This window comes from Phoenix dactylifera, chromosome 1, assembly GCF_051530095.1.
Source record: "Phoenix dactylifera cultivar Ajwa chromosome 1, Ajwa_hap1_PhDact_Kaust_v1.1, whole genome shotgun sequence".
NCBI lineage: Eukaryota > Viridiplantae > Streptophyta > Magnoliopsida > Arecales > Arecaceae > Phoenix > Phoenix dactylifera.
This window is the reverse complement of record NC_143190.1, coordinates 6299170-6370307: the sequence shown is the minus strand read 5'-3', so window position 1 is coordinate 6370307 and position 71138 is coordinate 6299170. Positions and strand designations below refer to the sequence as shown.

The following is a 71138-nucleotide window of genomic DNA, read 5'->3' as shown; positions in this document are numbered from 1 at the left end:
ATTAACCTATGCAGTTAGCATTAGAGGAAATACAAGCTCAATGTATCAAGCTTCTAACTTACTAAGCAAAGAAAAAAGGAGGCACCTTATTCCTACATCATCCATTCCGAATCCACATGGAACAACTTTCTCCTGCACATAACCAGCACCACATCTCTCATTAAGTACACCTTCTCCCTTCTTACCTGAATCTCGCATCAGTCTCATGTAAAACTCCAACCCTCTCATCATTTTTGTTCAGTTCTATAGCCTCTCTCCAGCAACACCATTGGCTCCATCTACAACAAGTTTTGCATCCACCCGATCCTTTATTTTTTCTTTGGGGACCAAGCCCATCAGCACCTGCCGTCCAAAATTTTGAATCTTAAACACACTAAAGCATCATTTTTTTCCTTTTAAGACTGATAAAAGTTCTATTCTATTCTAAGGGCATTTATATCACTTCTACTCTAAGGATGCCACTACCTACTTTGCAGGTTCAATAAGAGCTTCACCGCTAGGCCACATGTCTCTCCCAAAAATACCTCAGCAGACTGCGCCCCTCCTAATGTCCACGTCTCTTCCCAATAATACCTCAACAGACTGCGCCCCTCCTAATGTTATATTCTCCTTAATTGAAAACTGAATCACCAACTGAAAATTAAAGGGGAAAAAAAAAAGAAAAAAGGGCCGAAGATAGCATGAGCTTATAACTCAACTAGCAGGGGCTATGAGATGGCTAAAATGTCTGCGTTATCATGAATTCGGGTGAGGTACACTACTACTATACAAAAATAAATTAACAAACTCTCATCAGTCTTCCCAGGTTAATCAATGAAGACATGGACAGGTCTGTTAATTAGTCATTTGCTTTAGCTGAGCAGGTTCAGGAATCAGGACTTAACACTGACCCCCCAGGGTTCTTGATTGATCTGTGTCATCTCAGGTATTTAAACAAAATCTTATAATCTTGTCCCATAAAGAAGGGTGATGATATAAAACACTTGCATTAGATGATAGACAGAGTAGTAAGTGAATGGCTTTTAATTTGTGTATCACAGAAAATGCTTAAGAAGAATAATAGAATTTCAGAACCTCACTAAAATAGAGAATACATATTTCACCATCTCCAAAGTTAATACATATTTGTTTTCACATGGATGAGATCTACTTGGAGCATTGGGGACAGCATATGAATCCTAGCTTGTAATTTTACATTCCATTATATGCATATGCTGGAGAAACAATGTAACGTCTTATGAGACCCTTGTACGTACCCTATTTGAGTTCATATTTAAATGTATTTGTGTGGATTCATTGGTCAAATTTGGATCACATTAAGTAGGAGAAAAGTATGATGTATTTTGCAAATACTAGGTTAACTTGTGAATGTGATTGCTATAGTTCAAGATTATTGACAATTACAACACCACCCCCTGCCCCCCAAAAACTCCCCTTCCTGTCTTCGACCCCCAACAAGACAAAGGATAAAGTGTAGTAGTTTGGAGTTCATTTTGTTTAATTTCCAGTTTCATCTAAGAGACCAAAGCCATGATTTATTTTTTGATTTTGGAAACTGCATACGGTATCTAGTTTTCAGCAACCAGAATAGTAAAACAAAAGAGAATTTGGGATCTTGAAACCCTAGTTTGCCATGAATTCTTCAGAGGCGACGCCAGTCATATTAAAGAAATTAAAGAAACCCTAGAAAAACAAATTCTTGGAAAAGAAAACCAGAAACTAGAAAAGCAGAGAAGAGAAAGAGGAAGAGGAGACAAAGATTAACCAATCTCTGCAACTGAATCGAAACGGCTGCAAACGGTTGCCTTCACAAGAACAACAGAAGACCATCCAAGATCGCCTCGCCGTTTACAAATAGCCGTTTTTTTCCCTCTCGACATTGTAGCAAAAACCTCATCCAAGAATCATCACAGCCTCCTCATATAAAGCCGAATGCCAAGAAGAAAAAACGAAAGAAAAAAAGAAAGAGAATGAAGCAGACCTTCACGGCCATTACCACCAAGAAGAAGAAGACCAACCAACGTGAGCAAGAAAACCAGCCGGAGACCAAGGATTCCAAGGCTCAGAGGGCATTCTTGATTCGACGAGACGGAGGGATTGTTCCTTCTGTTCTTCTTCTCCTCCTTCCCCGATGAACCCCCAGCTAGCAATGGCTGCAGGTCGGTGAACAGCAGGCCTTCCAGAGCTGCCTCGCCTATCGCTAGAGAAGAATACCTGCACGCAAAGAAGAGCAGAAGAACAAGAACCCTTAACGAGTCACCCATCATCGTCAACTCAAATTTATACACAAACCAAGAAGAGGAGGAGAAGGAGAAGGCCAAGAAGATGGAGAGAGAGAAACAGGAGCGCTAGAAAAGTAGAAGAGAAACCTCCACAGGTACTCCTCTCTATGACGAGGAGAAAGCGAGGAGATGAAGAGAGCCTGAAGGCCGAGGCTTCTTTAGCGACGTCCAAGAACGGACTCCTCACAAGGAAGGGTACGGGCCTTTATATAGACGTTATAAACCCTGAAGCCGAGTCGTTTTAATGGCCCCTGCAGCTTCCGAGTTACGACTTACGCCCCACGGTTGTATAAAATCTGAAGCGGGTTCGCTTACGGATCCGAGTGCGATACCCCGCCAACTCATCACCGATCGAGCAAATTGGTTCGTCGGACGGCCAAGGATTGCTGAATAACACATGAATGGTTTGATTTCATGCACCACTCTTGAAGCATGGATATTCTAGTAGGTATATGATATATCACGCCTCCAATCCAGGTAGTAGCAACACTTCGTACTAATAAAAAAACTTTTTTTTTACATGCATGAAAGATATTTCAATGTAATATCATATCATGAGGTCCGAGATCAGGTGCGTTGCCTAGCCCCCGGGCTCACCACCCATCTCTTTCCCTCGTGCCGGCGGTCCGGATCCCACCAGCGATTGCGCCATCCACCATCTTGCTCTTCTCCGCCGTCGTCAGTCATGCACGGATTTCAAAAGCAAATGCCTCAAAGCCCGTTTTCAAACCCTTTTCTCATGAGCCTTGTTTGGCTTGCGGAAAGTGAAGAGAAAAAGTGTTATCAATGAAAAAAAAAAAAATTGCTTCTTGGTTGGACATTTTATATCTAAATAAGATTCTAAAAAAATCTATATAAAATATTAAAATTTTTATATTAAGACTTCAGTTTTAGTGAATTTAGTTCATCATTAAATCAAATAAAGGAAGATTCAGTATTTTTTGAGTGCTTGAACTAACTCATATGTTGACCTATCCATATAACATATTGCACCCTTGGTGTTTTACTTATTCTTCATAAAGGATGATTAAACAATAACCATGGTACATATTTATACTATATGACAGATGAGTTGGTGGACCAAAGCACCTTAACACGTGTATCGCAGCTATACTCGAACTGCTAGATTATAAAAACTTTTGGAGAAATTATTAGGTGGATCAGATCAACCATAGTCGACCGAAGATGAAATGAATCCCTTTTCCATCCTCTTTTTTCCTTTTTAATGTGCAATAGGGCTGCACCTACACAGGACAACATGCTTGATTTGAGTCTTGACACAAAGTCTCTGCAAGCCTCTACCAAGTAGGTTGGTGTTGCTGGAAATTGGACCCGGGGGCTGCCGCGAAACCAGGGGAGGAGGGGCTCCGCCGCAAGGACGGTGGTCGGCGGCGCGCCGGCTGGTGGCGTCCTCCTGGAGGGTGCGAGTCCTGCAAGAAAAACCGGTGGCCGGGCTCCCCGGCGCCGGCCCTCCGATGCTTAAGTCAGAGGGGGCCAATATGTGGAGAGAGCAAGGAAGAGAGTATATGGAGTAGACAGCAAGAATGTTTGGATAAGATAAAGGTGAAGAGGATGATGTCCTCAATTGTGTCTGTGTTGTTTTCTCTTATCCCGGTCCGGTCCCCCTCCCTTTTCCCCCAGGTTTCCTTTTATAGAAGGATTTTTGTTACCTGGGAGGTGACAGGAGGTTTGTCCTGTTCTGTAATAATTGGGCACGATTCGGCCCATTAATGGCGTAGTGGAGAATAAGGCCGAATCGGACCGGAGTCAGGAAGTTGTCACGGTCGATCGGACCTGTTGGAGTGGTTGAACCGCCGGCCGTGGTGGGCCTGGGGTCCGTGGATGGTAAGTGCATTTATTACCGAGTGAACCGGCGGTCAGGGAGAGCCATACGCTCTGATGGTTCAGTGATTCGGAGATCGTCTTGGGCCGTGTTCATTAAATGACTGAGTGCATCGGAGACTTGAGGGGGTCTCATGCATTAATGGCAGGTCGTGCCGAATACCTGCGGAGATCTTATGCCTTGATGGCTTGGAGATAGTGGCAGGTCGTAGTGGAGTCGCGTGTATAGCCGCCAGACCTTTCGAGAAGGTTAGGCAAGGCATCGGCTCGGCAGGGGTGCCGAGCCGAGCTGGTCGCCCAGAGGGTCGCCCTGTGGCGGGGTTGCTTCTAGTACTTCTGCTCGGCGCCCTTTGGGCGAGCGTCTTTACTTGCGCTCTTTGGTTGGTTTCCTGGTCGGCGCTTTTTAGGCGAGCGCTTTCTCTGGTCGGCGTTCTCTGGTCGACTCTTTCTAGCCGAGCATCCCTACTTGGTCATTTTGGTTGGGCGCCTCTTCTTGGCGCTCTCTCTGGTCGGCGCTCTCTAGCCGAGCACCCTGCTGGTCGGCACTCTTCGGTCGAGCGCCTTTCCGGTCGGCACTCTTTGGCCGAGCATCTTCCTGGTCGGCGCTCTTTGGCCGAGCGCCTTTCCGGTCGGCGCTCTTTGGCCGAGCGCCTCCGTGGCGGTATGACTTGGGGTTTTTCCCCCAACACTACCCCCGACTTCCGAGTTCCAGTTGGCTACCAGCTGGAGCGCGGGAAGTAGCTTTAGTTGGGTCATTACGGATTCCGAAAATCCTAATTTATTGCGCATTTTGAATTATCGAGCGCTTCGAGGTGCCTTTAATAGGCGGCGTCTCTCCCTTCCCGAAAAGTCTCATTATTGGGACACTTTTTGCGAAGCGTCCTCGCGTCGTGGGCTCATGATGGGCCGCACGATCCGATGGGGCGCTTCGGCGTCCGAAGCGCTGTGTTGGAGGGTGGCTTTCGGCCCCCAAGCCACCACACCAAGTCTTGCTCGTGCGCACCTTGCGGATGCCTTAAAGTTGTTGGAAAAGGGCCGATCGGGTAACGCCAAGGTAGTTGAGCTTGTGCCGCGGTGTGCCAAGCTCTTAAGTAGCCGAGGGAATCAAGGCAAGGGGAGGGTCTACTGGTTGCAGCTTGACCCGACCCTTGGCTTGAGAAGAAAACAATCAAACTTAAGAGTATTTGTGGAGAAAGTTAGAGGAACGCTTGATTGATTCTATTTCCCAAAATGAAGCTTACAAGCAAAATATCTAAGGGAAACTATGATGGGTTTCCCCTAGCCCAAGTCTTGGACAAACCCCAAGACCGAATACAAAGAGACAAGGTCCCTCCCAAGCCACTAAGGCCGAAATACAACAAGTGCTAAGATGCAAGATAAAAGATGTAAGATGGTCAAAAGAGCCTCATTCCCTTTTATTTATAGTGCTCCCCAAGTGGCCCAAGAGTGGCCAAGGCATAGGGGTCTTCATGGCATGAGAAGGGCCAAAGGCTTGGCCAAGGCATGGGCAAGCCTTGGACATAGGCTGTTGGCCCGGCTGGGGCCTTGGCAGGAGGCTGGCAGGCCTATGGCACGGCCTGGGCGCTGTGGCAGGGCGCCTGGGCGCGGCAGGCTGGCTGGCAGGGCGCCTGGGCGCGTGCCAGGGCGCCTGGGCGCGCGGCAGGGCGCCTGGGCGCCAGGGGGCGCGGCAGGGCGCCAGGGGGCGCGGCAGGCGCGCGTGGGCGCGGCAGGCGTGCGGCAGGGCGCGGCACGGGCGCCGAGGCGCGGCAGGCGTGCGGCAGGGCGCGGCACGGGCGCCGAGGCGCGGCAGGCGGCGTGCGCAGGGGCGGTCGGGCGCGCGTGGGCGCGCGCGCAGGTCCGGTCGGGCGCGCGTGGGCGCTCGCGCAGGCGGCGCGCAGGGACGGTCGGGCGCGCCTGGGCGCGCGCGCAAGCGGCGAGGTTCGCTGGGCCGAACCTCGCCCGGGCATGCTGGCGGGCGCGCGGGCGGGCGCGCGGGCCCTGCGGTCAGCGGCGAGGTTCGCTGGCCCGAACCTCGCCTGGGCGTGCAGGCGCGCGCCTGGGCGCGCGGGCGGGCGGCTGGGCGCGCGGCCTGTGTCCTGGGCGTGCCCAACCGTGGCCTGAGTGTGGCTGTGGCCTGGGCTCGCCCAGCCATGGCCTGGGCGCGCCCAGCAGTGGGCTGAGGCATGCTTGGGCATGTCTTGGGCGCGCTCGAGCGTGGGCACGGGCGCGGCCTTGGTTGGGCACGGTCATGGGTGAGCTTGGCCGAGTGGAGAAGAGCTTGGCCAAGGCTAGGCCAAGCATGGAGGGGCTTGGCCAAGGCTTGGCCAAGCGTAAATGGGCTTCGGCCAATGCTTTCCAAGCAAAATAGTAAACTCATACCTTGGCATGTCCTTTCGTGGTCCTCCTCCGGGCCGGTATTTCCCCTTGGTTGAAGGCCCCGACGGTGGCGCTTGCGAGGGTCTTCAACATTCTCCCTCCCTTGAAGAATATCCTTGTCCTCAAGGGTAAAATGTGGGTATCGCCGGGTCATTTCTTCATAATTCTCCCAAGTGGCCCCTTCTTTTGGCATACCTTCCCATGAGATTAAGACTTGCCATTCTTTTCTTCGTTCTCTCCCTTTCCTCCAAATGCGGTATTTAATGGCTTCCTTGGGTTGGAGTAATAATCTTCCATCATGATCATAGGTGGGTAAGTCTTTTTCTATCAATGAAGGGTCACCCACCGCTTTCTTGAGTAGCGACACATGAAAGACCGGATGTAGCAATGAAGTAGTGGGCAAGTCCAACCGGTATGCTACTTCTCCCATTCTTTCCACTACTTTGAATGGCCCATAAAACCTTTGAGAGAGTTTGTGGCTAAAATTCTTCTTGAGAGATTTTTGAGTGTAAGGTTGTAACTTTAAATAAACAAAATCTCCGGGATTGAAGGTTACCTCTCTTCGGTTTTTGTCATAATACCTCTTCATTCTTTCTTGGGCCTTCTTGAGCTCCCTTCTTGCATTGGTTAGAGCTTCATCTCTTCCGGCCAATGTTTGTTCTACTTCTTCATTCTTGGTCGTCCCCCTCTCATGTCGGTGCAAACCCGGAGGTGGTCTCCCATAAACTAACTCAAATGGGCTAGTTTTGATAGATGCATGAAAGGTAGTGTTGTACCAATATTCGGCCCAAACAATGAACTCTCCCCATTTGGATTGTTGGTTGTGGCAAAAACATCTTAAATATTGTTCAAGGGTCCGGTTGGTTACCTCCGTTTGCCCATCCGTTTGAGGATGATAGGATGAGCTTGTCTTCAATATGCTCCCTTGAAGTGTGAATAATTCTTTCCAAAATGTGCTCATAAATACCCTATCCCGATCGGATACTATGCTCTTTGGGACACCATGCAACTTGATTACCGACTCCACAAATGATGTAGCCACCGACTTGGCCGTGTAGGGGTGTTTGATGGGGATGAAATGAGCATATTTGCTTAGTCGGTCCACTACCACTATGATGACTTCATACCCTTTGCTAGTAGGCAATCCTTCAACAAAATCCATAGAGATGTCTTCCCAAATCATACTTGGAATAGGGAGTGGTTGAAGAAGACCCATTGGTGCCCTTGGATCATACTTGATCTTTTGGCAAATTTCACATCCGGCCACCAATGCCTTGACTTCGGCTTTAAGTCCCTCCCAATAGAAGAAGTGCTTAACTCGGATATAAGTGCGAAACCAACCCGAGTGTCCACCCTCCTTACTATTGTGAAAATGATCAAGGATGTTTCTTCTCAAATTAGGGACATTAGGTACATAGACATACCCTTTGTAGATGATGAGTCCTTCCTTGAGCTTGTAGTTGGCCACCCCCTCGGTTGAAGCTTCAATCTTTTCTTTGATCTCCAAGGCTCGAGCATCAAGCTTGTTTGCCTCCCGGATTTGGTCCCAAATCCTCCATTCGATCCCACTAAGAGCCATGGAAGTAGGCTCTTCTCCTTCGGCCGCCCAAAGCATTGGGCTTCCTTCTTTCCTTGATAGTGCATCCGCCACCTTGTTCTCCTTCCCCGGTTGGTATACAATGTCATATTCAAAGCCAAGTAGTTTGACTAAGAATTTTTGTTGATCCGGGGTCACAATTTTTTGCTCCAAAAGATGCCTTAATGCTTGTTGATCGGTGATAATAGTGAACTTCTTCCCAAGCAAATAGGGCCTCCATACCTTGACGGCATGCACCAATGCTAGTAGCTCCCTTGCATATGTTCCCCACGCCTTCTTCATGGGGCCCAAGGCTTTGGAGAGGAAGGCTAGGGGCCTCTTTTGTTGCACAAGGACCGCTCCGATGCCATCTCCACTTGCATCGGTGTAGACTTCAAATGGAATAGAGAAGTCCGGAAGTGCTAGGACCGGTGTTTGAGTCATGGCCCTCTTCAAGTTGTCAAATGCTTCTCTCGACTCCGGAGTCCATTCAAATTCTCCCTTCTTCAACATGGAAGTTAGAGGTCTAGCAATCAACCCATAGTTCTTCACAAACCTCCGATAGTACCCGGTCAATCCCAAGAACCCTCTAAGAGCCGAGATGTTCTTGGGTAGAGGCCAATCCACCATAGCCTCAATCTTCCTTTGGTCCACCTTCACACCTTCTCCCGATATGATGTGCCCTAAATATTCTAACTCTTTTTGGGCAAAGGCACATTTGGAAGGCTTGATGTAGAAGTGGTGCTTCTCCAAGATGGATAACACAACCTCCAAATGTTTGACATGCTCTTCCATAGAGTGGGAGTAGACCAAGATATCATCAAAAAATACTAGCATGAACTTCCTCAAGTAAGGCCGGAATACCTCATTCATTGTAGCTTGAAATGTGGAAGGAGCATTGCAAAGGCCAAATGGCATGACAAGATATTCGTAGTGGCCCGAATGTGTCCGGAATGCCGTCTTGTGAATGTCTTCCTCCTTCATTCGAATTTGGTGGTACCCCGCCCTTAAATCAAGTTTGGTGAAGACCGTTGCACCATGTAGTTCATCAAGCATCTCATCCACCGTGGGAATGGGGAATCGATCCTTGATAGTTGCTTCATTCAAGGCCCGGTAGTCGGTGCAAAATCTCCATGTGCCATCTTTCTTCTTCACAAGTAGAACCGGAGATGAGAAGGGACTTGTGCTATGGCGGATCAACCCTTGCTTCAACATCTCCTCCACTTGTCTCTCTATCTCCTCTTTTTGAAAATGAGCATACCGGTAGGGTGGAACGTTCACCGGTGTAGCTTCATTCTTCAATCTTATAGGGTGATCAAAGCTTCTTGGAGGTGGGAGAGATGTGGGTACCTTCATAACATCATGGTGAGCCTCCAATAAGCTTCGGATCTTTGGAGGGATGCCCTCCAACTCATCTTCTTTCTTGTCTTCTTCTTGGTGTTGGCCGGTCACCACAATGGCATAGCAAGAAGCTCCTCCTTTGCATAGCTTCTCTATCATGTTGGCTTCACAAGACCGCACCTCTTTGTTGCTCATGGCGGTCCACTTCTTCTTTTGGCCTCCAAGCTTGAACTCCATAGTCATGGTGCTATAGTCGGTTAGCACCTTCCCCAAGCCTTTGAGCCAAGCATTGCCCAACACCACGTCCAAGCCGACTAGTTGAAGAACATGTAGGTCGGCCTTGACCCTTACTCCTTGGATATTCATGCGAACATCCCTTACCACCTCTTGACATTTGAGCTTCTCCCCACTAGCGACCTTTACTTCAAAGGGCTCCACGGTCGCCCCTTTCAATCCAACCTTCTTCACTATTCCGGAGTTGATAAAATTATGGGATGAACCGCTATCTACCAAGAGAGATACCTCATGTTTGCCCACCCATGCCATCAAACGCATGGTGGACGGTCTTTGTACTCCGGACATGGCATGCAAGGATAGCTCGGCCTCTTCTTCTCCCGGGCTAAAATCAGCCCCATGGTCTTGCTCCTCCTCATCTTCTTCCTCCGAAGCCTCCGAGGTAGCCTCCTCCTCCTCGGAGCCCACATCTAAAAGGAAAGCTTGACCGGTTTTGCATTGATGGCCCCGGCTCCACTTGTCACCACATTTGAAGCATAGTCCCTTCTTGATGTAGTCTTGGAGCTCATCTCTAGAAAGCTTCTTGACATGTTGAGGCCGCTCCTTGTACTTCTTCACTTCTTCTTTCCCCTTCCAAGGCCCCTTCGGTGGTAGTGATGTAGAGGCCTTGTTGTTGAAGCTTTCCTTGGACATTTTCTTCTCCATGCCATAGCTTTGGTCCAAGATCTCGGCCATCCTCATAGCTTCTTGTAATCTTGCCGGTTGCTTCAACTTTAACTCCTTGGCAAGCCAAGGCTTCAAGCCATCAAGAAAAGTGCCCAACAATGCTTCTTCCGACCATCCACTCACCATGGTTTGTAGAAGCCGGAACTCATCAATATATGCTTGCACTCTTCCTTCTTGCTTTAGCTTGGCGAGTTGGCCATGATGATTCACAACGGGAGAAGGCCCCCATTGTGACATGAACTCCTTCACGAAGGCCGTCCACCCAAGCCTCTTGCCATCTTTCTCATATAGGTCACGGATCCACCTCCACCACCGGCTAGCTCTTCCCTCAAGATGGAAACTAGCTAATGTGACCCGATCCCTCCTTGGTACTTCATAGACATCAAAATATTGCTCGGCTTTGTCCATCCATTCATAAGGATCACCACCGCCGAACTTGGGAAAGTCAATCTTCGGTTTTCTTAGCCCTCTATCTTGGTGTCTTGGGCCCCTAGCATAATCTTCATCATAGTCTTCATTCCTCCTTCTTCCTTCCATGAAGTTCCTCCGGCCTATAGGCCTTTGGTCATGGAATGGATCTCCCTCGGGTTCACTCCCCTCTTCACTATGGCTAGGTCCCTCTTCTTCTATCCACCTCTCAATCTCTATCCCCCGGGCTTCAATTCTTCCTCCTCTCCTCCGAGGCCTCCGGTGATCTAGCTCCTCCATTCGGTTAGCTCGTAGGCTTTCCGCATCACTTCTCCTCTCATCCCTTCCATGACCCCGCCGTGAGGCGTGCGACCATGGCTCCTCATCATTTGATCTTTTATGCTCTCTTTCTCTTTCTTTTTCTCCAATCCTCCTCTCTAACCTCTCCAAGTGAGCATTCATCCCGGCTAGGGTATTGGATAGATTTTCTAGGGTTCGATTTTGGCTTTCAAGGGTTCGGTTTAGGTGGGCCGAACTCCCCTCCAATGCCTCTAGCCGAGCATGGTGAGAATTTGAATTAGCTCCCGACTCCATTATTTTGCTTCTACAAATGCACCTCCAAACCTCCTTTGGCCGTCACCCAAGGGATGAACCGACCCTCCTTCTTATATATATTTTTGAAAGGTACACCACTCAATCAACTCCAATTACAACAATGGTTTACAACAAATAAGCCTCACAACCCGAGAGTAACGTGTTGTTGCTCTACTTGCTCCCTACCCGGTGTAGTTAGGAGGGCACGAGGTACTACCAGTAGCCTCCCTCTTGTGCCGTCCCTCTATACCCTAACACCGAATAGTTGGGTCAAATAGCGCCGGGTACTACCAGTAGCCTCCCCGTTGGCACTATCCCTATGATGAGCAAAATAGAAGAACAAACCGTCCTCTTTACAACAAAAATGTTCTCACTCCCTTTTGCAAGCAAGGAATTTAAAGTGCCAAAATTTAAGTACTACTTGCAAGTAAAGAACTTCTAGTTTACCCTCCCACACTCACAACAAGAAAGTCTAAGTGCAAGAAGTAGTAGGAATCTTAAGGCTCACTTCTAAGCATGCAAGAAAGTAGTACTCCTTAATTCCACCCCGAATTGAAAATTTCTTGGTTTCAAGGGCGTTACCTCTTTGGAGAGACCTCCCTCGGAAGTCTCTCAATGAAAGCACCAATGTTGGAGGGTGGCTTTCGGCCCCCAAGCCACCACACCAAGTCTTGCTCGTGCGCACCTTGCGGATGCCTTAAAGTTGTTGGAAAAGGGCCGATCGGGTAACGCCAAGGTAGTTGAGCTTGTGCCGCGGTGTGCCAAGCTCTTAAGTAGCCGAGGGAATCAAGGCAAGGGGAGGGTCTACTGGTTGCAGCTTGACCCGACCCTTGGCTTGAGAAGAAAACAATCAAACTTAAGAGTATTTGTGGAGAAAGTTAGAGGAACGCTTGATTGATTCTATTTCCCAAAATGAAGCTTACAAGCAAAATATCTAAGGGAAACTATGATGGGTTTCCCCTAGCCCAAGTCTTGGACAAACCCCAAGACCGAATACAAAGAGACAAGGTCCCTCCCAAGCCACTAAGGCCGAAATACAACAAGTGCTAAGATGCAAGATAAAAGATGTAAGATGGTCAAAAGAGCCTCATTCCCTTTTATTTATAGTGCTCCCCAAGTGGCCCAAGAGTGGCCAAGGCATAGGGGTCTTCATGGCATGAGAAGGGCCAAAGGCTTGGCCAAGGCATGGGCAAGCCTTGGACATAGGCTGTTGGCCCGGCTGGGGCCTTGGCAGGGGGCTGGCAGGCCTATGGCACGGCCTGGGCGCTGTGGCAGGGCGCCTGGGCGCGGCAGGCTGGCTGGCAGGGCGCCTGGGCGCCAGGGGGCGCGGCAGGCGCGCGTGGGCGCGGCAGGCGTGCGGCAGGGCGCGGCACGGGCGCCGAGGCGCGGCAGGCGTGCGGCAGGGCGCGGCACGGGCGCCGAGGCGCGGCAGGCGGCGTGCGCAGGGGCGGTCGGGCGCGCGTGGGCGCGCGCGCAGGTCCGGTCGGGCGCGCGTGGGCGCTCGCGCAGGCGGCGCGCAGGGACGGTCGGGCGCGCCTGGGCGCGCGCGCAAGCGGCGAGGTTCGCTGGGCCGAACCTCGCCCGGGCATGCTGGCGGGCGCGCGGGCGGGCGCGCGGGCGGGCGCGCGGGCCCTGCGGTCAGCGGCGAGGTTCGCTGGCCCGAACCTCGCCTGGGCGTGCAGGCGCGCGCCTGGGCGCGCGGGCGGGCGGCTGGGCGCGCGGCCTGTGTCCTGGGCGTGCCCAGCCGTGGCCTGAGTGTGGCTGTGGCCTGGGCTCGCCCAGCCATGGCCTGGGCGCGCCCAGCAGTGGGCTGAGGCATGCTTGGGCATGTCTTGGGCGCGCTCGAGCATGGGCACGGGCGCGGCCTTGGTTGGGCACGGTCATGGGTGAGCTTGGCCGAGTGGAGAAGAGCTTGGCCAAGGCTAGGCCAAGCATGGAGGGGCTTGGCCAAGGCTTGGCCAAGCGTAAATGGGCTTCGGCCAATGCTTTCCAAGCAAAATAGTAAACTCATACCTTGGCATGTCCTTTCGTGGTCCTCCTCCGGGCCGGTATTTCCCCTTGGTTGAAGGCCCCGACGGTGGCGCTTGCGAGGGTCTTCAACACGCTGGCCCTAATTAAATGCGTCGTTCTGTCTTTTGGACCGACACGTGTGGTCATCTCAACGGGATGCGGCTTTTCTTTTCGCCGATCAGGGCCGTTGGGGAGGTTTATATAAACTCTCCCCTGGCCTTCTGTCCCATTCTTATCGCCTTCTTCCAGCTTTTCTTCCTTCAGCATTTCACGGTCCGAAGTTCTATTCTCCGGCGTCTTCCCCAGGTCGTCCTTTTTTCTTTCTTAATCCCTTTCTTCCCTTATAATGGGTTCTCTCCCCAGTGAGGTCGAGTCTACCATGAGCGTCCTGGAGGTCGAAATGACCGAAGAGTGGTTTTTCCCTCTTCACGGGTTCCGCTTGGAGCCCGCCAGGCGAAGGGATCGGATAGCCGATCCTCCGGTAGGCCGGGTCGGAGTGCATCTGGAATCGCTCTGGGCCGGCCTCCGATTTCCTCTTCACGGCTTCGTGAATGAGTTGCTGACGGTGTGCCAGTTGGTTCCGGCGCAACTCACTCCGAACGCCTGGAGGACAGTGGTCGGTTTCCTATCGCTGTGCTTACTGCAGGGGATTCCGACCTCTGTCAACATTTTCCGGCGACTTTTTATCTTTAAGTCGAATCCGGGAGACGGAGAGTGGCTGTATATCGCCCTTCGGGCGGGTCGGCCACTTTTTCATGATGCCCCCTCATCCATTCATGGCTGGAAGGAGAAATTCTTCTTCCTTGGTTCTGCACAGTCCTGGGGGTTTGACCCCAGGTGGGGACCGGCTCAGCTCAAGTCCATCAACAAACCCCCCAGACTTTCTCCACGTGAGCAGGGGATTCTCGACGCCATCCGCAGCCTCGAGGACGGCATCTTACTGAACGGCCTCATATGTGAGGACGCTTTGGTGAACGTGGGCTTGAGCTCGGCGTGTCCCCACGGTAAGAGTAATTACAAGGTGTATTTATTTCCTTACTGTTCTAATGTTCTAATCCTTTTTGCCTTTGCAGATATCGCAAAAATTGTGACGAAAAGCGAAGTCCTCTACGCCCGCTTCCAGAAGAGGGCAGCCGAGCTCTCGGGCGAGCCCACTGAGCCGAGAAAGAAGCAGAAGGTCTCGACGACCCCAGCGCCCCCGGCGCCAGCAGTGACCGAGGCGGGTCCTTCTCGCCCTTCGCACTCTGAGGCGGGCCCTTCTCGCCTCGCGCAGTCTGAGGCTGGTCGGGGGGAGGGCGCGGATTCCAGGGGCTCAGGCTCCCGGGGAGCTTCGGCGGCGCTCCCATGCCCGACGCCCTTGGCGCAAATTCCTGGTCGGCAGGACGCTCCAGTTGCCGACCAGGAGAGGAGTTCCGCAGGTCCCGCGCTTGCGCGTCCTGCTCCAGTCGTGCGGCAGTCAGATCGGCCGCTTGCCCGACCCCAGCCCCCTAGCTCCGAGCCGGGGGGCAGTCAGGGAGCCTCGGGGTCGGCTCTGCCTAGGCCAGCCGATGCTGGCCTTCCGGGCCCATCGGGCTCGGAGGAGCGAGTGCCTCTGGCACTCAACTGGTCGGTGTTCGAGGGCGATTCAGCCCTCGAAAACCCTCGAGTGGCGCGCGAAGTTTTTCGGGTCGCGCTGCTCCCGGCCGACCGGGCCCTGATACAGTCCATGAGCTATAATGCTTTCATGGACTCTACCCGCTGCAGCGCCGTCCGGGTATGTAAAATTTTTCATCTGTGTAATTTGTAAAATTTTTACTCGCAGCGCCTTATGTTTTTCTTTTCGTCTCTTTTACAGCATTTGCACGAGACGGAGATGCTGATGCACATCACCCACGACTACCGGGAGCGGGCCCGGAGGTATCAGCGTGGGTATGACGAGGCCCAAGCGAGGTACCTGGCCGCCGAGGCGAGGTACCAGGCCTCCGAGGCCGAACGTCAGGTGCTCCAGGAAAAAGTAGGAGCATCCGAGGAAAGGGTTCGAGCTCTCACCGCCGAGCTCGACGAAGAAAAGGGCGCGCATACGTTGGCGAGGTCCGAACTGCGCGCCGCGGAAGCTCGTCTAGCTGCCGCCGAGCTGGCGCTGGCCTCCCGCGAGCAGGAGGTGGAGAACGCCCGCCTTCGCCACTTAGAGCTCGAGCGGGGATTGAATAACCTCGAGCGGAAGGCCGCATATCATGAGGCTCGGGAGCTCGAGGCCCGGGAGCAAGCTCAGAACGCGGTGAGGCTCTTCCGCGAGTCGGAGGAGTTTCACGACCTCCTAGCAGAGGAGGGCGTGAATGGGCTAATCCAAGGCTTCCGGAATTTCCGCAATCAATTGCGGCGGCTCCTCCCGGATTTTGACGTGAACCTACTCCAACCGGGAGCAGGGGTCGAGAGGGGTGATGCGGCCGAGGCGATCCCCGAAGTCACCGAGGTCGCCTCCGAGGTTGCTCCTGCTGCTGCCGAGGCCGCCGAAGAGGCCCCGACTGGTGAGCCAGCTACTCCTGGTGCTGCTGGAGCCGAAGTAGTCGAGCTCGAGACTTGATGTAATTTTTGTTATTTTTTGTAAAGTCGGGATGGCCCCCCATACTTGTAAGGGCCAAACCCGAATTTTTGTACTCAGCCTACGGGCCTTTTTTGAAATGAATATACTTTCTTTAAAACTCGTCTGTTGTAGTCCAAGTTTCTCTGCTCGGATCCATATTAGGTTCCGAGGATATGGGCTCTAGGGCCTCAGCTTTACCCGCCACAGGGTTTGGTTTTAGGTTCGGCTTGCCGAGCTCCATTGCTCGGCCCTTCGACCAGTGGTATAGCAACGCTTGTGCTTTAAGGGATTTGGGCTCGGAGAGTCTTTCCGAGCCTAGCCCAGAATTCGACCAAGCCCTAAGGCGGTCACTGGGACTTAAACTTTTTAGCAAAGTTAGTAAACTTTGGGTCCGAGCCCCACATTGCCGGGGCGGGTCGGATTCTTTTCCAATGAATGGGTTGAATACTCGTCAGCTCGTGACGGGGATTCACCGGGCTTAGTATAATTGTGCTGGTGTCGTGAGCACCCCTTCACCGAGGCGATTGAAAATGCTCCTCTGCTCAGTGTCCGTTCTTTGAGGACGTCGGCAGAGAGAAATCCAAAAGCAGAATAGATAATGTAAAAACATTAAATAAATGGGTACCTTGTACCGTGTGCGTCCTTGCGCCGAGGCGACTGAAGACGCTTCTTTGCTCGGACTCCGTTCTTTGGGGACGTCGGCAGAGAAATCCAAGAATAGAATAGACAATATAGAGACATTAATGTAGAAACATTAAGTAAATGGGTACCTTGTACCGTGTGCGTCCTGGCGCCGAGGCGACTGAAGACGCTTCTCTGCTCGGACTCCATTTTTTTGGGGACGTCGGCAGAGAAATCCAAGAATAGAATAGACAATATAGAGACATTAACGTAGAAACATTAAGTAAATGGGTACCTTGTACCGTGTGCGTCCTGGCGCCGAGGCGACTGAAGACGCTTCTCTGCTCGGACTCCGTTTTTTGGGGACGTCGGCAGAGAAATCCAGCGATGGAGAGCGAGCCGAGCTCGTTGGCTGAAGCCGGCGGACAACGAGCCGAGCTCGTCTTGGTCAATGAAGACCGCATCCCAACGCATCGGGGCATCCCGATAAATCGGGGCATCTCGACGTCTCGAGGCATCCCGGTCGAGGTCGGGGTAGGAGAACGAGCCGAGCTCGTTGGCCGATGGAGCACGAGCCGAGCTCGTCGGTGGAAGTCGATGGAGAACGAGCCGAGCTCGTCTGGTCAGAGAGGACCGCAACTCATATCTCGACGTCTCGAGCTTCCCTATAGCCGGGGCATCCCGACGTCTCGGGGCATCCTGACCGTGGCCAGGGTAGGAGAACGAGCCGAGCTCGTTGGCTGATGGAGCACGAGCCGAGCTCGTCGGTGGAAGTCAATGGAGAACGAGCCGAGCTCGTCTGGTCAAAGAGGACCGCAACTCATATCTCGACGTCTCGAGCTTCCCTATAGCCGGGGCATCCCGACGTCTCGGGGCATCCTGACCGTGGCCAGGGTAGGAGAACGAGCCGAGCTCGTTGGCTGATGGAGCACGAGCCGAGCTCGTCGGTGGAAGTCGATGGAGAACGAGCCGAGCTCGTCTGGTCAGAGAGGACCGCAACTCATATCTCGACGTCTCGAGCTTCCCTATAGCCGGGGCATCCCGACGTCTCGGGGCATCCTGACCGTGGCCAGGGTAGGAGAACGAGCCGAGCTCGTTGGCTGATGGAGCACGAGCCGAGCTCGTCGGTGGAAGTCGATGGAGAACGAGCCGAGCTCGTCTGGTCAGAGAGGACCGCAACTCATATCTCGACGTCTCGAGCTTCCCTATAGCCGGGGCATCCCGACGTCTCGGGGCATCCCGACGGATCGGGGCATCTCGACGTCTCGAGGCGTCCTGACCGTGGTCAGGGTAGGAGAACGAGCCGAGCTCGTCTGGTCAGAGAGGACCGCAACTCATATCTCGACGTCTCGAGCTTCCCTATAGTCGGGGCATCCCGACGTCTCGGGGCATCCTGACCGTGGCCAGGGTAGGAGAACGAGCCGAGCTCGTTGGCTGATGGAGCACGAGCCGAGCTCGTCGGTGGAAGTCGATGGAGAACGAGCCGAGCTCGTCTGGTCAGAGAGGACCGCAACTCATAGTCGATGGAGCACGAGCCGAGCTCGTCGGTGGAAGTCGATGGAGAACGAGCCGAGCTCGTCTGGTCACTTAAGACCGCACCCCGACGTCTCGGGCCATCCCGACGGATCGGGGCATCCCGTTGTGGCAGGGCATCCTGACCGTGGTCAGGGTAGGAGAACGAGCCGAGCTCGTTGGTCGATGGAGAGCGCACCACGAACTCACGAACATCTTCAGGGAGTCCACGCAGGTACTCCATCATCCCGAGGCATCGGGGCATCCCAACCGTGGTCAGGGGAGGAGAAATAAACCTGACACCATAAGATAATCAGGAGTGTCGGTGAGCTCAAAATAAGTACGCAGACCATCATAAAATGAAATTCATAGTTGAACAATGGGGGACCCCTTGGGGTTTTATTGATGGTACACGCGGAGATTTTCAGAGTTCCAGCTCCGCGGAATGGGAGTCCCATCTAGAGACTCCAATTGATAAGTTTCGGGTCGGCGGATGCGCGTGACTCGGTATGGTCTTTCCCAGTTCGGGGCCAACTTCCCTTGCTCAGTTGGTCGGAAGGCTTCAGCTCTTCTGAGGACAAGGTCCCTCGGTCTGAAAGATTTGACTTTGACCCTGGCGTTGTAGTACTGAGCTGTCCTTTGCTGGTACCTCGCCATACGAACTCGGGCGGCCTCCCTTGTTTCCTCGATCAGGTCGAGGTTGCTTCTGAGCCGCGAAGAGTTGGAGCTGGCGTCGTGGTGCTCGACTCTTGGAGAGGGAAGCCCAATCTCTAGTGGAATGACGGCCTCCGTCCCATATGTTAGGTTGAAGGAAGTCTCGCCGGTGGGGACGCGGAATGTGGTCCGGTAAGCCCACAGGACATTGTATAGGTCTTCGACCCATTGTCCTTTGGATTTGTCGAGCCTGGCTTTGAGACCCTGCAAAATAGTACGATTTGTTACCTCGGTTTCTCCATTCGTCTGAGGGTGCGCGACCGAGGTGAAGCAATGGTCAATGCCAAGCTCGGAGCAGAACTCTCTGAAGTGGATGTTGTCGAACTGGCGACCGTTGTCAGAGATAAGGATGCGGGGAAGCCCGAATCTGCAGATAATGGACTTCCAGATGAAATCCCGCATCTTCTGCTCGGTGATCCGGGCGAGGGGCTCGGCTTCTACCCACTTTGTGAAGTAGTCGAGGGAGACGACCAGGAACTTTCTTTGCCCAGTGGCCAGTGAAAATGGCCCGAGGATGTCAATTCCCCACTGGGCAAAAGGCCAAGGGGAGCTGATAGAAGTCAAGGAAGCCGAGGGCCGGCGCTGAACATTGGCATTCCTTTGGCACCGGTCACATCTTTGGACGAAGTCCATAGCATCCTTCTGGAGTGTCGGCCAATAGTATCCTTGGCGTAGAATTTTGTGGGCCAATGCTCGTCCTCCCAGATGATTTCCACAGATCCCTTCATGGACTTCGCGCATGGCGTAATCAGCCTCTGTTGGGCGGAGGCATCTGAGGAGGGGAGAAGTGAAGGATCTCCAGTAGAGCTTTCCCTCGTATAGTACGTACCGGGTGGCGAGGCGCTTGATTCGGCGAGCCTCTTGTTCATTAGTGGGGAGGACTTCGTCTTGCAGATAGCTGATGAGTTCGTCCATCCAGCTTGGCTCGAACTCAGTGCAGAGGATCTGCTCGGGCTCGTCTGTGCTGGGCTTTTGGAGATATTCCAGTACTGCCTCTTTGGAAAGCTCGCTCATGCGAGAGGACGCCAGCTTTGATAGCTAGTCGGCCCTGAGATTCTCCGACCTGGCAACATGTTGAATGTGAAAAGAGTCCAAGGTCGAGGCGAGATCCCGTACCTTCTGAAGATACTTCTGCATGGTCGGGTCTCTGGCTTCGAAGTCGCCCACAATTTGGTTGACGACGAGCTGAGAATCACTGAAGGCCTTCAAGTCCTTCACTCCTAGCTCCTTGGCTAGCTTGAGCCCGGCGACGAGCGCTTCATACTCCGCCATGTTATTGGAAGCAGGAAACTCGAGGCGTAAGGCTTGCTCGGCGACCACCCCCTCTGGGCTGGTGAGGATGAGCCCTGCTCCGCTACCCCCCGAGTTTAAAGAGCCATCGACATGCAGAGTCCATGTCAAACTCGGGGTCTGCTCCACCGGTGGCTCAGGTTCGGGTTCGACCTCATCCGGTATGGTGCACTCGACTATAAAGTCTGCGAGTGCTTGTGCTTTGATCGCCGGTCTGGGCCGGTACTCAATGTCGAATTCTCCGAGCTCAATGGCCCATTTGGTGATCCGACCCGCACGATCTGATCTCTGCAGGATCTGCTTGACCGACTGGTCGGTCAGCACAGCTACTGTATGAGCTTGGAAGTAGGGTCGGAGCCTCCGAGCCGAGATGACCAAAGCATAGGCAGTCTTCTCAAGCTTGGAGTATCGGGTCTCGGCGTCCCTCAAGACCCGGCTGGTGTAGTATACTGGCTTTTGGAGTTTGCCCTCCTCTCGGACCAGGACCGAGCTTACTACTACAGGGGAGACAGCTAGATACAAGTAGAGGAGCTCACCCTGTTGAGGTTTTATGAGCAGGGGAGGGGAAGCCAGGAGATGCTTTAGTTCTTCAAAAGATTGCTGGCACTCGTTCGACCACAAAAAGTTCTTCGGCTTCTTGAGGGCTGCAAAGAATGGAAGGCAGCGCTCGGCCGAGCGGGAGATGAATCTTCCGAGGGCTGCGACTCGGCCTGTGAGCCGTTGTACCTCCTTGATCGTCCTGGGAGGCGTCATCTCTTGGAGGGCTCGGATCTTCTCTGGATTGGCCTCAATTCCTCGTTGTGTAATTATGAAGCCGAGGAATTTGCCGGAGGTGACCCCGAATGCACATTTAGCTGGATTGAGCTTCATCTGGTACTTTCGGAGTGTGGAGAATGCTTCATTGAGGTCGGCTATGTGGTCTTGCGCCACCTTGCTTTTCACCAGCACGTCATCCACGTAGACCTCCATGTTTCGGCCTATTTGGTCTTTGAAGATTCGGCTGACCAGCCTTTGATAAGTTGCCCCGGCATTTTTCAAGCCGAATGGCATTACCTTGTAGCAGTAGGTTCCCCCGTCGGTGATGAAGGCTGTCTTTTCCTCATCTTCTGGCGCCATGCGGATCTGGTTGTATCCGGAAAAGGCGTCCATGAATGCCAGCAGCTCGTGACCCGAGGTGGAGTCCACGAGCTGGTCGATGCTGGGAAGTGGAAAGCTGTCCTTCGGGCAGGCTTTATTCAGGTTGGTGTAGTCCACGCACATACGCCACTTCCCGCTGGCTTTCTTGACGAGGACCACATTGGCGAGCCATTCCGGGTAGGATATCTCCCGGATGAAGCCGGCTTCAAGGAGCTTGCCGACCTCCTCGGCTGCTGCTCGTTGTCGTTCAGGGGCGGCGCCTCGCTTCTTTTGTCGCACGGGCTTGCAGGTCGGCTTCACCTGAAGCCGGTGGACCATGACCTCCGGATCTATCCCCGGCATGTCTGCAGGCGACCATGCGAAGACATCCATATTGTCCCGTAGGAAGTTGACGAGGCGACTCCTCTCGTGTTCGCCAAGGCCAGAGCCGACCTGCACGGTTAGCTCGGGAAAGTTCTCTCGTAAGGAAACTTGAATTAACAACTCACCAGGCTCTACCCGCTCTTTCTGGGGGTTGACCCGTGCCTCCATAACTTCAGTTGAGGGCTGGTCAGTTGTTGGGGCAGGCACCTCGGCTGGTCGTCTTGCCTCGTGGGTCGCTAGGTAGCATTGCCTTGCCACCATTTGGTCCCCTCGAACTTCACCGACTCCCTGGCTGGTGGGGAATCGCATCAGCAGGTGGTGAGTCGAGACCACTGCTCGGAGGGCGTTGAGTCCTGGCCTTCCGAGGATGGCGTTGTAAACCGAGGGCAGGCGTATTACAAGGAAGCTCATACCCACGGTACTTTCACGAGGGGCGAGCCCGGCTGTGACCAGAAGGTCGATCTCGCCCTCTACTGGGACTGAATCCCCAGTGAATCCAACTAACGGAGCATTCATCCTCCGTAGTTGCTCTTTTGTCATCCCCATTTTACAATAAGCACCAAAATACAAAACATTCGCCGAGCTTCCATTATCAACCAGGATGCGTTTTACATCAAATTTATTTATGATCATGGAGATGACCACGACATCATCATGGGGAGTTTCGACTCCCTCTAGATCATCATCTGAGAAGGAGATGGCTTCAGAGGTGCGCGGGCGCTTCGAGGAGGCTTCTTCCCCTGAGGCTTCCCCAGCCGAGGTCCCGCCTCGGATAGTATTGATGACGCCGGCGATGGGCCTGTTGGCATTTGAACCTTCAGGCTGTGCTGCTCCTTCGACTGGCTTCTTCCCTTCATGCCGGCCTTGCACAAACCGATTGAGCACCCCTCGGCGGATGAGTGCTTCGATCTCATTTCGGAGCTGGTAACACTCCTCGGTATCATGGCCGTGATCCCGGTGGAAACGGCAATACTTCCGGAGATCACGCCGGATTCTGGTGTCTAGCTTCGGAGGTGGGAGCCGGATGCAATCCCGACTCTCAATCTCCATGAGAATTTCAGCCCGAGGAGCGTTAAGGGGAGTGTATCTTTCATACCTCCCTTCGGGCGTGCGGGCCCGCTGTGGGAACCTCTGCTGTGGTGGTCCCCTCAACCGGGGTGGACTCTTCGGGCGGGGCGGATTCTTAGCTCGTCGCGGAGATGAGCTTCTGGGCTGGCCGCGCTCCTCGCGGCGTCTCTTCTTGGGGTTCTACTCGGCCCCGCCCCGCCTAACGGCCACGGCTTCCTCAGCCTTGGCGTACTTCTGCGCCCGGGCGAACATCTCGGTGAGGTCCGCAGGGAAATTCTTCTCAATCGAGAAGAGGAATCTGTAAGACCGGGCTCCAGTCTTCAACGCCGACATGGCGATTGACTGGTCATGCTCCCGGACCTCCCATGTTGCGGCGGTGAACCGATCCAAATACTCTTTGAAGGACTCTCCCTCCTTCTGCTTAATGTCCAGGAGGGAGTCGGACGTCCGTCGCTGGGGCTGGCTGGCGGCGAAGTTGCCAGCAAATTGTCTGCCGAGCTGCTCAAAGGATGAGACAGTACTCGGCTTCAGCCCGGCAAACCACAGCCGGGCTGGTCCTCGGAGTGTCGCCGGAAAAGCTTTGCACGTCATGGCCTCCGAGGCTCCTTGTAGGGCCATTAAGACCCGGTAACTCTCCAGGTGGTCAAGGGGATCAGCCTTGCCGTTGTAAGGCTCCACCTGGGGCATCTTGAACCGTAGTGGAACCGGTTCATCTTCAATCTCCGGGGAGAAGGGCGACTTCGTATTGAACTCGAAGTCGCCGTCACGTCCTGATTTCCTCCCGTGGAGTGCCTGGATTTGGCGCTCCAGCTTCTCGACCTTCTTGTCGAGTTCGCCATTCTGGAGGATCGCTGCAGCGGTTCGTTCGAGCGCAGGTTGCCCTGGAACCGACTCAGCTTCTGAAGGCTGTGGCCAGCCTCCGTGGCCCCTGGCTGGGTGCTCTCTCCAGAGGGAGGCCTGGACTTGGGAGTCCTGACCTCGAAGGGGAAGTCCGCTTGTAGGGGGCTCCGGTTGAACTGGAGCCGGAGGAGGCGGTGCCGTTGGGATGCCCCTGGGCTGCAGGCTTTGGACAGCGGTAGCCAGGGCCTGCACCTGTTGCACCAGGGCATCAAACTGCTCCGGCCGAACTTGATGAACTGACTCAGCCGGAGGTGGTGAGTTTCGAACGGAATGCTCAGGATTGGGTGGAGGACGTCGAGAGGCGTTGGAAGCCCCTTTGCTTCTTAGCTTCATGGCAGCGAACTCGGTCCCTTCCTCTAGCGCCAACTGTTGCTGGAAATTGGACCCGGGGGCCGCCGCGAAACCAGGGGAGGAGGGGCTCCGTCGTAAGGACGGTGGTCGGCGGCGCGCCGGCTGGTGGTGTCCTCCTGGAGGATGCGAGTCCTGCAAGAAAAACCGGTGGCCGGGCTCCCCGGCGCCGGCCCTCCGATGCTTAAGTCAGAGAGGGCCAATATGTGGAGAGAGCAAGGAAGAGAGTATATGGAGTAGACAGCAAGAATGTTTGGATAAGATAAAGGTGAAGAGGATGATGTCCTCAATTGTGTCTGTGTTGTTTTCTCTTATCCCGGTCCGGTCCCCCTCCCTTTTCCCCCAGGTTTCCTTTTATAGAAGGATTTTTGTTACCTGGGAGGTGACAGGAGGTTTGTCCTGTTCTGTAATAATTGGGCACGATTCGGCCCATTAATGGCGTAGTGGAGAATAAGGCCGAATCGGACCGGAGTCAGGGAGTTGTCACGGTCGATCGGACCTGTTGGAGTGGTTGAACCGCCGGCCGTGGTGGGCCTGGGGTCCGTGGATGGTAAGTGCATTTATTACCGAGTGAACCGGCGGTCAGGGAGAGCCATACGCTCTGATGGTTCAGTGATCCGGAGATCGTCTTGGGCCGTGTTCATTAAATGACTGAGTGCATCGGAGACTTGAGGGGGTCTCATGCATTAATGGCAGGTCGTGCCGAATACCTGCGGAGATCTTATGCCTTGATGGCTTGGAGATAGTGGCGGGTCGTGGTGGAGTCGCGTGTATAGCCGCCAGACCTTTCGAGAAGGTTAGGCAAGGCATCGGCTCGGCAGGGGTGCCGAGCCGAGCTGGTCGCCCAGAGGGGCGCCCTGTGGCGGGGTTGCTTCTAGTACTTCTGCTCGGCGCCCTTTGGGCGAGCGTCTTTACTTGCGCTCTTTGGTTGGTTTCCTGGTCGGCGCTTTTTAGGCGAGCGCTTTCTCTGGTCGGCGTTCTCTGGTCGACTCTTTCTAGCCGAGCATCCCTACTTGGTCATTTTGGTTGGGCGCCTCTTCTTGGCGCTCTCTCTGGTCGGCGCTCTCTAGCCGAGCACCCTGCTGGTCGGCACTTTTCGGTCGAGCGCCTTTCCGGTCGGCACTCTTTGGCCGAGCATCTTCCTGGTCGGCGCTCTTTGGCCGAGCGCCTCCGTGGCGGTATGACTTGGGGTTTTTTCCCCAACAGTTGGCATAGACTCATTTATAGGACTCATGAGAAGAAATTGATCTAGCCCCAAAATGGGCCAAAAGAGAAGGGGACCTTTGATGGGGTTAATGTCGCCACTCTACTCGATCACGTCCATACCTTTTGCATCTTCTTGTGCCAAAGGAAATGCCCGTTATCTTCATGGTCTCTCACTATGGAGCTCAAAGAAGTAAGGAGCAAACTTTCTTTAAGTTTCCCACATTTTCTTTCTTTTTTTCCCTTTCAAAACATTTTTACCAGCATCTCCCCAAAGGAGGCACTCCCGCTTTAGAATATTTGGACGATTATGAGAGATGAAGTGACATTTCAGGCTAAGTATATATTTAGAAAGGCCAACGGAGTCGCAGATTGAGTGACTGTTTATGTGACCTATCACTTCGGAGGCACCCTATGGGTTGGACAGAAAAGTTGTCTAGGCATTTTATAATCTATTGTTTTTTAATTTTATTGCGTATATCCGTATTTGTTGTATATACAAACCCTTCCCCCACCCTTCGGCCAAAGAGTTCTTCCTTACTTTTTCTCATCAACCCAAAAAAAGAAAAAGAAAAAGAAAATTCCTTCTCCTTTTAGGATCCGATTCCCAAAGAGCTTTGGTGACCGTTTCTCATTTAAAATCCACTTCATGAAAAACGATTCCCGTTTCCCTTCTCTTAACCTTTTCCCAGGCTTTCCCTCTTCCCCATAAAACCCAAATGCCGCCCGCCACTTCTCCAAGGGTTTAAGGCGGGGTTTTTTTTCTATCATTATAACTTTCCCTTTTCCTACCACTAGAAGAAGTTGAAGAAGATGAGGGTGGTGGAGTTTTACTTCTACCTTCTCATTTCCCCGCTACCTCTCCTTGGTCTTACTGGTGAGTGGCCAAAGAGGCAAAATCTTTCTCATTATAGGCTTCCTTCTCTACTTTCTCTTCATGTCTTCTTTCTTCTGTCTGTGCTCTAGATGCAGGTCAAGAAGCTATTCAGCCGGTGAACCTCCGGGAACCAAACCAGTTTAGCCTTCACCTTTCCCCTCACACCACTAGCCCACTTCCCATTGCAGTCTCTGTCACTGAAGCAGAGCTTTCCGTAGTCTCTTCCAGTGTCTTAGCGGCAGAGAGCTGGCTAAAAACTCATGTCCTTGCTCCCCTCTCCTCCACTAGGATCACCACCATTGAGTTAGGAAAAGGGGTCCTGTGTGACAGAAACCATGAACACCAATGGAGCTTGGTTCTGCCCTCTGTTAAAAATTTGTACTACTGTCTAGTGAGAAGAGGTCTATTAGAAAAGATCAAACTTTCTGCTGCCTTTTCCTCTAATTGCTTCCACCATCTTCACTTCTCTTTATCTGGAGGTGATTTGAAACAGGGCATACTAAATCCTTTGCTGGGCTTCCTCCAAGATAACACCATGGTTTACTCCATCGATTCGTCTTCTGAATTCTCGCATCCCCCCGATAACTACGAACGGGTTTACTCCGTTCATCGAGTTGCCTCGGAAGAGCTGGGCTTTTCCAAGCTGCCACCTCCATTTATGCTTCCAAGTCCTAGAACTCCTCTCTCGCCCATCCCATTTGCGCCGGTGCCTGACTCCCACTTCTCTTTCGTGCCCAGTGCTGCCCCATCGGAAATCCCCACGAACCCACCTGATGCGCCACGAGTTCCATCGCCATTGCCGAATGCCTCTCCATCGAGAGCTCCTGCAGGCAGTCCTCTCATGTCTGTGTTCCCACCACCATCGCCCGCTGCCCCTGTGACACCGCATTCACCAGCTGCCCCTTCAGCTCAAGTCCCGATAATCCCAGCTTTTCCGCCTGTAGTATTCCCACCGTTGGCGCCTTGCTCTGTGCCGGCACCGGAGCCTGCGCCAGGGCCAGGGGAAGAGCAGAAGGGGGGCTTGTGGTGTGTGGCGAAGCCGGCAGTTCCGGCGGAAAAGTTGCAAGAGGCAATGGACTATGCCTGTGGGGAAGGTGGGGCTGACTGCGAGGAGATTAGGCCTAATGGTAGCTGTTATTATCCTGATACTGTGGTAGCCCATGCTTCCTATGCTTTGAATAGCTGCTGGCAGAAGACGAAGCATGCCGGAGGCACCTGCAGCTTTGATGGGACTGCAATACTTATTACATCAGACCCAAGTATGTGCAAAAAAAAAGCTCCTCTTTACCTCCCTATTGGCTTCTAAATTCTTGCTGTTTTTTCTGCCTCCATTGTTGCATTCTGTGCTGGAGTAGCGTGAAGTAGTATGTTTCTCCATTCATTGAGTTTATATATCTTTATCAATTTATACCATGACAGTGCTGCAGTCTTTGTAGTTGTTTAGAGCTATACCTATGTTGTTGTTCTCATGCTAGTTTTAGCAAGGGGTGGTCAGCATTAATTCATCATTGGTGCCCCATACATTGTTATAGCTCCAGTCTGAGTGCATTTTTTACATGTGCTCACTTGTTCCCGTCTCTTGCTTGTGCATTTGTACACCATTCTGTTTTGGGTTGGCTTCAGAATAATGTGAATGGCGAAGTTGATCTTAAGATTCATTGTCGTTGATTTGTGTTTCTGCTATGGGATTTGACTTAAAAGTGTCTTTGGTATAGACCTCTGCGAGAGATTAAGTATAAAGGAATTGCAGCATATTGCTATGAAATGTCTTTTGTAGATTCATCTCTGTTTTTCTCTTGTTGCAGTTCCTTGTATTCGTTTCGATCCCTCTTGAAAAGAATTGATGGGATCTTCCCATCCTCTGCTCAAAAAATAAGAAACAAACAAACAGATAATGGGGAAAATAATAAGACTTCTTTAGGTTGAAGTCTAAGAAATAGGGATGGATATATGTTCGTTATACTTATGATAACCAGCCATAATTTAGTTTTCTAAGCTTTAATTTGAGTTTCTTTTAGTGCATTGCAAAGCTAATTGAATTGTTTGATCCTTTTTTTTAATTTGTACTGCAAATCTAATCAAATGTTTGATAAGTGGTCCCATATGTAATTACTTTCCTTTTTCCTCATCTATGTATGCAATCTTCCCATACTCAAAGTTAATTACTAGCTTGAGTCATACCTTAAGCCTACAGAATAGTTTCTCCTCCTGTGCATATTGTCTGTTCTTGTTTCTTGCACAATTTCCTACTTTTTTGTTCACTTCTTCTACTTGGTATGGGACATGAGAGGTTTTCTCAAGTCCTCTAACTAGTGCATGCTTCTACCTTGGATTGGTTGGAGTCTCATAACACTAAGAAGATGATGTCCTTGGCATGCTCAAGGTCAGCTCTGTATATTTTTCTTTAATACATCTTCGTATTGTTTTGGTACATACATCAGCATTTTCTTATTTCCCCATTGTCTCATTTGTTTAATGTACCTATCCATAGCTATATCCCTAAGTAATTCCCAAACCCATCTTAGCATTATGGTCTTTTCTCATTGCCTCGGTTCCAGAGTTTAGATTCAAAATTTCAAATACTAGAATCAGTCGCATTGAGTTAGATGAGATTCTATGGTATTCAATTGCATGACTCTGAAATAGGTATCTTCTTGGCATCCACCCTCCATTATAAATCGTATGAGATGGATCATAAGTGGTGCAAAATATAAATGCTAAAGCAATGTGGACTTGGCAATTAAGGAAAAAATATCATATGGGATGAGCACCAAAAGAAGAAATATGGGATAGGCTTTCTATTTTGCTATGTTTTCCCTAGTACCCATCTTAAAGTAGAAATCCAAAAGTCACAAACTTCTCCTAATAACGAAGTCGTCGATCCCATGATTCAAAAAAAAAAAAAAGGAAAGGAAATCATGTGCGGTATAAAAACCAAAAAAGAAAAGAAATTATGCATGGCATCCTCTTGCTTCCTCGTTTCCAAAACATGCTTTTTACCAGTACACACTCCATGGCTAGATAATACACACTAAGTAAATTAGTCATTTAGTATGCTAATACACATCTTTAGATAAATCTATTCATAGTTTTTAGAACATAGAGTTTAGTAGTATACTATACATGGCCGGTAACATACTTAATAAATTAGTCGTCTAGCAATCCAATGTACACATCCTATCAAATTGATACATAGTTTTTAGAATATCATGTTCACCAGTGTACATTATATGACTAGGTGATACGCACTCATTGACTTCCTAATACATACTGCAAGCTTCTTTTACACACACCTAGCAGTGATCCAATGCACATCTCTAGATAAATTGATACACAGTTTCCAAAACATGCTTTTTACCAATACATGCTAATATAGCCAAGTGATATATACATAACAAATTAAGTTATCTAGCAAGCTAATATACACCTCTAGGTAAATCGATATACGGTTGCCATAATAGTATTCATCAGTATTAGTACACAGTGCACAGTTTTTTAGTTTTGTTTAACATAAAAAATTATATACATACTATTCCTTAGATTCCCTAACTCTTAGATCCAAAAATTCTGAAAAAGAGGGAAATTTGGAGGAGGAACGAACTTGAAAAAAAGAAAGAAGATCTTATGAAAGGGAGAGATGGCTTGATGAGGAAAAGGACGGATAGAGAGGCTTGACGAGAAAGAAAGAGCATGCCACGCGTGATTCCCATTCCTTCTTTGATTTTTTTTTTTTAATCACGAGACCAACTACTCCGTTAGTAGGTCAAGTTTTTGACTTTTGAGTTTCTACTTTAAGATGGACATTAAGGGAAATGTGGTAAAACAAAAAGCCCACCCCATATTTCCTTCTCTGGTGCCCGTCCAATATGAGTTTTGTTCGGCAATTAGAAATGCATCAATCATGGAGGAAAGAGCAGTGGTGTGTGCCAAAATACATTATTATCAGTTTAACAAAAGATATGTAGCTACTTGTAGTGCTAGACTGAAAAATAAAATTTTAAAAAGGTTTACTTTTATGTTCCCTTAAAAATTGTAACTCAAATTTGAAGGCCCTTGAATTGTTGCACCATTTGTAGCACATAATGAAAAAACTTAATTGTGTTAATATTAGCAATTGAAGCTTAGCAGCCGGTATTATATAAAACACATTCTGTAGTGTCATCATTGCCTTTATTGTTTTTTTTCCTCCAAGAAAGATGATAACCCATCTTTGATTAATTGGATTGTTTACCTGCAGGCTTTCAGCAATGCCGGTTCATATTCACTTGAGATGATGGTGATAGAGCCTTGATGCTGTTCGGATGCTCTTTTTAATTTACATATATTTTTGGTCTGATGAAATCAAGTAGGTGGTTGTTTTGTGGGTGAGAAAAATATTTTGACAACCGAGTTTCAAACAGCATTTAAGTTTGTTCAGGGACTTTTGGTATTTAACCGACCTTCTTTACGCATAATCTGCACATGCTCATTAAATCTAAATATGAGATGATCCAATCCTGTGTTAATTACAGGTACTTAGGAAAGGGATCAATGAGACTAGAGGAGTGTATGAAGCCAATGCCTAGAGCAACTTGGCCATTTTATTACTTTCCAATCATTTATAAAAAGAAAAAAAATCTTTGGGGCATGAAAAGTTAAAAAAAAAACAAATGAAATTTTTGAAAGCTCACTGGATTCCTAGAGAGGAATTGGTCTAAGATAGTTGAAAAGTAAAATATTTAAAGATATAAAATGAAAACCAAACTATCATGTAATACAAACCAATTCAATTAGGAATCTAATTAATTGGATTTAAATATTGAAATATCGGATTTAGTGTATGCATACTACTATAGCCAATTATATTATCTAATATCTATGACACAATTCATTATTGAGACATGTCGAGCGATCACACCCCTTCATTTACTGCCTTGGATAATGCATTTTCAAAACTTAGGATGTCAAGTAATTATAATTTGAATGAGCCTCTAAGCATCTCTCAAAGAAAACAATAACTGATGATATAATTTTTGTCATATATAGATAGAGTACTTTCACATCATTCATGAATGTGTAGTGCATATGCTCTGTCATCATCTATGATTCTGGTTAAAGAAACAGTCTTCTAGCCAGGCTCATATGCCTCGATACGACCGTGAGAGAGGGCTTGGAGAGAGTGGCTTAGCCATTTAGAGATAGAGATTGAGAAAGATGATAGGAGATAGAGATTTAAGAGTCCTATAGTAAGTGCGAAGCTAGACTTAATTGGCAGTTGTTCCTTTCTTCACCGAAGCCAAAGTTCTGTAGCTTTGAGGGCTTATCGGACGGGAAAAAACGAAATCTTTGGGAGCCTGCATCAGAATTCTTTCCGCCACGCACTTCACATCTTCCAATATTTGGAAACATCGCATTAAATATCATATTTGAATATATTTTATGCTCGACTGTCACGGAAGTGGTACAATATTTTGTTGCAAATTAATCCTTTAAAATGATAGTTGAAGTAATTAATGAAGAAATTAAGTAATTAACCACTCATTTAGTTTGCCTGTTTGCAATGGATACCCTTGACAACCTTTGCATTGATAGTTATCTGTGATTTTCTTCTGTTTTGACAAACAGTACAGGTGGCAGCCCCACCTATAATCGAGGTAAGGAAAACCTGAACCTAGATCCCTTGTAACCACACCACAAGGACAACATTTGCATTGCTTATTACTAGTGAATTTTTAATATATATATATATATATATATATATATATATATATATATATATATATATATATATATATATATATATATATATATATATATATATATATATATAAGAGAAGCGCGGTTCCGGGCCACTTATATCCACACCAAGAGATTTTACAAAATCAACAATCTGGCGCCCTAAGAGAGATTTTCAACTCTAGTAGAGGTCATGCAGGAGACAAATAGACTTGCGGGATAATGGGGGATGTTGGAGTAGAAGAGATGGAACAGAGTTTGCAAATATTAGGAAGATGGGAAATGGCTATGAGAGAGCTTCAATGTGCTTCTCTAATGGAAGATTTGCACGAAAAACACACGATATACTTTTGAATATACCTGTTTGCTTAATAAAAAATACAGGAGATAGGCCATCAATCATCTTAATAAAAAGGAACTTAGTCAATGTTCTATATTCTCAGACAACAAAAGAATATAGTCAGGAAGAACATAAATATGCGAGAGTTTGTCTATGGAGAATCTATAACCCTGCAACTGGAATATGACAGTTACTATTCAGATATTTCTTCAAAACTGAACTTGATATATGTTTATGCAGCAACAATGGAATTATGAGCTTGAGGTAGGAAAATTTAGTAAATCTGGATTGCCAATGAAAAATGAAAATCTCTATATCATTGAAAACTTAGTTTACTCTTGCATTATTGAAACTACCGTTGTCTCCAAAAGATACTCTTTGTAGTTTCATGGAAAGCTGATACATGATGGATTGCAGAATGAACAAATTTTGAAGTAAGTTTTGCACGTCTTATTAGATGCTTAGATATAGAATACATATACTTTGCCTCTGTACAACAATTATATATATATAAAAAATTATGCCTATTCAGAAGTTGTTTCTTTTGGCAAAACCAAAGCGATAAGGCACTCGGATGGATGAGGTGTAATGGCCAACAAGGAGCAAGTATCAACTGAATAGGGAAGAATGAAAAGTAACCTTGCCCACATGGAATTCCCTGCAGCTATCTTTATCACTCCAGCACATTCCCTTTGTTTTAAATATGATATGAAATCATGGAACTGCACAAGAAGTAATCAGAACCTTTTAGTTCGCCATCAAATAAATTGTTCAATTTTGGATTTGCCCAACATTACATAATTAATTAATTACATATTCAAAATTTTCATAAATTCATCAAACTATTTGTCAGCAATAACAAAGACAGACCACCAATGTTCGAAAAAAAAGAAGTTCTACCATAGATTGTATTTAAAACAGAAGGTTTTATCCCCCACAAATACAAACCCAAGTACTCATAGAAAGGGAAAAACCTTCAGGAGAAAAGCACGTCCAAATAGACAGCAATATCAAAAGCCATGCCCAGCATTACGAATTGACAAAAAAAAACCATTTTTAAGCATTATACTGAACAACACAAGAACCATGTATCATGATTTTGGAAATCTACCAACAATCCACATAAAGAATGATTAGCAGATCATCTTTCTTCTTTTCTTTAGTAAATCTTATTAAGAGAAAATTTTCTGAGCAGGGATCTGGGTCAACTAGTACTCATAAGGAAAGCTTGATGGAGAAGCAAGTAGGGCATAAAAGATTTACAAGCAGGTCAGTGGAGCGACAAAATAAATGAAAACTAGAAAAGATTCTACAATTGCACATAATGAGATACACAACAGCTGACACATAACCACAATGTCTCAGGAAACTTGATGCAGCAACTGACAAAGTATTTCTTCATTACTATTGAGTTACTTCTATGTGGTGATTTTTTTTTAATAACTTTATGGCTGTTTTGAATTCGATAAGACCCAATCTTCTATCAAAGATTTTTTTTATTATGATCAGTTTCTAAATTAGTTAGGTGACTAGCTTGGTTCTTGATGCAGCATAAGGTGCAACGAGCAGGTGCTATAACTAGCTAGAATATGCCAAGCTTTAATAAAAGCCAGTGCATTCGCAGGCGAAGACTTCGACAACCAAATTTGGTGGATTTTTTTATAAATTTTTCATTAAAGACAACATAGAAATTTAGCTCAGTTTCTACATCTATGGTAAAATAAATCTAGCATGTTCCCTTATTACTAAGTCCTATTTCGAGAATGATTTTGTATTAGGTTTAATGCCCAAATTAACTTAAAGGGCCATGTCATATATATATATATAAGTCTAATACATTGTATGGGGCAGACTTTTGACATATTAATAAAATTTCTCGGAATGAACTTCCTTCACCAAACGAAGGGTTCTTCAATCCAACTTACTTCAATTTGTGTATTAATCTTCAAAATTTAATCCCGGTGATCAAATCGCCTTTCACCCTTCGCCCTGCATCAGTTCTGGAGTATCTTTTCTAGTCCAAAAGACTTATCTTTGGAAATTCTTAATATGCAGCTTTTGTTAAGAGACGTAACTTAAAAGCAGAGTTTCAAGGGTTGTCAGTCAAAATCACAGGATTTATGGCACTCAAACAACCATATTAGGGCAAGTAGTTGTCCACTTTTTTGGTTGGATTTATAAGCCTCTCATGGTTTCAGAAAATCCCAAACATGGATAATGTAAATCTTGTAATATAGAGGCTGATTAGTTAGAAATATGCAACGCACACTTTAAAGAAAACTGGATTGAAGCTTATAAGGTAAGTCCCGTGGAAGAGAAAATAGGAAACATCTGCTGTATACACCTATTTTTTGCTGTCCACTATATATAGTTTAGCAAGAGCTAAAGCAAGGGCTATGAGTACCAACAGAAAGGCAGGTGGGCATATAATCCGAGTCTTGGGTGTGGGTACAAACTAAAAAGCAAGAGGTTTGTTTAAAAAGTTAATAAACTACTTTTAAATGGATTTAAAGATGAAGAGGTTACACACACAAACATTTAATACTGAAGTCAAGGTTTAATAAACTATGTATGAAGTTTTGAACTTAAAAAAATAAAGGGCTTACATACAATCTGAATATTTAACTAACATTAATTTCCTTCTAAACAAGGTTTTATGAACCAATCCATACCTGGCCGGTATGGGTGTATTGCAACAACCTGGTATGATGTCAGCATGGTAGGGAGGCTCGATATGCGTCCATACCAACCTATGGTTGAGGTGCCATTCCAGTTCTACCACCATACCTATGCCAGTACAGGGGCATATCATACTGCCTCATGCCAATAAGATACTAGTACGGGGCCTGATATCGAGACTAAAAATCTTGCTTGTCATACTATTTGTGACGAAATTTATGACAGACATTTAGTAAGAAAGTGGCAACTAAGTGAAGAGACGGAAAGACAATATATATATATAAGCACAAGGGGACTTGAATACATACACAAGTAGATGGAGAAGGAAAACCCAGTTTGGCAAGTAGTTTAAGAACCCCAAAAAGACATTTCTGTCAAAGACTATTGTTTGTCAATTTGTGCAAACTTTAGGATGATTCTCTTTAATCTTGATTATAAATATAGAAATTTTTAAGTTTACATCTTTTGAGAAGAAGTAGGCCTCTAAAGAGGAAAGGTTTCAGGCATTACCATTTTGGTCTCAAGATTTTATGGTACTTGAATAAATAATTTCTGATAGTTGGTTTTTCAAATGCCCCCCTTTCAGATTGTTGATTTATATCATTAATGGTGATTCCCACTTTCAAGCAACTTGGGAGTATTATCCAGTTTGGCAAATGATGATTAAATACACAGATATCGCATCTCATATTCTACTGACACATGAACAATAGGGGGCATATCTTGAGTTTCAAAACCTTGCTTTCAAGGTTATCATATCAGCTAGCGGTCCTAAACAGCCATATCCTTAGAGGCATTGGCAGAATGTTTAATCGAAAAAGTGAGTACCTCAAATTAAAATTCTACAAGTATCCATTGTATCTATAAAATTTTCTTAATTTATAGTTCAAGATATAGATTCCAAAGTTTCCATACAATGAACTTCAACAATAAGTATTTATAAGATAGTAAACAATATCTTTTTAGAAAGATACATGATCATCCAAGGTTTGCAACACCGATGCATACTGTGCCATATTGGTACCAAATAGATACTCAATACAAGGTGCATGCTGAGTGTCGGTATAATACCAAACCTTCCCTTAACTACATATTATCGATATGGGCCAAGATTGTGAACCTTGTGATTATCCAGTGAAAAGGTGCCTATAACTTCCCACTAATGCATCAAAATCATATATGAAAATGCATTTTACACATAGGCATTATTCATGACTCATTCATGGGCCCACCTGGCTCAATTCTGGGTGGGCCTAAGTAAGGATTTTAGGCCAGCTGGAGAATTTTGCTGCTTGACTGAATTTCAGGTCAAGTCAACCAGGGAAAAATGTAAATAGGCCTGCTGGAATTAGAATAATATAAAAATATATTATCATTTTATATCAGTTGATAAATAAATTTGTATGTACATTATCTCGACATCCCAATCTCTTAAATCTTCCATTCCTCTCCTTAAAAAAACATTTGTTCCTCTCAATCGTCCTCTACCAGTCAACCCACCTCTACCACAACTGCTCATCTTCGTGATTTAGGTATATTGATCCCTTTCTCCTCTTCCTCGTGCTCCATCCCTCATCCCTCTCCACCACAGAAATAGCTTCCCCTTCCCACCTCTATCCCATAGGTTGCACCACCCCTTCTCCCCCTTGTCCATGACCAAAACCTATCACCATCCCCATCCTATGCTATCCCTCCCTCTCTCCAGTCCTAAGACACCTCTTCATCTCACCTCCAGCCCTCCTCTCTCTCTCTCTACACTCATTCAGCACATCGAAACCCCATATCTAACCACCTTCTCGTCTCACATTCCAGCTATCATGGCATGAGATCAATCCATGCCCTCTGGCCCTCCTCTCCCTCTCTCTTTCCTCTTATTCGGTGTCATGGAAACCCCATATTTGGGCGCCTTCTTGTCTTGCCTTCCATCTATCATGGAACGAGATCAATCCGCACCCTAGGTTTATCAACTCGATCCTAGCAGTCTAGGCTGAAGCCTCTATGACCATGGTTAGGCGGGCCACGTCTGGCCAGCATATAAGCTTTGATATTGAACTTAAGCCTAACCTAAACCCGGCTCGTGCAGCCCAGGCCTTGTGGTGGTCTCATAAACCTCTTAAATGTTCGTAGAAATGGGTTTTGCATTTTAGCTGATATAAACCTGCTTCTTCTTCCAAAATAATTTTTGGAGAGTATTTAAAGAGTGTCTTTACCAAAGAAGAGTGTATCTACGTAAATTTACTGATACATTCCTAACTAAAATTTTTTGCACTTCTTTTACGTTTCTCTCTTTGTAATCAATTATTATATGGAGGTGCCAAAAGGAAGGGTTTATATAACATCATGAGTACAAATTTAACCCCTCTCTTCCCCCCATCTCTCTCGCTCACCATATATATGTATCATATATATGTACGTATATATATACATACATACATATAAATATATATATATATATATATATATATATGTCTGTATGTATATATATACACATGCATATATACATATATACATACAAATATGTATGTATATACTAACGTCGGCAAAACCAACTCGAACAGGCCGGTTCAGCCCATTTCGAACTGTACCAATAGATCACCGGTATGGTTCTGGCTCAGAAAATGAAATGCGTTCCCGGAGCTAGAGAAGGAGAAGGAAAGAGAGCGAGTGAGAGAGGACGCCGACGTAGGCCGCGAGAGGGCCGACGCCGCGGAAGAAGGGCCGCTTAAGCGGCCGACCCCTGGGAGAGGTAGAACAAGAGAGGAAGAGAGAGAGAGAGAGAGGGGGAGGGAGGGATGCCGGCGGATCCCAGCGGAGCCCGCGAGGGGGCCGACGCCGGGGAAGAAGGCCGCTTAAAAAAATTGCTGCTTCGTAAGGGAGGGAGAGGACGCCAGAGGAGGGCCGGCAGAGGCCACGAGGGGTCGGCGCCGGGGAAGAGGGCCGATTAAGTGGCCGACCCCCTGTTTCGAACAGCGGAAGAGGGCCGATTAAGTGGCCGACCCCCTGTTTCGTTCGAAACAAAGGTCGACCGCTTAAAAAAATTGCGAATTTGTAAGTGAAGTCGGCAATCGATATGCCAACTTTACTTACGAATTCGCAAATTTTTTAAGCGGTCGACCTTTGTTTCGAACGAAACAGGGGGTCGGCCACTTAATCGGCCCTCTTCCCCGGCGCCGACCCCTCGTGGCCTCTGCCGGCCCTCCTCTGGCGTCCTCTCCCTCTCTCCCTCCCTCCCCCGCTCTCTTTTCCTCTTTCATTTTGCCTCTACTCCGTTTGTTCGTTGTATCGGTGCGGGCCCGGCACGGCATGACACGGACCCGTACCGAGCCGTTCCGTCGCAAAACCGATATGAGGTCCGATACTGATTCCTCCGACCTTGGTATATACACATATATATGTATATATATATATATATATAAATACATATATATATATATATATGCATATATACATACATCTGTATGTGTATATATATATAGATACATATAGATGCATGTATACATACATATCTGTGTGTGCGTGTGTATCTGTATGTATGTATGTGTGTATACAGTTACGTGCAGATATATATGTATGTATGTATGTATACATACATAAAGTTACATTATCCGTATACATACATACATACATACATACATATAAATATATATATATATATATATATATATATATATATATATATATATATATATATATGTAAGTATGTATGTATGTATGTATAGATTTATATGTCTATATATATACACACACACACATATACAGATAGATACATATAGATACATACATATATACTACATATATACATATATATATATATAATCTTGATAACTTTTAGTTGTAAATACAATCAAAGTAGCTATAGCACTAGGTTACACCCCTAAGTACCCAGTGCATGCCTAGACCCCCAACATACATGTCTAGGCAAACAACCTTGCCTAGGAATTTGAGATTCCTAAAAGTTGAAGTGCCTAGGTGGTAGAGCTAAAAGCAGACTACATACAGTTCAAATAACGATATATCCATATCCATATCCATATTCTTTTAGTGGATGTGAATATGCATACAAATATTAAAAGAAATAGCATAATTAGTATCCATATTTATTCTATACAAATATAGATGCAAATCGGATATTAAGCATTTTCATATTTATTCTGAATAATTACAGATACAAGTTGGATATCAATTATATCCATATTTTCTATCCTAATAAGGATAAAATAAATGGTGGCCCAATGTAAGAGGCACCCACTACTGCAGGGCTTGAAAAGGATCAAATGTATGCAACCTTACCTATGTATGTTGAGAGATTGTTTCCATGTTTCAAAGCCATAATCTCCAAGTCATAATGGAGCAACGTTACCGTTGCTCGAGGCTCACCCTCCCAAATATGGATATAAATTACATTTTATTAGATATATATCAGATTTTGAACGAAATTCAATAATAAAATCTAACATAAATGATTTATCAAACATGATGAGGATAAATACACTATTTAATTGCACGCAATGCAAGGGTAACTAGGTAAGGGTATAAAACACAGTCATTAAACCTTCAAGGAGACTAACCTGAACAAGGATGTGGGTCATTGGTCCGATCATGTTTGTATTAAAAATCTAACATAACTGACATAATCGTAAAAGATAGTGACAAAATACACTATAAAGCATAGTTATCAAGCCTATAAGGAGACTAATCCAAATGAGAGTCTAGGTCATTAATCCGATCGGGTTTGTATTAAAAATCACTTAATAATTATATAACATAAAAATATTGATAAATTTTTGCATTAAAAGCCAACATTACTCTTTTATTCCAATATAAATAAAAAATAATCATGAACTATTTATTTTTTAAAGAACTTGTAAGAAAAATAAAAAATTATATATAAATGTAGAAATATGTAGAAGTTATCAATTTTTTAGATATTTTAAATAACAATTTTTTTAAAAAATAAAATGAAGTATATTCATTTTTTTATCAAAGGAAAAAGGATTGATTTCTTAAGAAAGAATTAATTATTAAAAAATATGAAATGTCGCAATATACTTCAAAGGACTTTATTTATTGGCATGCAAACCGTGGGAGAGAGGAAAAGAGAGAGAGAGAAAAGAAGAGGAGAGGGAGGGAGCCTGGTAGACGGTTGGCCGAGGCCACGAGAAGCGAGGTCGCGGCCGGACACCTGTGTCGCTCGAAACAAAGGAGCGGCCATAGTCTCGTTTCCCGCAGCCAAGGCCGGCCTCTATGGGCCTCCAACAATCCTCCGTCGGCGTCCCGCCCTCTCCCTCACCCTCCCTCCCCCGCTCGCTCTATTTCTTTCTCTTTCTTCGGCTTCGGCAACAGGTTTCGTATCTGTTGTCGGAACCGTACCGATGCCACCGGTACGGCTCGGGACGGCCAAAACCGCCCAATTCAGGATAGTTCCGCCGACCCTGCCATTTACATAAGTATTATCTTGAGAATCCAAAGCAACTCTTATCGATGGGATTAGACTTGAGGATGCTCCATCAGAAGTCAAAAGCATTGCAATCAAAGGCACTTCGCAATAATGAAGCCTTCATTTTAGCATGTCATGTGCTACAAATGTTCGTTAATTGATCTTATGGCTAAAAATGTTCGTTAATTGATCTTATACTACAAGATTAATTATCTTTCTTAAAGAGGTCACCTTTTGAAAATTATGCAATATATTTCCCATTGAGTGTCGAGGGGAAGCATCCCACAATGACGAAGGAGATATACAACTGCTTAGCTAGTTGTCCTTTCACTATCCTCGCCACTAACCTGACAGCATTGAGTGGCTAGATTCTACTTAAATTACTAAAAGCTGGCTTTGCACAAAATTGACACCTACAATAACAAAGGAGATATACAACTGCTTAACTAGTTGTTCTTTCACTATCCTCGCCACTAACCTGACAGCATTGAGTGGCTAGATTATGCTTAAATTACCAAAAGCTGGCTTTGCACAAAATTGGCACCTCCATCGTTGGACCATTTTTCCCAACAATATGCCTTCCATTGTCTAGCTTACAGGCTTCTTGACAGATTCTTGTACTAAAGCTTGTCTCCAATCTAAATTTATTTTTAACGACCCAGCTAGTTAAGAAATGTTGCATTCATTACTTGGTAACACAAATAATAATTCCATCGCAAAAAAAAATCAGCCAAAAAAGATAACACAAATAATAAAATAGTATTTATGCAGGCTGATAAAGGTAAGACAGAAAAAACTGACACAGAAAACCAAAGCACAAGCTACTCTGTTTAAGTTATATATTCATCCCCCTTATGAGAGCACATAAAGCATTCTCCAAAACTAGCTAGCAAATTAATGCTCAAGCACGTCAACACTGACCAGTACAAGAAAGGTACAAGATTTTGAATCTAGAACATGCATTAGCTCAGTCTTAGGCAAAATACTTTAGCATTCCAATTCATTCCAACTGGTTCTTTACTAGACAGGCTGAAACTTTAAAAAGAAATATTGTTAAAACTATATTAAAAAAATCCAATATTCAAGATAAGCGTAAAAAATATGAGAGATTATATGAACTGTGTAAAAGATATGGCATCTAAAAAAAGGCCACAATTGCATTTTGCGTTATACTAACATACTCTAGGTGGATCAATGCTTCAGGAAATCACAAGATACATTTCTTGTAATGCATATATAAATTAGCATATTAAAAACAAAGCCAATACCTAGGCACAAGATTTTAGCCTCCACAAAGCATGGTTTTTGTATAGAGATTGTATAAAAGAATAAAGATAACCATTTCAAACAGAATCAGACACAGGTGGATGAAGTGAAGATGATGTTTTGCAATATCATAACATTATACTAGTATAACTTGAAGGGAGCCAACATGATCAATTATCTTCCTTGGGTTACAACATTTTGTAAAGAGCACACGTGCTCACTAGCTGCATACAAAGATGAAAGTACAAAGGCAGGTCTAAGCACATGAAGAATGAAGCTTAAAAATCAAGGGACAACATGCCAATGGGAATATTATTATGATGTGATGGCTACAACCGGTGAAAACAAATGAGGTCTTTTTGAAGAGATGGCCTCAAATGCGTGAGGAACAGGGGATGAGGAAGAACTATACAATCTTAATGGAAGTTGTGAGGAAGAATTTCGGCAGCTTGCACAAAAGGACTTGCATTTATATATAAAATACAAGGCTATGAAAAGCTGACTCTGATGGGTGCAACAGGGCTTGTCAGTTATTGAAATGACCACTACATGTTAATACTGCTTTGGGAATCAAATATCACAATAGAGAATTATGTGTAATCAAGCAACCAAATACAAAAACTAACAGAGTTTGCCAAAATGCTCTTAAAAACACAATCTCGTTTAGAAAGATAATATATAAATTGAGGGAAGAAGGAAACTTACGCCTTTGTGGTCGCCTGAGGTAGAGGGTAGCAACCGACAAACCTCTCTCTACAACATCGAGACGTGTTATCGAAGTTAGCCAATAGCACATAATATGACCAAAATTAATATATACTGGGGAGAACAAATACATATTAAAATAACATGTTTATTGGATCAGCAACTAAGTTGATTGCCTCAAAAATGCAAAAATTGCATTTGAAAAGGCCGAATTAGAATATATTAATAAAAATCCAAACTAGTCCATCAGCTATACCATAACAAGGAATACCACCAAATATAACTCAATGATGACTCAAATTTAATAATTAAATATTCTAATTTACCATTCTGCATATGCAATCAACTGGAAAAGATCAGAATCATATTCGTAATAAGATCATCATATAATTTTATCACATGTTTAGAACCATGCCCACAGCTTCATTCTCAGCCTCAAAACCAACAAGACCACTAGCAGCATCTAGCAATTTAAATATAATACTGACAAATGACAATATGGAAAATTATTGCATTACAAGGAAGTTTTAGTTAAATCCTTGAGTTTTATGGTGAAAGAATTCCGCTCTAAAGACTCTGGACGGCCTTAATCCTACTCACATCACAGAGCATTCTTTTATTGACTTATATCTCACATTTTTATTGGGCTTCTATATCGGAATGAAATCAAAGTATATAAATGCAAGAAATGCCTAAGAAGCAAAAGTGGTCTCTTTCAATTATGCAAGCCATGGGAGTTTGGAATGTTGATCTGGCCAATATTGCTCATTAAAAGCTGAAGCTTATATAGAGGTTGTTCTTCATCCTTTCAGGTTCCCTCCACCTTTTCATCCCTATTGTCTAGGAGAAATAATATACTGGATTAAGGTGGAGTTACAGTCTATTTTTAAGCTGAACTAGAGTTTGAGTGACCAGCTTGTTTTTTCCTTTGAGTTTCAACCATCAAGGCTATGGCTCCTATTCTAACACTTCTTCATTTAAATTTTCTAAGAGACCCTGGAAAAATTACGCCTGGTCTCCATGAGTTTGAATTGCATAATCGGTAAGGCAAAAATCCCGACCTGCCAAAAGCCATCTAGGTTACATATTCATTTAGCAGCATCCTTCTTCTACTGTCTTTTCAGCATCTTGTACAAGCAACTCCTATAAAAATTTTCATTGTTAAGAAAATCACTACCTAGTCTATCTTGTAGTGATCAAATCACTGTAAGGCAATTGAAAAAGCATAAATCATGTTACGAAGGCATTCATGGACAAGGACATTTGAAAAAATAATACAGAATCTACAGTAATAACACCATCCAAAATCAGAGAGTAGCAATAAATGGCACTGAACTAGCATAAAAAAACTGCAATAAGTTCATAGCAAGGCTCTTCATGAACTCACTTTACTAGGAGGAGTGTTAGCAAAGGTTGTTTTCACATGCCGAAAGTCTGTCCGTTTTGTTACATCTAATCTAGAAGGCCAGCTGCAATATTATGTGAAAAGACCACTTAGGAATTCAAATATATGTCACAATGTAAACTTTAGCATTAAAAGATAAAGTACTTACTCAGCTGGTTCAGATAGAACATTTGAATATTTGCAAGCAACAGAGTCCTCTCTAGTTGCATATACCATACAGTAGTGAACCCCACTTTTTGAAAGAGCACCTTGCCATTGATGATGTAGACATGGCATACCTGTTTGCAACTTGGAAAATTCGGCAGCAAGTTGATGTGGTGGAGGAGAAGTTGGAGGGGGTGGAATGGAGGGAGGCTGAGAAAGAGGTAATGGAGGTGGAGAAGGTAATGGAGGTGGCACATCAGGAGCTGGAGGAGGTGGGGGAGCTACACTTGGTAAACCTGGAACGGTAACCACTTGGTCAAAACGTTGAATGGGACCTCCAGGCAGCTGTGAAAGTGGAGTTATAGAAGAAGGTATAAAAGGAACAGCAGGGCGTGCATTAACATGACGATTGTCGTTAGGCATCATGCCAGCAGAAATTTGATTCAGAGCATTTAGACCAGAATTGTCCCAGGAATTGCTTGGAGTATGATAAAAAGGACGAACAAAAGATGTTGTTTGAATTGGTGGTGGTCTTATAGAGACGCCATGCGAAGCCATGGGTGGGCATGGTAAGCTTCCCTGTGCCAATATTTGTGGCTCTATCTCCTGCTTCTTGTACTGCCAGATTTGTTCACCAGCATGAGAAGTGGAAGGACCTTTTGACAACTCATCACAAAAACTGGTCAGAATGCAATACAGTTATCGTGTGGAAATGGGAAAAATAGCTATTCCTACGTCTTACCAACAAATGATAAATCCATCGGCACACTGCTGCCAAAATCATCTACCTTTCTTGACCCGACTTCCAGCGTGTCTGCATTGCCTGTAACAGTCCAGTTCGACTGAAATGCTTGCCCACTCTGTACTTGAGTGCCAAGCTTTTCCACATTTACTCTTGGGGATACAAGTTCATGGATGCCACTATCAGGTTTAATTGTGAAAGGACCAGCACAGGGGTTCCCTGATTTACCTTCCAAACCAGCAGAGCAGAGTTCCCCCTGGGATGAAAAGTATCCTGAAGCATTCAATTTCCTTGGAGTTGGTTGTCGTTCATCATGATAAAAGCCAGCTTTGGAGTTCCTGCACAAGATTAAATTAACAGAAAAAGCATTTGTAGATGATCAATTCCAGTAGATTACAATTTATGAAAAAGACAAAGTTAATGCTAAAATTTGAAGTGTACAGACTATAGAGATCGCTCCAAATAAGCCATAGGATATATAGCCAAAGCGCCAGTGGTTATTTACTGAAATGATGATCATGAATGTGAATAACTTGCATCATCTTGAAATCAGGGTAAGAATTTAGAATATACCACATGTCTGTTCACTGGATATTTAACAGAACAGGTATGACCAACTTTGAGTTTGACTTAATCAAAACAGTAACAATGTTTATATACCCTTTGTCTATCACACAAACATATCATAGTGCATACTTCTTCACATAAGAAGAATGAAGAACCTACAATGCACAGGTCACAGATCAGTAAATGTGTGTGGGCATGTGTGTTTGTGTAATCAGCAGCAAACCTTATCCCACTTGTAGAAGATAAAATCCTTCTGGAACAAGAAAGAATATGAAGGTTACAGGGCACACCGTTGGACACAGCTTAGAATGGTATCCTATGAGGAAGACTATAAATATTCCAATATGAACAGGGAAAGAAAGGAAATATATCTTTTAGTTATTTAAGAAAAATGTAATGAAGGCAACACTTCCAATGCACAAGAAACAATGGCATGTGGAAAAATATTGATAGCACCAAGAAACTCAAGAATATGAACAACATTGAGATTCTCCCCAGCAGACATGGGGCATATATTAATAGTTCGATTCTTCTTTTACTCCCTCAAACTCTCCCAAGTCAGCACTCTTAAACCTGGCCCCAAACTCAGAAAGGCAGGTCATGTAAGAAAGTTCTAAATTTTAATTAAGAGTCTGAAAGACCGAACTCATTTTCCAAGCTCCCAAAACTTGTCTTTAACTCGCTTAACTTCTCTTGCTTATTACTCATTATTGGGCCTATCAAGTCTGTTTCCCTCATAGTTGGTGAAATTTCAACCGTCACTCTTGGCCTTAATTGAGACCCATATGAGCCCTTCGAAGGCATTAAATAATACCATTATGGATTGCATCCCCTTGTTCTGTGCTTTTGATTTCCCTCAAGTCAGTAGGTTTAATTATTAGATTTCTTTTCCAGTGGTTAGCTAATTGGGAATGATGGCAACAACACTTGCATGTTTGAAGAATTAGACGTCAATTTCTGACACTAAGTTGGACAAACAAAATTATGTATGATCTTCCTAGTATACAAGTTGGAAGAAGGCAGAAATAGTTTTGAGCCATAGTGAGAAATGATATTTGCCGGTGTCAGCTCATTCAAGTGTTTTATGCATAATGCATGCCTTTCCAAGTTTCCAGACTTCAGAAAAGTACTTAAACGAGGACACCAAGTATATGTGTGTGTGTCTATACATATATATTGACCAGAGAAAACAAGTATTGATTCAGACCTGAACTCAATTTGAAGGAAGATGCCTGGACAATTCCGGATATTTTTTAAAGCTGTAGCTGCGGCATCCACACTGCTGAACTCAACAAACCAGCTAGAACTTTGCATTCCTGCTCGTGCCAATCCAACTACAGACCCAAGATTTCCAACAGCAACATTGCACAATGCCATCAAATCATCATCTGTAAAGATTGGTGAAGTAATATCTGGTAAACCAATCCAAAGGGTGCTAGTTGGTTTTTCATCTCTCATGGCAGATGGATAACATTTCTTTAATTTATGACTATCAGAGAAACTTGTACTCTGATTAATTTTGTATTTAGCACAAAGAGATGAAAATAAAGAAGATAACTGAGATATTCTGATCCTGTTGCTGTCAGTAAAGCTATCTTTCCTAAATTCAACATGAATTGCTGTAGGCCCAAACCTTGCACCATGCAAATGGGACTTTGCAAGATCTGCAGCTTCATATGATCGGAAATCTATATAGCAGCTGCCACTCGGTCTATCAAAATGCCAACCAGTAACCTCTCCAAATCTTGAAAATGCATTGACTAATTCTACATCAGGGACAGACGCATCTATTTGCCTCACAAAAAGCTGAGAGCCAGAAACAAACTTATCCCCTGTACATGCATTCAGTGTTAAGCCTTTATTTGGGTACAAATGAGACCCACTCTCCCTACGCTGATACCTGATGTGCACAATTGCATGAGCCGCTTCTTCTGCAGTCCCAAACTCCAACAGCAAACCATGCTCACTTGCAAGATCAGCAACCACATGAAGGTTCCTCAATCCCAATGCCATCAACTGATGCATTATCTCATCTTTCGCCCACTGAGTTAACACTTTCCCAATATAAACATGACAGCTGTCACCGATAGCTGTACCATTAACAACTCTGCTACCTAATCCTTGGTCCAAAAATTTAATATGAAGGCAGCCACCCCATAAAGAGGAACCCTGCATATACTCACGTGCCTTCACAGCATCCAGTATGTTTCTGTATTCAAGCAAAGCAAAATCTTTCCCAGGTAAAAATGAAAAATTATCTAAGGGACCAAAATCCTCGAACTGCAACCTAACTAATGTTTCAGAAGCATCACGGCCGAGTGAACCTAACCACAGTTGCTTAGAAGCTGAGAACACATCCAGAGCTGGAGGATCCCCATCATAGTGCAAAAGATATTGATTGGAGACATGATTTTGTACAACTAAATTTTGTTTAGGAGATGGCAAAATTCCAGCTTCACCTCCAGGACTTGCTGGCATCCCAAGATCAATATCCAAACTTTGGTTCCCAACATGGCTTTCCTCCCTACAATCATCATTTCGGAGATCCAGCTGCTTCCTGATGCCTGAACGAAGAAACTGATTGGTCGTTGATTCCTTTGGAGCAGAGATTTTCTCCAGGCATATGTCTTCATGGCTTCCCATCTCCAAAGTACTTGGAGGGGCCACCCTTTCACCTTCATTAGTAGAATTTTCACCTACTGACTGTATGTTAATCTCATGTGGAAACACCGAGTGGAGAGGCTTCGCATTTTGACCTGCACTTTTTTCAGCAGAATCATTATTCTTGGGAAGCGCATCAAGAATGGATGCTTCATGCATTCTCCAAGAATGGCCCCTCTTCGACACATCAACATGGTTATCATGCTGGATCTTATGGATCAAATATGGATGGTTGATATATTTTGATGGATCAAAACTATCCTCATCATTCTCTTCACTGTCTACTTCTCTGACTTGTTCTGACAAAGAACCCAAAACTTTTTCCAAAGAGAATGATATTTCTGAAATAGCTTGCTGTGTAAGTGATTCACTTAGTTTTTTATACCTCAAAAGAATCCAACTTCTCAAGGATGAATCCCTATTAATTGCCTGCATATGAAAAGCCACCGTCATATACATGGCATATGCTGGGTTTATTCATCAAGGTAGTGCATTAAATGATGAGATGACTATGAATAAAATTTAAGAAAAGGATAATTCCTAAACAAAAGAGTTACAGGTTCAACCATAAATATAACCATCAAGCCTTGTCCAAACTATTTGGAGCAGCCTTTCTGGATTCTCATTCACCATATTTAGGGCCACTTCTAGTGTTAAGTTACAGGTTCAAACCATAAATAAAAAATAAATCTTTAAAGAACATTGTTTAACTTGTACATTACCTTAAAAACTAATTGACTAAGCTTCATATCTTGATATGAGGGAATGCAGCAATCTTTTTTGCTTTTTTGTTAACAGCAGTTTCAACTAGATATCCACCTAATACATTAAAAAAGATGAACATATTAGGGTACATTGAGGCCTCCATACTGATAGGAATTAGTTCCTGTTAACAGATAATCCTAATGATTGCCTTTTAAACAATAATCAGCATAACACTTTTTAAATGAAATATGTGTGCTGATATGGTTAGCAAAAAAAAAAGACTTAAATATAATAACTGATATAAGATTGACTTTGCTATATTGTAACAACATGCTATTCGTGCTCAAATGATGATTGGTAAGTTCTACCAAATAACAAGACACCATTTGGCAAGCAGTTGGACAAAGTAGACTATCAGATAATATCTAACCATTGTATTTCCTTTATGTACATAGCATAGGCTTTGATAATTGAACCTGACAACCTGGAAACAACTTGGACTCTCTAGATGCTTAGTGCAAGTAACAGGCTATCCCCGCGTAGAAGCATGTAGGACCTTAGCAATAGACTCAGGTTTGGCAGCCCCTCCACTCTAGCTTGATGTATCAATGTGAACAACTAAACAAGTTACAATTTGTGTTTTACTAGGCATGAGGGGTGTTCTGCAAATCCATGTATCAAGAGATATGAAGCCTTCTTAAGGACAACAAAGAGATGTATTTCTGAATAGCACACAAACGAACAAAACAGTAGAAGCTTGGTCTTCGCCTAATTGAATAACAGGAAGTAAAGAAAGCCAGCTAGACAAACCATCTCATGCCAATATATTAAAAAAATAAAGAAAGAAAATAGTAAGTTTTACCAATATATGATATGACATAGACAAAAGAATGTACATACTTTAGTTTCTTGAATAAAAAACTATTGAACAGAAAATGAATTTATTAATTATTCATGCAATGTGAATTTGACTGGAAATCATTGTGCTTGCAAGAAAAGCAGATTGATATAATATGAAATTTAACTCCTAGTCTAGGTTGATTGGCAACACTAATATATGCATGACGAGAACTCATCACTAATTGAAAAAAAAAATACTAGGATTATATCAATAACAAGCAATGAACTGGATGTCTTTTTCAGCAATTAAGATGGTAAAGATTGCTATCTGAAGATCATCACACTCATATGGTAGTAAGCAAATCAAAGCCTAAGAAACAGTTAGTCAAAGCATCTCAAGGCTTTGGATTTACAACTTTAATTGAATTATCCCGCCTTCTAGGACTAGAAGAGCTCATGAAATAATGAGGGGGAAAAAAGAGTTAAGAGCCATTGCAGTGGGAAATTACATTGTTCCTCAAGATTGCGATTTTGATTGGTTAAGTGCAAAATTTATTAAAATTGGTTAACAAAAGAATATTTTTTAGACTGTAGACAAACTAAGTATCAGTTGATATTAAAGGCTGTACGCATGAGATTTTACATTCACAACAAAAATTCCCCTCTTTCTTGATTCAAAAGATTTTCTTTTCAAATTTGAGACTTTTCCCCAGGAGAAGTGGAGCTCATTTCCTGAAAAAGGGATTTAAAAGCAGAACGTGTCGTGGGAAAAAGAATCTAATAAAATATCAAAAGCTAGAGTTCAATAATTACATAAATTTCTTAAGCGCATACAAGCAACTTGTTAGGATAAAGGCTTCATGGCTATAGTTACAACTCTAATAAACACCTATACCACAAGTACTATTTACACCCCAAATGAAATATTTGTCAGCTTTAAACAATTGCTTCATTTATATCATCTAAAATTAATACACGTGGCATGCAAAAGTGCATGCATGCCCATGCTCATGCATACATGTGCAGGCATGCATGCACACACACTTATAACAAAACAGAGAACTAAATTCTAAATGATCCATGTCAAATAGAATGTAAAGCAAAACATGAATTTTTTAGCATTTAATTCAATCCATTAGTAGAGTAAAGCATGAAAACATGAGCTAGTCTGAGGTGAGAGACCCCGAGTTGAAATTGGCTGGTTGAATACTCAGAATAATAGGGACAGATACCTCATGTAAACCAAGAACAAGAAGATAGATAATCCATAGGTTTGTGAAGATATTCAACACTGTTCAGGCATTACCATTCCCATAAAAGAGCTGTTAGATTGTTGCAATGATTTTTCTGGTATGGTATTCTCATTTGCTACAGGTTTTGCATTGAAATTTGTGCCAGGCTCTGCTGAATCTGCGCATAGTAAAGTCCCATCGATTGTCTTCTCCAAATCATGATTCGTCTCACCAACATTCAGATGTCTTGTCACCTGCCTTAGAAAATACTGCCCTCTTTGATGAATGACAACATCAGTTTTACCAGAAACAAAGAGCTCAAAACAAGCTGCAAGTAAATTCTTTGGAAAAGAAAAAAATATGCAGAGCAAGCTAAGTGCTCGAAGTTCAAATAATTTATGTAAAGCAGGTTCTTTGTCATCTGTTTGCTCCTGCTTCAGCTCATAAAAGAACTCCATCGGTTCTTGCAGTTTTAGAATTTCCTTACTACCTATTGGATAGATATCCTTGCCCTCGAAAGTTGAAGTGAAAAAGGAAAGGACATTTAGGAAAACAGCATTGCAGATGCCCCGGATAACAGATGACGTCGGTGCCTCATATGATGCCGTGCAACATATATCAACTAACCCAAAAATGCAGGCCTTAGAAATCTGGAATGCCACCCCATCTACATCCTCTCCTCTCATTATTATAGCTAAGCTCCAATTATACATATTGATGGACACTTTAACTGCTGCTTCAAGAGCAGTAGGGCAGTATGAAGCATATCGAGGAATAAGCTCGGCTACAATACGTTGTACACTTGTGCAACCTATAAATCCAGCAAAAGAGTAGCACATAGCCAACCAAAAATAGTTAGAGGAACATCAGACAACTTTGAAAACCATTTAAAAAGGTAATGCAAATGATTCACAATGTGAATTTAATAAAAATTATATATATAAATAAATACATATATGTGCGTATATATATAGTCGAACTTCTAAAAGCAGCAGGCACTTTTTATTATTAATTGTTGAGCAGTTGGAAACGCTAAAAAGCTGAATGATTAATTTTTCCACCTACAAAATTGCAATTCTCTTTGTCAAGCTGTCCAATAATGGCCTGCTGTCAACTTCCTTGAGGATTTCCATCGTACCATGATATTCTGCCAAAAATATTCTAAAACATGCCAAGGTAAAATTCTAGGCATTGAGTTTCATTTCGCAAAAGTGAAACCATAGAACTTAGCCCTCAAGCATTGCCCTGATTATTCCAGGTCATCTCTAAAAACTCCTCCTACAAGCAACTCCATTAGGATTGCACTCGTTTCTCATGGCAAGCGATTCAAAATCTATCATCACAACTTTCACTATGTTATTTAGGTTCCCCCTCCTCTTTCATGACCCTTCAAGGGAATTCCATGCACCTCCTCATATTATGACATTAGTTTTTGTCTGAATGCACATATACCATCTCAACCAGTTCTCCCCTCTTTCTCCTCAATCAATGCAACTTCTATATTTTCTCTGAAATACTATTCTTCATCTTATGCCTATTTTTATGACAAAATCTATCTAGCACCCTCATCCTCATCATGGTAATCTTTTGTATTTGAACCTTCTTTACTGTCCAACTTCTGGAACAATATACTTACATGAAACTTCCCTCAAAATTTCAAGACGTAAGTAAATCATCCAAAACCCTTTAAATGCCTACAAACCTTATCCATTTTGCATCAACTATTGTTTAAAAAATATGGTGAGAAGTAGTATTTTTGGACCATCAATTTTAATGAGCATTCATTCTTCTGAGGTCCCTATGGTCTTTGCACATTAGCTCCCTACATTTTGAAAAAAATTGTTATTTTAAGATATCCATAAAGATCATTGATCAAAGGGTGCCAACTGGCCTAGTTGGTAAAGTCTCTTGCTTTAATACTAAAGACCTGGGTTCAGTTCTACCCTCACCCCGATATTCAGCTGGGATTCTACCATTCTAATCTTGACAATGGAGAGAGAGAGAGAAATGAAATAAAGACCTTTGATCTTTTATCTCAACTGCCAAAGTGGTTTCTTTATCTTTGGTTAGCCCGTACTGGACCGGTACGATCCTTGACCGGTTTAGTTCAAGAGTGAAAAATGGTTCCGGCCTCAGCCAGTACTTGAGGCGTACCAGCCCGGAACCGATTGGTTCACACCTTTTTTTTTAGCGTGCACATTGTGGTTGATTTGACCATAGCGCGTGCCGTGGCTTTTTGGCCACGCGGAGCAGCCACAGCGCAGGCGCGCTATGGTCTGATTTGACCACAGTGTTTAATCTGTGGCCGGACGAACTAAGGTACCAGTTCGATACCGATTTGATTCGGTCCGAACCAGTACCAAACCAGTCTGGTAGCCGACCGATATGCCGACCAGTATTGATTCGGCGTACCTTGCACACAACCTTACTCCTGCGTGCAAAGAGGTTATTTCTGTATTTTAAACACAAACCTAGATCACAATAGAGCAGCTTTACCGTTGCACCAAAGCTCAATCCCAAAATAGCAATTATTATGAATATTATTAATGGTTCTTACTCTATTTATATAACTATTACCATTTTTACGCAACTAATAATGATTCACACACACACACACCAAAGTACTAAAATAAATATTGTCAATTAGAACACCATTTGTCTGTCCAAACTGAATGAATCAAGAACAAGTTTTCTTCAAATGGTTTCTTTATATAAAGCTATAACACAACTACAAACACTAAGGCCCTCATAACTTTCCCTATTTCAAAAAAAAAAGAAAAAAGAAAAAAAAGCACCATGTGCTTAGTGGCCTACCCACTAGGGTTGACATTTCTGTCAAACTCAGAACAATTATCAAGATTATCTGCCGTTACATTAGTAACCATAGCATTGCTTCATCTTCTGAAAAATATGTAAAGGCCCTTAATATATCAAAAGTGCATACCTCCAGTTTACATGTTGAATGAGAGTGTTATTTCCATTAAAAATGAATGAGCAACCTCATTTTTCCTTATTGGCAGTTAAAAACTCATCTATGGACAAACTATTTCCTCTATCTAGGCCTATCCAACAACCTGATGGGCTTACTATCTGGTTTCTTATTTTGGGTCTGATTTATGGAAGGAGTTCTCTTGTTTCAGAATTCCAATCCACTAAAAATTGGCTCACAAATGCTTCCTTACTTTTTAAGTGCAAGATTGACTGACAATGTTTCCTATTTATTTTTTCCCCCTATCTTAGTAAGACAGGGAACTATAGACCCTAGATACTGCAATGTCCTACAGGCCATATATTCAAGAAATCATTAATACATAGCCTAAGGCTTTAGAGGTTTGAACCCCTAAAAGCTATTGAATATCCCTTTTCCTCTTTTTCTCCATTATTTTACATTCTACTTCTGATTGTCATTAGTAAAAACCCCAAGTCCTTTCACCTTGGCATCCAAGCATCAATCTTGGAGAATAATCCTCACGTGGTTTCAAGGGCCACAACTGCAACCATTGTCAATAACCTCTTTAATTTAACTAAACCACAGTAATGATTAGAGGCATGAATCACTTCTAAAGTCCAGACTGACCAAGCACTAATAGACACAGGTGATCTCAAAATCACCATATCGGTAGTAATCATAATAGACCTCCAGAAATCCACTGCGAGGTAAAGATGATAGGGCACTTATTAAGGGCACAAAAACTTCCACCCTGCCAAAGCCACCAGTTCAGCACCCTAGCGAGGGAATTTTCACTCCCACACCAGCAAAAAATCTTCTTTTACACACCTCACTCAGAAGTAGCCCAAGGATTGACCAGAAAAAGGCACATGCCGGACACTGCAACAAGAAGAGGCAAAGGAGACACCAATACAATTGAAAGAAAATTGATTCCTATCAAAATCCTATTCCAGATTCCGTGAATTATTTCCTACACCCCGTGAGGTTTCACCGTTTCTTGTCTTCCCATCAAGTTCTAGTAGTGCTATACCCCAATCCTTTACCTAATAGCTTTAGGGTTTGTTTAGTACAGCGAGAAATAGATAAATAACGAGAACAAAGAGGAGAGATCTAACCTCGAGAGGCGGTGATGAGAGAGAGATAGGCCTGTTCGAGGTCGGGCATGAGACGGGGGTCCTTCTGGGCGACGCAGAACGTGATCCGGCGATAGCACTCGTATAGGTTCCGTATCTCCTCCCTATTCCTCCTCTTCCGGAGGATCTCCTCCTGAGAGGGGGGAGGCGGCGGCGCCACTGGCGGAGGAGGAGCGGGAGAAGGAGGGGGCGGAGAGGCGAAGCTCTGGTTGGGGGGAGGGTTCGGAGGCTCCGAGAAGGCGTCGTAGTGCTTGCGCTTCTTTGGGGGCTGCTCGGCGGACGACATCGCGGGAGGTTGGGTTGCCGGGGCGGGGTGGGGGGGCGTCGGGGGGCGAGCGGCGAGGGGTAAAGGCGGTGGCCGGAGGCTCGCGCTAGGGCTTTTATTCCAAGCGGATCTCCGATGCTCCGCGAGGACGATTTAAGCGGCCACGTTTTCCCTGTAAGTATCCAACCGGCCACGTCTACCTCGTAAACATCCAAGTGGCCACTCATGCAATCATAATCGGAAAGGGAGAGGATTAATACCAGTCGACAACTCAGCGCACCAACGAAACGTCAATGGTAAAATTGGTAGTTTGAGGCTTAATTAAAACAGTTCATCCGATGAGCCTCGCAGCAAAACCAGTTTATAATATAGGATGTTTTACCGGCATATCCTTCAAACTATACAAAATTATATAAACACCCCCATAAATTACTATTTATATATATACTTTTATTTTACATATATATCCTTCATTATATATATACCCATACCATCTAATGTCATTAAAAAATAAACGATTTAAATTTAAAATAACTGAAATACCCTTACAAGTAAACGCAAAAAAAAATATATTATAAGAATATTAATGCAAATAGCAACTTTGCAAGAATATTCATACAATTAAAAAATATAATAAAAATGATCAAAATTCAGTAAAAATAATTCAATTATTTTTAATAAAAAATAGTAAAAAAAATTAATATTATTATATTACATGATCTCATGTTAATATCAACTCTTATAGAATGAATCATGTTATTTTTACGAGATTCTCGTCTCAAAAACAAACAACTCAACATTTACAAATTACTAAAAAATATTTTACTAATATAAGCATCAATAATTAATTTGAATTTAAAATGCTTTAATGTTTTAAAAATAATGAAGAATATATATAGAAAAATATGCCCTAATTGCACATGTAGGAGCTAGATTACTTCAATAAATAATTGGCATGGAGAGGATTTGAACCTGCGAGTCTTTGAATAATTTATAAGAAAAAGTAAAAACCATCACATGAACAAACATATATCAACTATTTTCAACTTAAAATGCTTGAAGTCTACAACAGTACAAGAATGTTGTTTCTAGTCCTAAAGCATTATGTTTTCAAGTGTCAAGTTGAGCTGTTTAATTGGATCTCCAGTCTGAAACATGTTTGTTTAAATGGGTATCTCCTAACAATGTAGAATTGTGAAGTTGATTGCTAGATCCAGTGAAAAACAATATGTGGGTTGAGATGATGCGAACACGTGTTGCGTTGTCAAGCGATCATCATGTGGAGGATGAGATGTTGGGAACAGTTTGTTCCTTCTTCACCTGCAGAAAGGATGGGGAATCACTAAATTGACTGAAGTAAACCGTATAATACCGATTCATTGAAAGGCAAATTGCACAGAAGTAATTCAGTTACAGAGGCATTTTTTATACATTCCTTGAAGATTTTGTTGCAATATATATAGTCCTAGAACTCAAAAATGGGAAAAATACGGTACCCATGTTGTTCAGGTTTTGCAAAAGTTTCCAAACATTTAAAGTTTCTAAACCTTTCTAATCAGCCCTTCAGCTGACATGAGCTTGTAAATTTTGCATGTAAGCATTTCTTCTTCGCCTTCACATCAAAAGGCACAAAAACAGTCAGCATAATGAGCAACTCTAGTCATTTCCATATCTTTCTTTTTCCATGTAAAATTGTTTCCATAGATCTAATGCATGAACCTATAGTCTATGCATCATAATTTTTCAACAAACGAACTTTCAAAAACAGGAGTACAGCACTGTAAACTTTTGTCTGAAGTTTAGGTAACTCGTGGGATTTCATATGATACGTTTCCATAAGGACTTCACTCTGCTTTTCCATGTCTGCATAACATGAAGTAACATAAAACAACTATGAAAGGCTAGTAACCCAAATAGGGATCTAGAATTTTAGAACATCAGAAATTTTGAGTAGCAGTCACCTGAACATTTCAGATTAGTGGCTTGCTTCCATTTTCAGATGAAATAGAAAACCTGAAATGAAAGTCACAAATATCATTCAGTCATAATATGAAGTTTTAGCAACAACAGAGTTTCAGTGACAATTCAGAAGATTGAATAAGCACAAGGAAACATATTGAATCACAACATTCATTAAATAATGTAAGCAAACAAGAAAATTTTGAATCATACAATAAGCCTAAGAGAAACAGAACCAACAATGCAAGCAAATAAAAAGCAAGCATAGAGAAATCGTTCCCCGGACTTCTCTGCTGCTCGCCCTCCTCCCTCCTACCCAGCTTATTAACTAATTTATGTTTGATCACCATAAATCATAATGAGACTAATGTTATAAGGCCATAATGATGCATTCGTCAGTGAAATGAAAGAAGGCATTATAATTTACAGATTCATGCGGCCACCACGATGAAATTGATTCAACAGCTTGCCCTTTTTATTGTGGGAATCAAATGGTGGGAGCGCCACCTCACATTTCAGTCAGAAAAATGAAATGGGAAACAGAGGAAAGCAAGAAGACGAAAGAATAAGAACAGAGAAAAAAAGAAAAAGAAGGAGAGGAGAAAGAGGAGAAGAAGATGGCCCCTCTCTACCCCTCCCTCCCCTTTAACCAAGAATACCTACATCAGGAGAAAGTCCCACAAACCTTCCTGATGAAATTCATCAAGCCGGACCTGAAAGAGACATGGGCATCAAAGTCATTGATGAGGCACTTGCAGCCCATTCCTTAGCCAACTGCACAGCCAAGTGAAGAACCAGCCTCATGGGCATCTGCTTATCATTGAAAATGTGGTTAGTTCCGCAGCCGCGCAACAATCGCAGTCCATTCCCTTCTTCGGCGGTACTCAAACTGATTCAACAGCTTGTCAATGACCCTTGAACTGCTCTCCTTGGAGCTGGAAATCACTGAGGTTGTATTCTTTATCAAAAGCGACTGAAATTCTAGTTAAGCAATCAATACCATGCAACTCATTATCATAGAGATGCCATACACGGTTCAAAGCTTCGTCAGGATTCAGTATTGTCAACTCAAATTCAAAAGATCTTTTGCTGGTGTTACAAATTCACCATAGAGATAAAAGAGCACAGGTGTCGACAAACCAACTTAAATTGATGGTGTGGCTACCAAGATACTTATAAACCCATTTAGCCTTTTGTGTATGAGATCACATTAGGAGTGGTCAAAATTCCAACGTAGAATTTTCCATGAAGATGTACTTCTTTGTTGTGACCACATATCTACCATACAAGTTTATCTAGCATGTGTTCAGTCTAATTCAATATGTTGACTTGATTTTGACCTTTATATAGGCTCCATTGTATTTTGTCATGTACTTAATAGTTAAAATCATTAGAGGGCAGGCTTTAGTGCCATGGTAAACTTGCTCCATTGTGACCAAGGTGTCATAAGTTTGAAATATAGAAATAGCCTCTCCATACCGGAGGCAAGGCTGAGTACATCGGAACCTTCCTAGACCCTGTAGCAACAAGACCCTTGTGCACCGGAATGCCCTCTTACCAAGTAGTTGAATTCGTTGCCCGCATTAAGTCTTCTTCGGGAGTTCCTGAACACAAAGACAAGTAGGTAAAGACTGATGCTTCTGATGCCAAATTTGCAAGGAAAATGAGAATTCAACAGATGGTTATCCAGTAAAATATGATGCAGCCCATAACATGGCTGCTTCCAAGGAAGGAAGAGCACTGCGAAGTTAAATTGTATGGATCCTTATCCACAACTTATAAAGAAGGAATTAGCGGGCTTGTGCAGTAAGATAGAGGTCACTTACTATCTGCTTGCTCAGAAACTACACTGGGCAAAGTATATGCTGGAAGCTGAAGTAAACTCACTTATGAAAGGGTCAAATATGTGCCCTGCAGATGTATATTCACCATTTGGTTACTGGACTTTCTAGGACCAGGGCTAAACCACCATGGTATGTTGAGAGTCTTCTTGCTACTAACAAGTACATAGGCAATTGCTGCCCTAATGTAGGATTTCTAGAGAGATGGCAGCAAACTTGGTACATGTTTGATTAGCTAAGATGGGATCTGGAAGTCCTGAGAAGGGAAGATTACGTTGTAAAGTATGTGATGGTATAATGTAATGCCTTGAGGTTTTTTGCTAGCCAAAAAGAAGTACCTAATAGCTATATCTGGCATTTCTCTTGATATGCCAAATTAGTAGGGGTGACAATCATGTCAGGTTGGATGCATGATAGATCAAAAGTCTGTCAACCCAAACCCCACAAGTTTATTAAATGGCTTAAATATCCAAACCCGAACCTAACCATTTTGTAGAACAGGTAATCTATCCCGATCGACAACAGGTTGAAACAACTTAAACGGGTTAAATGGTTGAAACAAGTTAGATCATCTCACCTACCCAAATAATAATCATTAAATCAAAAGATCTAATTATTTTCTCTTCAAAGTTGTTATCATCTTTAAACACCCTATACCTCCATATTTCCTTATTTCAACCTTGTTTAATTTTTTTCTCAAAACAATACATGTTTAACTTTCTCTCGTACGATGAGACAGTCTTTCAGCCTTTTTGATGCAATGAAATGAATAAAAGAATAGACTTCCCTGATGAACTTCATTTGGTTTCAGCTGAAGCCAGGGGTCCTTGCATTCATCTGTACAAGAACCCTCCCCTTTTTGCTCACAGAAAGCAAGAAGAAGAAAGAGAGGAAGAGGAGGAAGATGTGGAGAATATGATATACTTCATCATTAATACTGTCACTAACCTTTCACAGGATTGTTGGGTGCATGTAGGCATTCAAACTAAAAGGCAATGACAAGCATGGCTTGTTGTTAAAAATTCATACAGAAATAGGGAATTGGTTTTGACATGAATTACGGATTTTACTGTTAGGCCATGTGCCAATTCAATAGTTACATGTACTTAACTCTCACATGGTTGATGTAACCCTCTCTGCATTACCTTCAAAATGGGAAAAAAAATTCTGGTTGTTCATTGAAGCAACTTAATCTTAAGAGAAACCTCCTTTCATGGGCCTGGTATGTCTATTTGCAACAAATACCATGTGCCATGGATTGAAAACATCACGTGCACATTTATTTACTCCAAGATATGATCCAAAATAAAAAACCATTCAACATTGACCATATTTATTTTCTACAAGCCTCCAAGAAACAACCTACCATCTCATGATAGGTACTAACACAGAGCATCAGTCTTAAACACTCCTTGCCAAAAAAATACCAGGATTAATTTTCTTTAGGCCTCTGCGAAACAAGTTACCATCTCATGATCAGGTGGTAAGGCAGAGCATCAATCTTTGAAATTTTATAGGTGAACATTAGTTCTTCAGTATTTCAGTTGGCGCTTGCAAACTCCAAGTGCTCTGTTTCATAAGTATCACTTAACTAGCTTTATAATCCAGTGTACTCACTTATTCTAATCATAGTTTAACATATTTTCTTTCCCTTTTTCTTTCCACAGCAGTCCCACCAGACTTGAACCTCATGAAAATGACAAAGAAAGGTAAGTAGAATTTTTCCCTCTTTTTGACAAAGTAAATCAATCTAAGGGCCTTGATCCGCATTTTTCTCATTCATGTAAGCCATGTTTTTTCCATTCATATATCACAAACATATCGGCAGTAATTTTTTTTTCTTTTCCTTTTTTGCTCTTTCCAATATTCGTATTTTTTGTACCACAGTAATTTGATTTGATACATTCTAGTTGGTAATCTTGGTGAACTAACATAAATGGAAAGAAAGGATTCAAGCCCTCAATAAACAAAAGCCTACATAGCAGTTCTAATGGTATGCCTTTCTAATTTTTTAGGGATTTTTGTATATATGACTTATTGCATATTTACTCTCCGAGAATCATTATTTGCATATATACCCCTCAGGCCTCACATCATCCTGTTTTTGCAATGACACCTTTGGTCAGATTTTTGATCAACAGTGTTAGTAAATATCATTTTCAACTTTCAAGTATAAAAGGACCCTATTACACTTTTTCAAGAATGCTCTTGAAAAATTTATTATTTAAGTTATACTGCAAGAGCTATATTTTTTTGTATAAATTTTTCATGGATATTAATGCAAAAAAGTAATAAAATTATTTTGTACATAAATTAAGTATTCATGAAGACTACCAGTTACAAATTTAACAGGAGGTGCATCCTTGCAAAAGGAGGAAGATTTGAGAAATATATACAAATAGTGATTTTGAAGGATCAACATGCAACAAGTTAATACTGAAAAGTATGCAAAAGGCTCTTTTTCATCAACAAGAAGACTTCTCTGCTACCCAATAACAATCTCCCGCTTCATACAAAAACGACATTGATGCGCCACCTGATAGGTTGAGGAACGTGCAAGGGATGGGTGGTGTCATGCTGAATATGATTGCATTTTGTTCCATTCCATATGTGATTGTTTACTATGACCTCTCTCATGAAATTATTTTCTTTTTGAGAGATCATCCTTACTGTAATTATTTAGGTCCCAATACTTGAGAATGCACCATTCAAAAATTCAAATTCGGAATCTCTGGTTGCTGGACAAAGCGGTATGACCACTTGAACAAGCTTGAGGTCCTCTCATGTAATTAATTTTAAAATTATTCTTGAACTATCCATTGCAGTAAAGCCATGGTTGTAAAGTATGATTAGTTCATTGCAAACAAAGAGGCGGAACTGAACCATTTCAGCTTTTTCAGAAAAGGAACTCAAAGAAAAATTCTGCATATGAAACATTGGTGATATCTTGTTGAAGAATAGAGAGGAGTATGGTATTACTAATAGTAGTAATAAAGACCTTACTAAAAACAAAGGTTGTGTGTGTTTGTGTGAGAGAGATGCTTATCTAAGCAAAGTAGAGAAGAAAATTTAATCATGAGAGCATATAATTCATGCACCGATGAAATAAAAAGAGTAAGCCCTCAAAGGGATAAATAATCGAACACGTGAAAGGCAGGCAGCAGTGAAACACCCCATAATGAGAGATGGAAAAGAGAAGAGGCACCTAAAGAAGTGGACTCCGTCAACTTTAAGTGTATCTGCCGCGGCCTGCCTGGATTCGCGGTTACAAAATGGAGATGAGGACGCCAAGCGAGCGAGATACGTAGAAGCCACATAGCTGAGATATGTTTTGGACGACATATTTTCGACGCTACTACCATCACATCACAGCAGAGCTGGGATCTGTTTAGAAAAATCTAATTTATGCTAGGTCTGTCCTGGCTGTGAATTGTAATTATCTTGAAAAAAATTTTGCCATGTTCGAATAGATTCAAAGCCAATACAGAAATAACGACAGGCAACCGCTGCTACGGGATAATCTTTCAAAATAATGTAGCTACTTTCGGGCCACTTATGTCTACCAAAAAGCAAACAGGATTGCAATAGGTCATCTTTTTTGGCGCCCAATATTTAAGTAGAGTTCTTTAGAAGAATCACAAATCAGTTTTTTTTTTTTGTTTTTGTTTTTTTTGATTTTATTGGCCATACTTATGATTAGTGTGAGTTCCCAAACCAAGCATGATCGATTGAGAAATGGGCCACAATCGTCTATTTCCAAGATGAAAAACAAGAGATAGCACGTATACCTTGTCTTCAACTGAGGTTGAAATGGATGACAAATGGATAATTTATATTTATGTCTAAAGAGAAGGAACCAACAAAATAAGATGGATTTGAAAACGCTTAGCTTGGTATCCGCTTAGGATGCACCAGCTTGGCTCAAGCTCGAGCTGAGCTTGAGTTATTCAAGCTTCGGTTATATGAGCCCTAAGCTCGGGTTTTATTGAGGCAAGCCGAGTTTCCTGTAGTTTGGCTGCTGGCTCACGTTCGGACTTGCATTTTTGCTGATCGACTAGAGCTTGAACAAGCTGTAGCCAAGTCAATTAATTCAATGAGTAGCTCGGTTTGCTTTACAGCTCTACATAAGCATTTAGATTCTTCCTTCTTTTTATTGAGAACTAGGATAGCTGAAAGCCCGACAGAATATCAAAGTGCTAGCAAGATTGAACTATAAAATTTTTTGTATCAACTTAGATGCTAAAGCTTGCTATGATCATGAAATGAAATGCTGCAGACATATTGAGGAAGCAAATTAAGAGTCCTTGATGCATCGGCGCAGCACAATCTTTTATCTAGGTTATTTATTCGGATTAGTGCTTATTTTTCCTTTAGCTGTAGCTTTCCAATATCTTGGTACAAAATCTAGTTTCTATCTTAGTTGTAAGAATACTTGAGATTTGAGCTATAATTTAAGCAATATATAACCAATTGTTCTATCTCTAAATTATAGAGAGCATGAACAAGGCACATTCTTTCAATCCATGATTTTGACTCACCTCTAGGCTCTGACAAGAAAGTTATCTCAAGGTACACATGCATGGATAATGCATGCATTAGTCAATAACAATAATGCTTTGGTTAACAACACTGTCAGTCTAGCATAATTAGCATAATTAACCTCTCGGTTAGTTATAGATGGCCATTCAACTTTCCCAAAGTTGACTAGATTACAATACCTTGAGTCTTTAATGAGGATGATAATTTGGCCTACACCGTTTTGGTTAGCATGTGAATCACCAAATCACACTTGGGTAGTGGCAACATTGAGGAAAAAAAAAAAAAACAGAGGGCACATAGAATTAGAAGGCAGTTTGGATAGAATAGTTATTCTTTAACATGGAAAGTTTGGAAACAAAATATATAATTCTTAGAACATTCAAGGAGAAAATTCTAATTCAAGGAAGCTCATTTATATTTTTCTTTTATCCCTTTTTCTCTTCTTTTTTTTTGGTAAATTTGGGACTTCATCCCATGTATGTTCTATACACTATGGCTTGGTTACAAACCAATTCCTTCCGCAAATTTTTATGGAAAGAAAGAAAAGCTGTTCGGAACATAATATCCATTGATATAATCTTATGAGGATCACCATCCCAGTGGCTTATTAGAATTAACAAACCAATACATGATAGTAATGAATTCTTGAAATAAATAATTGGAATTAACAGCAAACTCCAGCACCAACTCTCTTTCAAGTGTTAGTAGCAACTGATATCTGAGTCATATATATCTGCCATCATTGCTGCTGAGGAGAGATCCTTAAATCGAGGCCAATGCTCATCCCATTGTAAGCTATGGGAGCGTACATCCACAGTTCATCCGAGCTCAAAAGCTGCACACATTAACCAAAAAGAGAGAAATATTATTAATCATGTGCCAAAGGTGAGTGTTCAATAGGAATACTGGTATATTGCAGAGTAACTGCACTGAATTATACAATTTGGTGCAGATCTAGATCCAACCAACACCCATTCAATTGAGTTGTTCTTCAGATGCGAATCTTACCTTGATCTGGAGCTGCAAGAACTTCACATACTGAACAGCCTCTTCCAGCATTGTGCTTATGTCTACCTGTCAGATGATGGCAATAAGACACTTTAGCTATCAGCAGTTTGTTCCTAAGGATTTTTTCACAAAAAGAAGGAAACATGCAATAGATGAAAACAAGCATTGCCATCAAAACGCTCACTTTTGTTCCATTAGGTACAAGTTTCTGTAATATCCTCAGCCTCTCATTGATTCTCTCCCTCCTTTTCTGTAATCAAGCAACAAATTTGTTAGACTGATGATGATGTTGTTGTCTTCTTTTTTTTTTCCGAGGGATTGATGAGAGTTGCTTTCAAGTAGATTTGGATCGAGTCAATAGGTCTACTGGAGTAATAAATATATACGTTACCCTTGCATAGAGGCTTTGGGGGTCGGTCGCCGCCCCCCGGCTAGCTCTTGTTTTGCCATTCAAGTTAAGAGCAGGAGGACCTTTTGAGCTGGGACTTGTGCAGCCCCCTCCATTGGGTTCCTGGGAAGCATTCCAGTTGTCCTCGGAGCTGCAGCAACTGGAACTCTGCCCATTCACAACAACATTGCTCTCTTCCTCATCGCCACTTTTAGTACTCTTCTCAGCTCTCTTTGATTGCACCTTCTTGGAAGTCTTAGGGACCTGCATTTGAGTTATATCAATCAGAATGTAAAGCAAGTGCATCTCTATATAGTTACCAATCCAAAAAAATCTTAGAACTAGTTACAAGAGCTTCTACTCAGTCGAACAGAAGCCCGGACCTTCTTCTTAGGACTTTCAGCAGGCTTATCATCCTCGCTCACATGGAGCCTTCTTTTGGGTTGTGACAAATGATCAGGAATAGTGAATTCTGAGATATTCATGCCGGAGTCTCCCATATCATCACTGTTAGTCATGTCATTCAAGCTTATGGGATCTACATTTGGAGGGTTAATGGAAGCCACCTGAACTGATGAGGTAGGTAGTTTCTCCCCCACCAAGTAATAATCCATGGATGCAGAGCTAGCATTGATCCCAGGGACCTCATTGGATCCACTAAGATAGCAGCCCTCATATCCAGAAGGGGGAGCAAAGAAGCTACTAGTACTCATACTACTATCATCCCCTTGAGGCCAGTAGTAAGAGCTGGTGTTAGCGTCGGCATTAACACTATCCAGACAATAGTACAAATCAGAAACATGATCAGAAGACCAAGATATTGATGGATTTCCAAAGCTTGGGTCATGATGATCATGCTCGATTGGGAAGTTGTAGGTACCGAGCAAATGTGCCATTATCTCAGACTCCTTAATTGGCATGGTTGAATTGAATGAGCTCCAACTCGCCTCTGGAACCACTTCTGCAGGCTCCATTGTTGTTAGGACTTGGTGGTAGATACGAAGAGGAGGGAGTTTTTGGCCGGAGGAGAAATTGAGTGTAACTTGGCGAGGCATAGCAAAGCTTGAAACGTGTTCATATATATGTATGGGAGGGTCTGGAAAGAATGCGAACAACGTAGAATTGACTTCAGTTAAAGCTTTTTTAAAGTCCATGATCATCAACAATTATGAGCCCTTGGTGGGGTCGACCAAGGAATACACCTCAGACAAGGACAATTATGAGGTTAGAAAAATTGGGGCTCCTAAAAACGACCATCCCAATGCACAAAGCCCGTGGCACTGCAGGGCTGCCCCATACAAATAGGCTATCTTTTTTTTTTTTTTTAACTCCAAGATAGTGGTTCTTAGTGGCTACTAGATTTTCGACACCTTAATTCTAAAATAGAGCTGAAGGCAGCAAGGGCCACTCTGAGCTATACTCGGTGTGTGCTGCAGGCCAGTTTAGTCATATTGGAGGACGACTTGACCATCGTAATTAGCTGGATCCAGAGTGGCTCTAGTGGTCGTGGAGGGAGCCACCCCAGCTTTGGAATATTTAGGCTATAATGAGTATTATTGTGGCCTTTTAGGCTCAGCATGTATATGTTCAGAAAGGCAAATGGGGCCGCAGACTGAGTGATTTTGTATGTGGCCAGTTACTCTAGAATCCCCTTATGGGATGGGGAGGGAAAGTTGCTTAGAGTGCCCCGAGACTTGTTGCTTTCTGATCTTATTGGATGTATCTGTACTCAAACTATATGAATCATCCGCTTTAGTGGGAAAAAAAAGAGAGGCTAGTTTTATATTTCGAATCCAAGGTGCCCAGCATTGCACCAAAGCTTGGCAAAAACTGGATCTCCCTGTGGGTAGATACACTGATCACTTATCCAAAGATCCTGGTTAAGAAGCTGATTAGGGGATTCTGAAGGCAGGTTACATCATCAGAGGACGATCGATTTGGGATTAGCATGGCGTGAACAAAAACTATTGGGAGAGAATGAGATAGTACGGAGTGAGAAGTCCAGGATATGGCAATTGGTAGAACGTGAAGGTTCTTTGCTCGAAGGAATAAATTAAGAAAGGATAGGAGAGAGGTCAGCATGATCGTGGAGAGGGGTTCTTGACATTCCTAAGTAGATGAAAGGGGACAGGATAGCGTATACGCCGAATGCGATCCTTGTACAGGCACTAATAGTCAAGTTAACTTACAGTACTCAAAGGTTCATCACCCTATATGTATCCCTTTCGAGGTTGGATAAAAGGCTAGAGAGAATAGAAGGAAGATAAACTAAGATGCCATGCCAGCGATTTCTCCGGGCTGATTTCCGCGTGATTTACTTGGATAAGATTGGTCCATCTTTCTTACATTTTAGCCGTGTGTTAGAGAGACAGAGACACAGAGAGAGAGAGAGAGAGAATTAGCTGTGTGTTAGAGAGACAGAGACAGAGAGATAGAGAGAGAGAATCGAGGAAGGTTCAAATGGTGAGCAGCACGACGTTTATTTAGAATACAAAACAAGAGCACAATCCGATGGCATTAGAAACTCAAACACAGCAGGATGCGAATCAAAGTCCTTCTTTATGATTTTTTTTTTTTTGCCTCTCCAGCACCATTAGAATGGGGCTCAGAAGTTGAGGTTGATACCGGCCGGCCGGCCGGCCGGCTCGCACGACTGTTGGAATGACAGAATTTGAGAGCTGTCACCCGCTTGGCAGCTCCTCAAACAATGAACCAAAGGACAACTTCTCATTGGAATGAGATTTTTGAAGAGCTTTTATATCTTAAACAATATGGAAGGCATTACTTTAATCCAACTACAATGTTAAATTATTAAGTTGGAGTGTTTGCTTTTATAGATGATGATTGTTGGCCTCCCTTGCAAGTCGACACTTGGGGACTCATGATTTTGCTCAATGGAGATTGTCCATATATCTTAACAGTGGATTCTCATAACTGCCCTTTCCATTTTGGTGGTAGATACATGGAGGACTACTGTTTTCTTCTTGACTTGCAGTTGCAAAATTTAAGATTGGTTTAATTATGTATCATGTGGTGAGAGAAGTCTATTAGTGGAAAATCAATAACAAAATCAAGCTCTTACTGCATCTTGTGCCTTGTACATTAATCAATTAGTAATGTCGAAAAATAATAGTTCCACATCGAATAGGTTAAGAACTCTCGCGGTGCTTATAGTCTTAGGCCTATATATCTATCTAAATGTTTGGATAGGTAGGTAGAATCTTAATATAGTATTAGAGTCTATCGATCTTTAACAAGTAACATGACATAAAGATCTTCATAATCAACTCTTAGCGTTCACAATCTAGATTAGAATATTAGCATAGTTATCCCTGAGCAAGTATTACATGTCACATTTGCCATTAGATATAGAACATGTTTTCTGCAAAACCTCATGCTTATCTTGAAACTCTCACTATTGACATTTGCAATGTATCAGTAGTTTCAATAGGCTTATGGTGTTTCACTTATGAGAATGTTGACAGCATTATTGAAGCTATAATGGTCCAAACAATTAATGACGGTAGATGTGGGCCAATATACATGAGATTAGCTTGTGCATTAGTTTTATAAAGGAACTGATGCAAAGAGTAGTGGGTTGAAGATGATGGAAATTGAAGATAATGAAAGAGAGATGCATTTATAACCTACTAGAGGAGAGAGACATTTATAACCTACTAGAGGTATCCCTTGATAGGAACGAATGGCTAAGAACACTGTAACTTTAATAATGGAATTACAGAATTCTTCTACCTATTTATGATACTAATGACTAGATCTAGCGCAAAACAATAAGAATATACTTCAATTATCTCTAACAACACACAAAACTTACGCCCTTCCTTTGTGACGTGGGGTACATGTAAGTTTATTAAGTTCAACATCAATTTATATTCTTGCTTTAAAATGACCAAAAACTCACAAAAAATGCCGCGAAGCATTCTCCTTGTATATATAACATACAGTCGTATAGTCATATATATAACCCCCTACCTTATCACATATTGGCAGAACTACTTTTTTTTTATTATTATTCATATTTACATAATAACCCAAACAAAAAATCAGAACAGTTGAAACACTGCACCATCCTTAGCTACATTTTGAGTTAGATGAATTTAATTGCATGCTACAGTTTAACTGTGGATGTGAAAAAAAATACACCTTCCCTCACTTAGACAAACTAGCTTAGGTTTATTTATTTGTGTAAACTTAACCCTCTACGGAATTTTATGAAAATGTAAGGTTTATTTACATTTTTCTAAATAAAAAAGGTTACATAAATTAGAGAAGGGATAAATCTGCCTTTTCGCACCAATAGTAAATATGTAAACAAGTCTGCAAAGCTCTGTATAATTAGAGATAGGGCTAGAGTAGAGGATGTTTTATTTTAAATATTAAAATTTTCCTGATCATTTTCCAAAAATAATGAGAGGTCTTTGCAAGTATGTCATAATGGCTGTTCTATCAAAAAGTAACTTTTTTTATTAAAATTTGTAAAACAGGAGTTTTGTTGAATTAATCATCATAAATTATTAGAAAACATATCATGTACTACCTAGCTTATTAAGCTTTTCTTGCATAACCAACCTGCTATTCTTGGCTTTATGAGACATCAGTTGTTTTAGACAACCAAAAGAAAAGGACCTGAAAAGGAGATACTGTATCCTCAATACATTCCTTACTTCAACTTATTTTTTTCCTACACTTTTCCTTTGTACCTGATTTCATCTACTTAATCAAATCTGAGTGGGCTGCTGACCTTCCCCTTTCTAATATCTTTTAAACCCGAACCTAAAACCATGCCATTAGGTTAAAACAAGTGGACCTAAACCAAAACCATTTTTCAGTAACAAGCATAGGCATGAAACAAACCGATATCAGAAACCTCCATGTTACCCCATTTGTTTCATGTGGATTCAAATGAGTTTGAAGCCACGCATCAAACTACCAACCCTATCAATATGTTGTACTCCTAAGAAAAATAGTTTATTTAGCAAGAAGAAATTAATAAGCACATTTTGTTGTATCATCGATTTTCCTTCCTTTCTCAAAGAATACTCCATTCGTGCTTTTAGTCGTGCCATTTCAAGAATTATGGCAACTTAATCTATTTTTGTAACCAGTGTTAGTGGCACTTAAATATGTAACTCGCCCATGCAGACAATGCAATAAGGCAGCTGTTGGAGTATGAAATGTTTAAGGTCACAAATTAGGCTGAGTTGCATCCAGGAATATTCAAAATTATGTTCACTTATTTTTGACAGGCACGTTCTAATTAAAAATGTGACTCTCTCTCTCTCTCTCTCTCTCTCTCTCTCTCTCTCTCTCTCTCTTTGAGCAAATATAAATGTTTGACTTTCATTTTTTTCTCTTTTTATTTGAGAAAGAAAAATGTTTGATTCAATTAAAAATGTCCGACTTATGTTTTCTTTTATTTTTATTTGCAAAAAAATGTTCGACTTTCTCCTGTTGACCAGGAAACTCACTTCAACAAAGTAGTCATCCAACGAACTGAAAATTTTGCCTCATCAGGAAGGATCTCCAAAGCCAAAATTATGTATCGGTCCTGGGCTCAGAGACTGCACCCTGATTAAGGAAACGTTCCCCGAGTTGCAAAACTGAAGCCTGTTGACCTCAAAAGATTACATAAGAGCTATTAATGCAGGCCCACGCTGCAGGACTCCATGATCCCCACCTAAAAAAAACGAAAGAACCTTATAAAACGCCGGAAAAGCCACAAAATAGAGAAGATATATATAGAGAAGATGCAAGTCAAAACAAAGCAAAATCAGTGCACGGTTTCTTTTCACCACACTACTTTCAGAAAGTAGGACCAGCAAAGCATCTTTGATCCAGCCTTGACAAAAAAAAAAGCAAACAATCTTTGTGATCCACTACAAAGAACTCAACTGAGCTATTGTTTAAATGCTGCAAGCTGGTAGGCCGTGTTCTTTTGACCGAACAGCTCGTTTCCCATTCCATGGTTTTAGTTTTTTCAGAGAATCTTCAGTGCCTCTGCTGTAAAGCCTCGAGCCTGCAGCTATGTCGACATCACCAACCCATACAAGACACGGTCAAGTTGTTGAAATAACCTGAATCCTGGCCCCTTCTCGAACAGTAGAACATGATCAAATATGTATCTATATAGCTCCTAGAACTCTTTTACTTCATGGTCAAAACCACGACATGAAGATTGCAATGCACGCAGATTACAGATCGAAGCAATTCGAGGATCGTCCGTAAGCTTCATATCAGACGTAAATTGCATGTGGCAACAAGAATTGAGGAAAATGGCTTGAGATGATCTGACCATGTTTAAGAAGGCATTAGTAGTTCTTTCGATAGCTCCTGTAATCCGACCAGAAACTGCACCTATACAAAAGAAAGTTACATGTGCATGGAAAATAAAAAAAGCACTTACTGAGGCTCATCTTCATGCACGTTTACACCGAGGATGCTTTGTGCCATTCGATAGTATGCAGATTGTCATCAAACATTCCTGCACATCAACACTGACCTCCCAAAGAAGAATGACTGCACAAATTTTCCCAGTATAATTTCATATATACCACTAAGACCATCACAAATGCAAAAACTTTGATGCCGGATGAAAAAAAATTGCATCATCG

General features: G+C 43.3%; 4 protein-coding genes across 27 annotated transcripts in view; 1 reads left to right on the top strand and 3 right to left on the bottom strand.

Moving 5' to 3' along the window:
• The window catches only part of LOC103709138 (uncharacterized), a 9055-nt gene extending 6567 nt beyond the window's left edge, over positions 1 to 2488 (bottom strand). For 4 of the 20 annotated variants that reach the window (XR_016399971.1, XR_016399973.1, XR_016399975.1 and 1 more), the window contains exons 1-2: positions 2370 to 2488; positions 1 to 2214 (exon numbers count right to left, since the gene is read on the bottom strand). The exon at positions 1 to 2214 is cut by the window's left edge. Coding sequence is in view for 1 of the 20 variants with exons in the window: in XM_088719147.2 (XP_088575273.1) it covers positions 1982 to 2267 (286 nt within the window). In the remaining 19 variants the exon portion in view is untranslated. The other 16 variants (XR_016399972.1, XR_016399976.1, XR_015976766.1 and 13 more) reach the window with 8 other exon arrangements.
• Positions 2489 to 25847: 23359 nt separating this feature from the next.
• On the top strand, positions 25848 to 30414 carry LOC103709137 (uncharacterized). 2 transcript variants are annotated; one of them, XM_008794345.4, is made up of 3 exons: positions 25848 to 25985; positions 26075 to 27244; positions 30223 to 30414. In XM_008794345.4, exons 1-3 carry the CDS (start codon positions 25922 to 25924, stop codon positions 30252 to 30254), a joined length of 1266 nt encoding a protein of 421 aa, XP_008792567.2. In that variant the 5' UTR covers positions 25848 to 25921; the 3' UTR covers positions 30255 to 30414. The 2 variants fall into 2 exon arrangements, with proteins under 2 accessions (XP_008792567.2, XP_038970290.1); XM_039114362.2 differs by having other exon boundaries at positions 25894 to 25985; positions 26081 to 27244.
• Positions 30415 to 32467: 2053 nt separating this feature from the next.
• Positions 32468 to 55404, bottom strand: LOC103709136 (nucleic acid binding protein). 4 transcript variants are annotated; one of them, XM_088719126.2, is made up of 9 exons: positions 55032 to 55404; positions 54489 to 54943; positions 50498 to 51234; positions 46193 to 48075; positions 44419 to 44756; positions 43681 to 44332; positions 43515 to 43596; positions 42128 to 42175; positions 32468 to 32762 (listed from the first exon to the last, which is right to left on the bottom strand). In XM_088719126.2, exons 2-9 carry the CDS (start codon positions 54790 to 54792, stop codon positions 32565 to 32567), a joined length of 4242 nt encoding a protein of 1413 aa, XP_088575252.1. In that variant the 5' UTR covers positions 54793 to 54943; positions 55032 to 55404; the 3' UTR covers positions 32468 to 32564. The 4 variants fall into 4 exon arrangements, 2 of the variants coding, with proteins under 2 accessions (XP_088575252.1, XP_008792566.2); XR_015976716.1 differs by adding an exon at positions 39010 to 41185 and having other exon boundaries at positions 32523 to 32762; positions 54489 to 55099; XR_604404.5 differs by adding an exon at positions 34713 to 34827 and having other exon boundaries at positions 32523 to 32762; positions 54489 to 55099.
• Positions 55405 to 63570: 8166 nt separating this feature from the next.
• LOC103709176 (uncharacterized) lies at positions 63571 to 65593 on the bottom strand. Its single transcript, XM_088719137.1, has 5 exons — positions 64878 to 65593; positions 64510 to 64770; positions 64303 to 64368; positions 64119 to 64184; positions 63571 to 63945 (listed from the first exon to the last, which is right to left on the bottom strand). Exons 1-5 carry the CDS (start codon positions 65478 to 65480, stop codon positions 63850 to 63852), a joined length of 1092 nt encoding a protein of 363 aa, XP_088575263.1. The 5' UTR covers positions 65481 to 65593; the 3' UTR covers positions 63571 to 63849.
• Positions 65594 to 71138: the final 5545 nt, after the last annotated feature.

Coding starts and splice junctions, on each gene's coding strand:
- LOC103709137 (XM_008794345.4), top strand. CDS start 25,922: ATGAGGGTGGTGGAGTTTTACTTCTACCTTCTCATTTCCCCGCTACCT. Junction 25,986..26,074: donor ACCTCTCCTTGGTCTTACTG/GTGAGTGGCCAA, acceptor TCTGTGCTCTAG/ATGCAGGTCAAGAAGCTATT. Junction 27,245..30,222: donor ACTTATTACATCAGACCCAA/GTATGTGCAAAA, acceptor GTTTACCTGCAG/GCTTTCAGCAATGCCGGTTC.
- LOC103709136 (XM_088719126.2), bottom strand. CDS start 54,792: ATGTCGTCCGCCGAGCAGCCCCCAAAGAAGCGCAAGCACTACGACGCC. Junction 44,333..44,418: donor GATGGATTTATCATTTGTTG/GTAAGACGTAGG, acceptor AGTTGTCAAAAG/GTCCTTCCACTTCTCATGCT. Junction 43,597..43,680: donor GTTCTATCTGAACCAGCTGA/GTAAGTACTTTA, acceptor ATAATATTGCAG/CTGGCCTTCTAGATTAGATG.
- LOC103709176 (XM_088719137.1), bottom strand. CDS start 65,480: ATGGAGCCTGCAGAAGTGGTTCCAGAGGCGAGTTGGAGCTCATTCAAT. Junction 64,369..64,509: donor CCCAAAGCCTCTATGCAAGG/GTAACGTATATA, acceptor GCTTGATTACAG/AAAAGGAGGGAGAGAATCAA. Junction 64,185..64,302: donor TTGTACCTAATGGAACAAAA/GTGAGCGTTTTG, acceptor ATCATCTGACAG/GTAGACATAAGCACAATGCT.